At 45.6% G+C, this 72,089-nt stretch overlaps 2 protein-coding genes across 4 annotated transcripts; one reads left to right on the forward strand and one right to left on the reverse strand.

The window, feature by feature from the left end:
• Positions 1-582: 582 nt before the first annotated feature.
• On the reverse strand, positions 583-25,033 carry sclt1 (sodium channel and clathrin linker 1). 3 transcript variants are annotated; one of them, XM_038987549.1, is made up of 22 exons: positions 24,915-25,030; positions 24,391-24,436; positions 24,099-24,169; positions 23,249-23,301; positions 19,461-19,533; positions 19,235-19,290; positions 18,993-19,134; positions 18,630-18,752; positions 18,319-18,384; positions 17,649-17,719; positions 17,409-17,499; positions 17,234-17,325; positions 17,047-17,110; positions 16,835-16,948; positions 16,482-16,580; positions 13,313-13,459; positions 11,662-11,804; positions 11,280-11,472; positions 4,323-4,519; positions 3,897-3,975; positions 1,300-1,395; positions 583-901 (listed from the first exon to the last, which is right to left on the reverse strand). In XM_038987549.1, exons 2-22 carry the CDS (start codon positions 24,422-24,424, stop codon positions 839-841), a joined length of 2,067 nt encoding a protein of 688 aa, XP_038843477.1. In that variant the 5' UTR covers positions 24,425-24,436; positions 24,915-25,030; the 3' UTR covers positions 583-838. The 3 variants fall into 3 exon arrangements, with proteins under 3 accessions (XP_038843477.1, XP_038843478.1, XP_038843479.1); XM_038987550.1 differs by lacking the exon at positions 1,300-1,395 and having other exon boundaries at positions 24,915-25,033; XM_038987551.1 differs by lacking the exon at positions 24,391-24,436 and having other exon boundaries at positions 19,461-19,579; positions 24,915-25,005.
• A 13-nt stretch (positions 25,034-25,046) lies between these two features.
• On the forward strand, positions 25,047-35,285 carry LOC120042749 (UPF0462 protein C4orf33 homolog). The gene is made up of 6 exons (XM_038987552.1): positions 25,047-25,340; positions 28,899-29,085; positions 30,515-30,575; positions 30,663-30,714; positions 31,597-31,796; positions 34,401-35,285. Exons 2-6 carry the CDS (start codon positions 28,905-28,907, stop codon positions 34,492-34,494), a joined length of 588 nt encoding a protein of 195 aa, XP_038843480.1. The 5' UTR covers positions 25,047-25,340; positions 28,899-28,904; the 3' UTR covers positions 34,495-35,285.
• Positions 35,286-72,089: the final 36,804 nt, after the last annotated feature.

The raw sequence follows: 72,089 nt of genomic DNA on the forward strand, positions 1-72,089 counted from the left end.
AGCAAAAACATTAGCTACACTTGTTATCGCCGGTTCTCTTGTCAAAAGTGAAAACAAACTGATCTTGTGCGTTTACGGTCTCTTAGCAACCAGCTCCTCTCCCAGCACACGGCGCGGACGATCAACAGCTGCACATGCGCGCTTTGCAGTAGAACTCACATACCATTCATGTCCAAGGTTTCAGGGATTTTAAAACTAGGCAAAAATACTTGCACCCTACAATATATAGTTTGTATAGCTAGATTCCCAACAGAACGCGGGCTGTCATACATCGTTTTCTTCATGGTAAAACTCTGGACCTCAAAGATGGGTTGCAGTTGAAACTACACACATTCCTGATATCGTCTTGATTCTGCGAAATTGAAACACATACTATCCCAGGCTAACCTGAAGGAGCATCCTGGAGACAGTCACTCAACCACACACAAATTAAACATGACCATATGCACCAGTGAATTACTTTACTTAATTTATCCCAACACAGAAAGGTGAATTTAAATACTTCCCAACAATGACCACAGAAATAATGACCACTAAAATATGTCCTAATTTCCCAACAATGACAATAAAACACAACAGAAAGAGAATTTAAATATATTTTATTAACAGACATCACAGTGAATGGTATAAATCCATAACAGACATGGGCATTTCTGTAGAAATGGTTGGCAATGCACACAGTCAGGGATGGAAATTAAACTAGCCCGATGCTAGTACATTTCAGACTGGCTAGTAGAAAATGTGGCCAACTAGACCAAAGTGAAATTTTATATTTTTAAATATCGTATGGCACAGCGGACAAGTGCCCAAAATCCTTAAGTCCCATCCCTGCACACCGCTATAGAGACTCCAGGTCTGCCATGGACGATGTTTTCCTTCTCTGTGACATCATTATACTGAGCTGAAAGAGAAAGACAGAAAAATAGGTGTGTTAGAAACAGTCAATGCCAACAAGGTCCTGTCAATATCAGGGCTTCTTCAAAGATGGTGTCCATGAAGAATGCATCATATAGAACAGACAGGAGACACGTCGTTTCTAGCTGTGCAGTGTTCCAGTACTGCATCTCATCTCAATAAGATCCAGGGTCCTATTCATTAGACACCAAACTAAGAAACACTGACTAAAACAGGGACTACCTACACGTGTCCAATAACTCCTTTTAGTTTCTGTTGCACAACGTTTTTGAACTGTTTTACTACAGTGTGCCCAATAAATATGACCCTGTGGTGATATCAGACAACTGAGCTGACATCATCAGTGTGCGCCTCTCCCTGGCCCCAGTGTAAGACCCCTAGTACCTGTTGTGATGCTGTAGTTGCCTTCTGTTCTGCCTGAGTCAAACGCCTCTGGAGACGACTGTTCTTCTCCTGGTACTCTGCCATCTGCCTCTCGTACTAGACAACGACACATTTCAACCACAACAACATCATTGAGACACTTCATCCCCTACTGGAGCCCAGCAACAATACACCGACATCACATTTCAACCACAACATCATTGAGACACTTCATCCCCTACTGGAGCCCAGCAACAATACACTGACATCACATTTCAACCACAACAACATTATTGAGACACTTCATCCCCTACTGGAGCCCAGCAACAATACACTGACATCACATTTCAACCACAACAACATTATTGAGACACTTCATCCCCTACTGGAGCCCAGCAACAATACACCGACATCACATTTCAACCACAACAACATCATTGAGACACTTCATCCCCTACTGGACCCCAGCAACAATACACCGACATCACATTTCAACCACAACAACATCGAGACACTTCAACCCCTACTGGAGCCCAGCAACAATACACCGACATCACATTTCAACCACAACAACATCATTGAGACACTTCATCCCCTACTGGAGCCCAGCAACAATACACTGACATCACATTTCAACCACAACAACATCATTGAGACACTTCATCCCCTACTGGAGCCCAGCAACAATACACCGACATCACATTTCAACCACAACATCATTGAGACACTTCATCCCCTACTGGAGCCCAGCAACAATACACTGACATCACATTTCAACCACAACAACATTATTGAGACACTTCAACCCCTACTGGAGCCCAGCAACAATACACTGACATCACATTTCAACCACAACAACATTATTGAGACACTTCATCCCCTACTGGACCCCAGCAACAATACACCGACATCACATTTCAACCACAACAACATCATTGAGACACTTCATCCCCTACTGGAGCCCAGCAACAATACACCGACATCACATTTCAACCACAACAACATCGAGACACTTCAACCCCTACTGGAGCCCAGCAACAATACACCGACATCACATTTCAACCACAACAACATTATTGAGACACTTCAACCCCTACTGGAGCCCAGCAACAATACACCGACATCACATTTCAACCACAACAACATCGAGACACTTCATCCCCTACTGGAGCCCAGCAACAATACACTGACATCACATTTCAACCACAACAACATCGAGACACTTCAACCCCTACTGGAGCCCAGCAACAATACACTGACATCACATTTCAACCACAACAACATCGAGACACTTCAACCCCTACTGGAGCCCAGCAACAATACACCGACATCACATTTCAACCACAACAACATCATTGAGACACTTCAACCCCTACTGGAGCCCAGCAACAATACACCGACATCACATTTCAACCACAACAACATCGAGACACTTCAACCCCTACTGGAGCCCAGCAACAATACACCGACATCACATTTCAACCACAACAACATCATTGAGACACTTCATCCCCTACTGGACCCCAGCAACAATACACTGACATCACATTTCAACCACAACAACATCATTGAGACACTTCAACCCCTACTGGAGCCCAGCAACAATACACCGACATCACATTTCAACTACAACAACATCATTGAGACACTTCATCCCCTACTGGAGCCCAGCAACAATACACTGACATCACATTTCAACCACAACAACATCATTGAGACACTTCATCCCCTACTGGAGCCCAGCAACAATACACTGACATCACATTTCAACCACAACAACATCATTGAGACACTTCATCCCCTACTGGAGCCCAGCAACAATACACCGACATCACATTTCAACCACAACATCATTGAGACACTTCATCCCCTACTGGAGCCCAGCAACAATACACTGACATCACATTTCAACCACAACAACATTATTGAGACACTTCATCCCCTACTGGAGCCCAGCAACAATACACCGACATCACATTTCAACCACAACAACATCATTGAGACACTTCAACCCCTACTGGAGCCCAGCAACAATACACTGACATCACATTTCAACCACAACAACATCATTGAGACACTTCATCCCCTACTGGAGCCCAGCAACAATACACCGACATCACATTTCAACCACAACAACATCATTGAGACACTTCAACCCCTACTGGAGCCCAGCAACAATACACTGACATCACATTTCAACCACAACAACATCATTGAGACACTTCATCCCCTACTGGAGCCCAGCAACAATACACCGACATCACATTTCAACCACAACAACATCGAGACACTTCAACCCCTACTGGAGCCCAGCAACAATACACTGACATCACATTTCAACCACAACAACATCGAGACACTTCAACCCCTACTGGAGCCCAGCAACAATACACCGACATCACATTTCAACCACAACAACATCGAGACACTTCATCCCCTACTGGAGCCCAGCAACAATACACTGACATCACATTTCCTCCTCATATGAATTATGATGCGGGTTGCTATTGGTTTCAAGGTGAGTAGTGTGTTGAATTCACGTAAGTAGAACAATTGTCGGTGTTTCTTTTTTATCTTCTATAAAACTGTGTGTGTGTGTGTGTGTGTGTTAGAATCACCTCTACTATGGTCTCGTGGTCAGTCACCAGCTGGATCTCCAGTTCCTGACCACGTTGCTTCTGTCGACTCAGCTCACCCCTGAAACCCACAGACCTTGTCATAGTTGAAAGCGACCAATCATCAAACACATACTTATATGAAAACATCCACTCATCAACTAGCAACTGTGTCAAACAGTGGGCCATTTGGTCCGTAGCCTGTCAATCTCTCCCTTCTACATTGTGATCTGCAAAGTGAGAGAGCAAGAACAGCTTCTCAGAGGTTCAAAGCAGAATGGAAAATGTGGGCGTCCTCTTACCAAATTGGTGAGTTTGTAAAGTTGCCGGTATGGACACTGGGCTATTATGGTGGAGTGTCAGTAAGAACTTCAAAATCACAGTTTATTGGTCATATACACACAGGTGTACCCAGTACATTGAACTAACTTGAGGCTGGTGAGTTTGGTGTGGAAGGTCAGGGTGAGGGTCTTGGCCTCCTCCTTCCAGCGCTGGCTGGTCTTCTGCTGGGCAGAGAGGAGGCGGGTCAGGTCAGCACTGGAGCTCCTACTGCTTTCCTCCAGCTCCCTGACCCGGGCATCCAGACCCTGCTCCTTTAGGGAATACTCCTGCTCCATCTGGGAAACCTGGGGAGAGGGGGGAAGTGAGGCTGGGTGGGAGTTTGTGAGTGTCTCTGACTTGACCTACCCACCCGTTTAACCCTCATCTTGTTTTCATCTTCTCTACCTGCTAGACCTGTATCCCTCCTCATATCCCACCTTGCTCTACCTGCTAGACCTGTATCCCTCCTCATAACCAACCTTGCTCTACCTGCTAGACCTGTATCCCTCCTCATATCCCACCTTGCTCTACCTGCTAGACCTGTATCCCTCATCTCCCACCGTGCTCTACCTGCTAGACCTGTATCCCTCCTCATCTCCCACCTTGCTCTACCTGCTAGACCTGTATCCCTCCTCATATCCCACCTTGCTCTACCTGCTAGACCTGTATCCCTCATATCCCACCTTGCTCTACCTGCTAGACCTGTATCCCTCCTCATCTCCCACCTTGCTCTACCTGCTAGACCTGTATCCCTCCTCATCTCCCACCTTGCTCTACCTGCTAGACCAGTATCCCTCCTCATATCCCACCTTGCTCTACCTGCTAGACCTGTATCCCTCCTCATATCCCACCTTCCTCTACCTGCTAGACCTGTATCCCTCCTCATATCCCACCTTCCTCTACCTGCTAGACCTGTATCCCTCCTCATATCCCACCTTCCTCTACCTGCTAGACCTGTATCCCTCCTCATATCCTACCTTGCTCTACCTGCTAGACCTGTATCCCTCATATCCCACCTTCCTCTACCTGCTAGACCTATATCCCTCCTCATATCCCACCTTGCTCTATCTGCTAGACCTGTATCCCTCCTCATATCCCACCTTGCTCTACCTGCTAGACCTGTATCCCTCCTCATCTCCCACCTTGCTCTACCTGCTAGACCTATATCCCTCCTCATATCCCACCTTCCTCTACCTGCTAGACCTGTATCCCTCCTCATCTCCCACCTTCCTCTACCTGCTAGACCTCTATCCTTCCTCATATCCCACCTTGCTCTACCTGCTAGACCTGTATCCCTCATCTCCCTCTCTACCTGCTAGACCTGTATCCCTCATCTCCCTCTCTACCTGCTAGACCTGTATCCCTCCTCATATCCCACCTTGCTCTACCTGCTAGACCTGTATCCCTCCTCATATCCCATCTTCCTCTCTACCTGCTAGACCTGTATCCCTCCTCATATCCCACCTTGCTCTACCTGCTAGACCTGTATCCCTCCTCATATCCCACCTTGCTCTACCTGCTAGACCTGTATCCCTCATATCCCACCTTGCTCTACCTGCTAGACCTGTATCCCTCCTCATATCCCACCTTGCTCTACCTGCTAGACCTGTATCCCTCCTCATCTCCCTCTCTACCTGCTAGACCTGTATCCCTCATCTCCCTCTCTACCGGCTAGACCTGTATCCCTCCTCATATCCCACCTTGCTCTACCTGCTAGACCTGTATCCCTCCTCATATCCCACCTTGCTCTACCTGCTAGACCCGTATCCCTCCTCATATCCCATCTTCCTCTCTACCTGCTAGACCTGTATCCCTCCTCATATCCCACCTTGCTCTATCTGCTAGACCTGTATCCCTCCTCATATCCCACCTTGCTCTACCTGCTAGACCTGTATCCCTCATATCCCACCTTGCTCTACCTGCTAGACCTGTATCCCTCCTCATATCCCACCTTGCTCTACCTGCTAGACCTGTATCCCTCCTCATCTCCCTCTCTACCTGCTAGACCTGTATCCCTCATCTCCCTCTCTACCGGCTAGACCTGTATCCCTCCTCATATCCCACCTTGCTCTACCTGCTAGACCTGTATCCCTCCTCATATCCCACCTTGCTCTACCTGCTAGACCCGTATCCCTCCTCATATCCCACCTTGCTCTACCTGCTAGACCTGTATCCCTCCTCATATCCCACCTTACTCTACCTGCTAGACCTGTATCCCTCCTCATATCCCACCTTGCTCTACCTGCTAGACCTGTATCCCTCCTCATATCCCACCTTGCTCTACCTGCTAGAGCTGTATCCCTCATATCCCACCTTGCTCTACCTGCTAGACCTGTATCCCTCCTCATATCCCACCTTGCTCTACCTGCTAGACCTGTATCCCTCCTCATATCCCACCTTGCTCTACCTGCTAGACCTGTATCCCTCCTCATATCCCACCTTGCTCTACCTGCTAGACCCGTATCCCTCCTCATATCCCATCTTCCTCTCTACCTGCTAGACCTGTATCCCTCCTCATATCCCACCTTGCTCTATCTGCTAGACCTGTATCCCTCCTCATATCCCACCTTGCTCTACCTGCTAGACCTGTATCCCTCATATCCCACCTTGCTCTACCTGCTAGACCTGTATCCCTCCTCATATCCCACCTTGCTCTACCTGCTAGACCTGTATCCCTCCTCATCTCCCTCTCTACCTGCTAGACCTGTATCCCTCATCTCCCTCTCTACCGGCTAGACCTGTATCCCTCCTCATATCCCACCTTGCTCTACCTGCTAGACCTGTATCCCTCCTCATATCCCACCTTGCTCTACCTGCTAGACCCGTATCCCTCCTCATATCCCACCTTGCTCTACCTGCTAGACCTGTATCCCTCCTCATATCCCACCTTACTCTACCTGCTAGACCTGTATCCCTCCTCATATCCCACCTTGCTCTACCTGCTAGACCTGTATCCCTCCTCATATCCCACCTTGCTCTACCTGCTAGAGCTGTATCCCTCATATCCCACCTTGCTCTACCTGCTAGACCTGTATCCCTCCTCATATCCCACCTTGCTCTACCTGCTAGACCTGTATCCCTCCTCATATCCCACCTTGCTCTACCTGCTAGACCTGTATCCCTCCTCATATCCCACCTTGCTCTACCTGCTAGACCTGTATCCCTCCTCATATCCCACCTTGCTCTACCTGCTAGACCTGTATCCCTCCTCATATCCCACCTTGCTCTACCTGCTAGACCTGTATCCCTCCTCATATCCCACCTTGCTCTACCTGCTAGACCTGTATCCCTCCTCATCTCCCTCTCTACCTGCTAGACCTGTATCCCTCCTCATCTCCCTCTACCTGCTAGACCTGTATCCCTTATCTCCCATCTTCCTCTCTACCTGCTAGACCTGTATCCCTCCTCATCTCCCATCTTCCTCTCTACCTGCTAGACCTGTATCCCTCCTCATCTCCCATCTTCCTCTCTACCTGCTAGACCTGTATCCCTCCTCATCTCCCATCTTCCTCTCTACCTGCTAGACCTGTATCCCTCCTCATCTTCCTCTCTACCTGCTAGACCTGTATCCCTCCTCATCTCCCTCTACCTGCTAGACCTGTATCCCTCCTCATATCCCACCTTGCTCTACCTGCTAGACCTGTATCCCTCCTCATATCCCACCTTGCTCTACCTGCTAGACCTGTATCCCTCCTCATATCCCACCTTGCTCTAACTGCTAGACCTGTATCCCTCCTCATATCCCACCTTGCTCTACCTGCTAGACCTGTATCCCTCCTCATATCCCACCTTGCTCTACCTGCTAGACCTGTATCCCTCCTCATATCCCACCTTGCTCTACCTGCTAGACCTGTATCCCTCCTCATCTCCCTCTCTACCTGCTAGACCTGTATCCCTCCTCATCTCCCTCTACCTGCTAGACCTGTATCCCTTATTTCCCACCTTCCTCTCTACCTGCTAGACCTGTATCCCTCCTCATATCCCATCTTCCTCTCTACCTGCTAGACCTGTATCCCTCCTCATATCCCATCTTCCTCTCTACCTGCTAGACCTGTATCCCTCCTCATATCCCATCTTCCTCTCTATCTGCTAGACCTGTATCCCTTCTCATCTTCCTCTCTACCTGCTAGACCTGTATCCCTCCTCATATCCCACCTTGCTCTACCTGCTAGACCTGTATCCCTCCTCATATCCCACCTTGCTCTACCTGCTAGACCTGTATCCCTCCTCATATCCCACCTTGCTCTACCTGCTAGACCTGTATCCCTCCTCATATCCCACCTTGCTCTACCTGCTAGACCTGTATCCCTCCTCATATCCCACCTTGCTCTACCTGCTAGACCTGTATCCCTCCTCATATCCCACCTTGCTCTACCTGCTAGACCTGTATCCCTCCTCATATCCCACCTTGCTCTACCTGCTAGACCTGTATCCCTCCTCATATCCCACCTTGCTCTACCTGCTAGACCTGTATCCCTCCTCATATCCCACCTTGCTCTACCTGCTAGACCTGTATCCCTCCTCATATCCCACCTTGCTCTACCTGCTAGACCTGTATCCCTCCTCATATCCCACCTTGCTCTACCTGCTAGACCTGTATCCCTCCTCATATCCCACCTTGCTCTACCTGCTAGACCTGTATCCCTCCTCATATCCCACCTTGCTCTACCTGCTAGACCTGTATCCCTCCTCATATCCCACCTTGCTCTACCTGCTAGACCGGTATCCCTCCTCATATCCCATCTTCCTCTCTACCTGCTAGACCTGTATCCCTTCTCATCTCCCTCTACCTGCTAGACCTGTATCCCTCATATCCCACCTTGCTCTACCTGCTAGACCTGTATCCCTCCTCATATCCCACCTTGCTCTACCTGCTAGACCTGTATCCCTCCTCATATCCCACCTTGCTCTACCTGCTAGACCTGTATCCCTCCTCATATCCCATCTTCCTCTCTACCTGCTAGACCTGTATCCCTCCTCATATCCCATCTTCCTCGCTACCTGCTAGACCTGTATCCCTTCTCATCTCCCTCTACCTGCTAGACCTGTATCCCTCCTCATATCCCATCTTCCTCTCTACCTGCTAGACCTGTATCCCTCCTCATATCCCACCTTCCTCTCTACCTGCTAGACCTGTATCCCTTCTCATATCCCACCTTCCTCTCTACCTGCTAGACCTGTATCCCTTATCTCCCACCTTCCTCTCTACCTGCTAGACCTCTATCCTTCCTCATCTCCCTCTCTCTCTGACAGGTGGCTTGGTTTTCCTTTACCTCTCATTGGCTCAACATCGCTCAAATGTCACTTAGCTCTGACCTGTGTTCTACAGACTGGTGCTACCTGTCGTTTAGCTCTGACCTGTGTTCTACAGACTGGTGCTACCTGTCGTTTAGCTCTGACCTGTGTTCTACAGACTGGTGCTACCTGTCACTTAGCTCTGACCTGTGTTCTACAGACTGGTGCTACCTGTCGTTTAGCTCTGACCTGTGTTCTACAGACTGGTGCTACCTGTCGTTTAGCTCTGACCTGTGTTCTACAGACTGGTGCTACCTGTCACTTAGCTCTGACCTGTGTTCTACAGACTGGTGCTACCTGTCGTTTAGCTCTGACCTGTGTTCTACAGACTGGTGCTACCTGTCGTTTAGCTCTGACCTGTGTTCTACAGACTGGTGCTACCTGTCGTTTAGCTCTGACCTGTGTTCTACAGACTGGTGCTACCTGTCGTTTAGCTCTGACCTGTGTTCTACAGACTGGTGCTACCTGTCGTTTAGCTCTGACCTGTGTTCTACAGACTGGTGCTACCTGTCACTTAGCTCTGACCTGTGTTCTACAGACTGGTGCTACCTGTCCTTAGCTCTGACCTGTGTTCTACAGACTGGTGCTACCTGTCGTTTAGCTCTGACCTGTGTTCTACAGACTGGTGCTACCTGTCGTTTAGCTCTGACCTGTGTTCTACAGACTGGTGCTACCTGTCGTTTAGCTCTGACCTGTGTTCTACAGACTGGTGCTACCTGTCGTTTAGCTCTGACCTGTGTTCTACAGACTGGTGCTACCTGTCGTTTAGCTCTGACCTGTGTTCTACAGACTGGTGCTACCTGTCGTTTAGCTCTGACCTGTGTTCTACAGACTGGTGCTACCTGTCGTTTAGCTCTGACCTGTGTTCTACAGACTGGTGCTACCTGTCGTTTAGCTCTGACCTGTGTTCTACAGACTGGTGCTACCTGTCGTTTAGCTCTGACCTGTGTTCTACAGACTGGTGCTACCTGTCGTTTAGCTCTGACCTGTGTTCTACAGACTGGTGCTACCTGTCGTTTAGCTCTGACCTGTGTTCTACAGACTGGTGCTACCTGTCGTTTAGCTCTGACCTGTGTTCTACAGACTGGTGCTACCTGTCGTTTAGCTCTGACCTGTGTTCTACAGACTGGTGCTACCTGTCGTTTAGCTCTTACCTGTGTTCTACAGACTGGTGCTACCTGTCGTTTAGCTCTGACCTGTGTTCTACAGACTGGTGCTACCTGTCGTTTAGCTCTGACCTGTGTTCTACAGACTGGTGCTACCTGTCGTTTAGCTCTGACCTGTGTTCTACAGACTGGTGCTACCTGTCGTTTAGCTCTGACCTGTGTTCTACAGACTGGTGCTACCTGTCGTTTAGCTCTTACCTGTGTTCTACAGACTGGTGCTACCTGTCGTTTAGCTCTTACCTGTGTTCTACAGACTGGTGCTACCTGTCGTTTAGCTCTGACCTGTGTTCTACAGACTGGTGCTACCTGTCGTTTAGCTCTGACCTGTGTTCTACAGACTGGTGCTACCTGTCGTTTAGCTCTTACCTGTGTTCTACAGACTGGTGCTACCTGTCGTTTAGCTCTTACCGGTGTTCTACAGACTGGTGCTATTGGTTGTTAACCTTGACAGAATGGTCTTACGTGCTGTTTTGCCTGTCTCTGTGTGAGCAGCAAAGCCTTGCATAGTTGGTCTATGTCCCCGTCCTTCCTCTACCCTGATCCCTCCCTCCCGTTCATACTGCATCCAGTCTAGTCTTAAAGGTGTTTAACCAGGTAGTCTCACCTGCTGTTTAGCTCTCCTCTGGGTCATCATGCTAGCCTTGCGTAGCTCCTCCATCTCCCTGCGGAGCTGCATGTTCTCCTGCTGCAGCTGGAGCCGCTCCTCGCTGACCCCGCTGCAGTCCTCCCTGGCTGCAGACAGAGACCCCTGCAGCCGCCGCACCTCCTCCTGGCACCGGGACAACTCCTCACTGTAGCTGAGGGGGGAAAGGGGAGGGAGCGGGGAGAGAAGGGAGGAAAAGACAGAGAGGGGGCATTTAATGACAAAGTACTGTATACACTCGGGTCCAGACAGATGAAACAGGCAGACTAAAAAAGCACACTTGATAGCTGAACACAGATCTCAGATCAGCAGCTCAGACTAAGCACACAGAAATATGTCTCACTCCATCTCCATTTTCTTCATCTTGTTGTGTGTGCTCTGCAGGGTGATGTTCATGTCGTCCTTCAGTCTCTCAGCATTCAGAGATCTCTGGTGGAGGGCCTCCATCTTCCTGTACTCTGGCTCTCCTCTACCCTCCTTATACACCTGGAGTACAGATGACATAGGAACAGGTTATAATGCTTCATACCCTTCATTCCCTAAAAAAGTTATTTCACCACCTGTAGGAATGTACGATCCAGTTTGGTAAAACTATAGTATGACTTCTTCACCAATCACCTCGCCTTCTCCAGGTCCTCCTCCACTCCCCCCCTCGCCTTCTCCAGGTCCTCCTCCACTCCCCCCCTCACCTCCTCCACCACCAGGTCCTCCTCCAACCCCCCCCCCCCTCCAGTTCCCCCTCCCCTCCCCCAGTTCCCCCTCCCCTTCTCCAGTTCCCCCTCCCCTTCTCCAGTTCCTCCCCCAGTTCCTCCTCCACTCCCCTTCCTCCTCCACTCCCCTTCACCAGTTCCTCCTCCCCTCCCCAGTTCCTCCTCCCCTCCCCCAGTTCCTCCTCCCCTCCCCCAGTTCCTCCTCCCCTCCCCCAGTTCCTCCTCCACTCCCCCAGTTCCTCCAGTTCCTCCTCCACTCCCCTTCTCCAGTTCCTTCTCCAGTTCCTCCACCACTCCCCTTCTCCAGTTCCTTCTCCAGTTCCTCCACCACTCCCCTTCTCCAGTTCCTTCTCCAGTTCCTCCACCACTCCCCTTCTCCAGTTCCTTCTCCAGTTCCTCCACCACTCCCCTTCTCCAGTTCCTTCTCCAGTTCCTCCTCCAGTTCCTTCTCCAGTTCCTCCTCCAGTTCCTTCTCCAGTTCCTCCACCACTCCCCTTCTCCAGTTCCTTCTCCACTCCCCTTCTCCAGTTCCTCCTCCACTCCCCTTCTCCAGTTCCTCCTCCACTCCCCCAGTTCCTCCTCCACTCCCCCAGTTCCTCCTCCACTCCCCCAGTTCCTCCTCCACTCCCCCAGTTCCTCCTCCACTCCCCTTCTCCAGTTCCTCCTCCACTCCCCTTCTCCAGTTCCTCCTCCACTCCCCTTCTCCAGTTCCTCCTCCACTCCCCTTCTCCAGTTCCTCCTCCTCTCCCCCCACCTTCTCCAGTTCCTCCTCCTCTCCCCCCCTCACCTTCTCCAGTTCCTCCTCCTCTCCCCCCCTCACCTTCTCCAGTTCCTCCTCCTCTCCCCCCCTCACCTTCTCCAGTTCCTACTCCTCTCCCCCCCTCACCTTCTCCAGTTCCTACTCCTCTCCCCCCTCACCTTCTCCAGTTCCTACTCCTCTCCCCCCTCACCTTCTCCAGTTCCTACTCCTCTCCCCCCTCACCTTCTCCAGTTCCTACTCCTCTCCCCCCTCACCTTCTCCAGTTCCTACTCCTCCCCCCTCACCTTCTCCAGTTCCTCCTCTCCCCACCTCACCTTCTCCAGTTCCTCCTCTCCCCACCTCACCTTCTCCAGTTCCTCCTCTCCCCCCCTCACCTTCTCCAGTTCCTCCTCTCCCCCCCTTACCTTCTCCAGTTCCTCCTCTCCCACCCTCACCTTCTCCAGTTCCTCCTCTCCCCGCCTCACCTTCTCCAGTTCCTCCTCTCCCCCCCTCACCTTCTCCAGTTCCTCCTCTCCCCCCCTCACCTTCTCCAGTTCCTCCTCCACTGCCCTCATCTCTCTCATGGACCTCTCCATCTGAGACTCTTTATCTGCACACTCCAGTTGTAGAGCCGACAACTCCTCAGCCATGCGATGGATCTGTGAGTTGCACTGTTTACGTACATTCTCCACCTGACAGAAACACAATCCAGAACCAGTCAATAACACCTGAAGGAACAACAGATTGAGCAGGTCGAATGTGGGATGTATACTGTCCCTTTACAAAACAATTATATTCTGTAAGTCCCGCTTTTCAGAGGGAAATGCAGAGAGGTGCACCCCTGGTTTCACCACGTTGAAATGCACACTGCAGCTTGTGAGTGTGCTATTTCAGTGTCCAGGCACGTCTAGATTTAGACCAGTGTCTGACAGCCTGGTGAAGGCTAACATTAACAGGCTTGGGGAGTTAGATCTTAAATCAAGAGCCTTTAATAGAATGGTAATCACAGTCCCTCCCTGGTAAAGAGCCAGGCAGAGAAGTCAGTTCAGTGAGTTCCTCAAGGAAAAAAACTATACGGACACTGCTGAGCTGCAAACAGATCATTTCAGAATTGCTTAAAATTAGGTTATGGTTGAGGGTTTGGTTATGGTTAAGGTAAGGGCCAGTTTTCGATTAGTCGTGTTACAGGTCAGCAGTGTCCTTATAGTCTTCCTCTACTGAGAACACAGCATCAACAGAGAACGTGGTCAGGAGGGAGCAGCTCCGTTCCTCTACTGAGAACGTGGTCAGGAGGAAGCAGCCTAACAGGTTGAGGTAAGTGTACTGGTGATGTATTGGAGATAATGAAACACTAGGGTTAGAGAGGGTGGCTCAGGATGCCGGGACTAGGGTTAGAGAGGGTGGCTCAGGATGCCGGGACTAGGGTTAGAGAGGGTGGCTCAGGATGCCGGGACTAGGGTTAGAGAGGGTGGCTCAGGATGCCGGGACTAGGGTTAGGGTACAGGTGGAGGGGAGGACTGGGGTACAGGTGGAGGGGAGGACTGGGGTACAGGTGGAGGGGAGGACTGGGGTACAGGTGGAGGGGAGGACTGGGGTACAGGTGGAGGGGAGGACTGGGGTACAGGTGGAGGGGAGGACTGGGGTACAGGTGGAGGGGAGGACTGGGGTACAGGTGGAGGGGAGGACTGGGGTACAGGTGGAGGGGAGGACTGGGGTACAGGTGGAGGGGAGGACTGGGGTACAGTTGGAGGGGAGGACTAGGGTACAGTTGGAGGGGAGGACTGGGGTACAGTTGGAGGGGAGGACTGGGGTACAGTTGGAGGGGAGGACTAGGGTACAGTTGGAGGGGAGGACTAGGGTACAGTTGGAGGGGAGGACTAGGGTACAGTTGGAGGGGGGGAATAGGGTACAGTTGGAGGGGAGGACTAGGGTACAGTTGGAGGGGAGGACTAGGGTACAGTTGGAGGGGAGGACTAGGGTACAGTTGGAGGGGAGGACTAGGGTACAGTTGGAGGGGAGGACTAGGGTACAGTTGGAGGGGAGGACTAGGGTACAGTTGGAGGGGAGGACTAGAGTACAGTTGGAGGGGAGGACTAGAGTACAGTTGGAGGGGAGGACTAGAGTACAGTTGGAGGGGAGGACTAGAGTACAGTTGGAGGGGAGGACTAGAGTACAGTTGGAGGGGAGGAATAGGGTACAGTTGGAGGGGAGGAATAGGGTACAGTTGGAGGGGAGGAATAGGGTACAGTTGGAGGGGAGGAATAGGGTACAGTTGGAGGCGAGGACTAGGGTACAGTTGGAGGGGAGGACTAGGGTACAGTTGGAGGGGAGGACTAGGGTACAGTTGGAGGGGAGGACTAGGGTACAGTTGGAGGGGAGGACTAGGGTACAGTTGGAGGGGAGGACTAGGGTACAGTTGGAGGGGAGGACTAGGGTACAGTTGGAGGGGAGGACTAGGGTACAGTTGGAGGGGAGGACTAGGGTACAGTTGGAGGGGAGGACTAGGGTACAGTTGGAGGGGAGGACTAGGGTACAGTTGGAGGGGAGGACTAGGGTACAGTTGGAGGGGAGGACTAGGGTACAGTTGGAGGGGAGGACTAGAGTACAGTTGGAGGGGAGGACTAGAGTACAGTTGGAGGGGAGGACTAGAGTACAGTTGGAGGGGAGGAATAGGGTACAGTTGGAGGGGAGGAATAGGGTACAGTTGGAGGGGAGGAATAGGGTACAGTTGGAGGGGAGGAATAAGGTACAGTTGGAGGGGAGGAATAGGGTACAGTTGGAGGGGAGGACTAGGGTACAGTTGGAGGGGAGGACTAGGGTACAGTTGGAAGGGAGGACTAGGGTACAGTTGGAGGGGAGGACTAGGGTACAGTTGGAGGGGAGGAATAGGGTACAGTTGGAGGGGAGGAATAGGGTACAGTTGGAGGGGAGGAATAGGGTACAGTTGGAGGGGAGGAATAGGGTACAGTTGGAGGGGAGGACTAGGGTACAGTTGGAGGGGAGGAATAGGGTACAGTTGGAGGGGAGGACTAGAGTACAGTTGGAGGGGAGGACTAGAGTACAGTTGGAGGGGAGGACTAGAGTACAGTTGGAGGGGAGGACTAGAGTACAGTTGGAGGGGAGGACTAGGGTACAGTTGGAGGGGAGGACTAGGGTACAGTTGGAGGGGAGGACTAGGGTACAGTTGGAGGGGGGGAATAGGGTACAGTTGGAGGGGAGGAATAGGGTACAGTTGGAGGGGAGGAATAGGGTACAGTTGGAGGGGAGGACTAGGGTACAGTTGGAGGGGAGGAATAGGGTACAGTTGGAGGGGAGGACTAGGGTACAGTTGGAGGGGAGGACTAGGGTACAGTTGGAGGGGAGGACTAGGGTACAGTTGGAGGGGAGGACTAGGGTACAGTTGGAGGGGAGGACTAGGGTACAGTTGGAGGGGAGGACTAGGGTACAGTTGGAGGGGAGGACTAGGGTACAGTTGGAGGGGAGGACTAGGGTACAGTTGGAGGGGAGGACTAGGGTACAGTTGGAGGGGAGGACTAGGGTACAGTTGGAGGGGAGGACTAGGGTACAGTTGGAGGGGAGGACTAGGGTACAGTTGGAGGGGAGGACTAGGGTACAGTTGGAGGGGAGGACTAGGGTACAGTTGGAGGGGAGGACTAGGGTACAGTTGGAGGGGAGGAATAGGGTTAGCATTTTGTAAAAGGAGTTGAGAGACACCTCTTTCCTGGTGCGTATGGCAGCATCCTGGATCAGTTGTCTGACGGCTTCATTCATCTTGTGCAGCTCCTCAGATTTCTGTTTCTCTCTCAACAGGGCCTGACAGGGAGATGCATACCATCATCATCATCAGAGTTATGCTGAATGACAGACTGTCCCTGACCAGACAGAGATACATACCACCACCATCATCATCATCAGAGTTATGCTGAATGACAGACAGTCCCTGACCGGACAGAGAGGGGAGTAAAGGGTGTGAAGGAAGGGGTAGAGGGGGTTGTCTGACCTGGTGAGACAGAGAGAGGTTAGATTGTGTCCAGAGAAGCAGACCGTAGCAGTAGAAGACTATGTACCTGGTCCTTCTGTAGAGAGGCCTCCTCAGCCAGCTGGATGGAGTCTCTGACCTTGGAGAAGGCCTCGTAGCGCTCCTCCTCCAGAGAGGCACAGCGCACCTGCAGCTCCCCCACCTGACGGGTACACCACGTTATACACCGCGCTATTTAGCTACATGATCTTGTAGATACTTGTTAAAATAGGGATGCCAAAAACTAAAAGTGTTCCCCACCTGCCTCTCCCACACCACCTGCTCCCTGCGTACACTCTCTGCCTCCTGACTAGCTGCCTTCAACCTGCAGGAGACAGAAAGTGTTCAGGAAAAGGGAAAAGTAGAAGGAATTGAAGCGAGATGCACTCAGCCAGCTGTGGAAGAGTCCGGAAGAGGAACTGGAGTGAGGATTACAGGTGTGTTTCACCTGGCCTCTAGCTGACTGAGGGCTGACTGGAGATGGTGGAGTCTTTGATCTGAGGCCTCCTCTCTACCATGAGCCTCTGCTGCATCGTCCTCCTACACACACAATAAAGGGACTGAGGTTATATTCTGCTATGGTAAACTACGGTAGAGAACTATAAGCCCAATTGTTTCCCTACCCGTCTCTGTATCTGCTCCTGGACGTTCTGCATCAGCTTGGTCATCTCCTCCACCTTGGCTGTGGCCATCCTCAGATCTGCTTTGGCCGATCTGCAGTAGGAGTGGAAAGAGAGAAACAAATAAACCCTGCTCTCTGCAGTAGCACTGCCTGAGCTGTGCAGCAGCTGAAGAGCTACATTCCTGAGAGCCATTTTGGATCTACATGTAGGAGGACATTTTGGATCTGTAGTAGTGTGTACCTGAACTGGTTGCGTAGCTCCTCCATCTCAGTGCTCTGTTCTGTCAGCGTCTTCAGGAACTGCTGGTTGGTCTGAGTGTGGCACGAGAGACACGCGCGCCGGTGAGGCATGATGGCTTCAGTACACACACACACACACTAAACTTCTCAAACACCAAATGTCTCACACACACACACAACTCCTCAGTCCTCACACTACAATACAGAAGCACTACCTGGTAGACAGAAACAGAGAGAGGAAAGCCCTTGCCTCACTCCTCATTAAAGATGTAGAAGATGGATACATTACTCTCCAGAAGCAGAAGGCAGGTGTGTGTGAGGTAAACCTGTACTGTCATATTAGTTTACAGGCAGGTCTCTGTCGTAACAGTATCTAGAAAAGCCAGTTAGCGGGCAAGTGAGTAAGGAAGTCAGAATGATAGTGTGTGTAACAAGCATGGGGCAAAGCTGGGAGAGCAAAGGGATTAGGCAACCTTCCTGTCTGCAAACACTAAGCCCCACTGACTGACTGACTGCCTGCCTGACTGGTCTAGTTAGTGTTGGTGTGTTCTAGCCATGTGTAAAACAGATTCCTTATTTACCAATGACCCAATATTCTACATTCTATATCACAAACACTATTATAACGTTACACACACATATATTTGACCTAGTGATTGGCTGCAACTTACAGATTCCAGTTTCTGATTGGTGACTTGGAGTTTCTGGATGTGCTGCTGGAATTGGATGAGTTGATCCTATGACAAAAATAATAAAGGGGCGGGGTTAATGACAACTTCCCTCACATCACTTCCTCTTAGACAACGACATTGAATTAATCATGAACTACGGACACAAAGTAAAACTCTCAGCTTGTACTAACTTCTAGCATTACAGAGGTTTAGAAGCAGCAACGATCAGCTCCACTCACTGATCTCAATGGGAGAGGGATGAACTCCATAACAACGCTGCCCTCTGGGGGCCAAACTGGGAGAACGTCTACCTTGAGGCGCTGTTGCTCGGCAACATGGAGCTGTCCGTCAGAGGTGGTTATCTGGTAGAGCTGCTGTAAACGGTCCAGCTCCTGGGCTGAGGCCTGCCACAGCTCCATGGCCTGGTCTCGCTCCTACACACACACACACACACACTTCAATATATACACACTTCAATATATACACACTACATTTTAGTCACTCAGCATATGGTCTCATCCAGAGAGCCTTACAGTAGGGTGTATTATAATGCAGGTAACGCACACACGCCATATCGTCCCACACACACACACGCCATATCGTCCCACACACACACACGCCATATCGTCCTACACAACATATCATCACACACACGTGGAGGTGTTTAGACTAACCTGTACAGAGAGCTGGATCTGTTCGTGAAGATTGCTGATGAGCCCCTCGTCCCCCAGTGTGTCCCCCTCCACCCCTGGTCCTGTACTGACTGGGAGGGTCTGCAGCTGCCTCTCTACAGACTCCCTCAGCTCAGCATGCAGCCTGGATGGGAAATGGCCACACACACACAGCATTAAGTTACCTCATTGATGTAAAAAGGGACCGGCATGCTGTGGTCTGAGTAGTGAAGTTTAAACCGTACCGTTCATTCTCCTTGACCACCGTGTCCAGCTTCAGTCTGATGGCAGTCATCTGCATCTTGGAGTTCAAAGTGGGAGGTAAAGATTAAATGTCCATCACTTTGGAAGTATATTGTAGTCAATCAGAAAATATCTCCATTGTAAAACACAATCCTTTCCTTTTATTGTAGTCAAACTCCAAAAGATGAATGAACAAACAGAACAGTGAGAATTTGGACAAATGTTCACCTGGTAGCTCTGCAGTTGTTCAGTCATGTCATCCATGTGACGGTCATACTCTGATAGGAGGGGAGCCATTATACTGGAACACATCCACAAACCACAACACTGGAATCACCTTCATCAGACTGGAACACAACCACAATACTGTAAATCACCTATATCAGACTGGAACACAATACTGGAAATCAGCTATATCAGACTGGAACACAACCACAACACTGGAAATCACCTATATCAGACTGGAATCACCTTCATCAGACTGGAACACAACCACAACACTGGAAATCACCTATATCAGACTGGAACACAACCACAACACTGGAAATCACCTATATCAGACTGGAATCACCTTCATCAGACTGGAACACAACCACAATACTGGAAATCCCCTATATTTGACTGGAACACAACCACAACACTGGAAATCACCTATATCAGACTGGAATGGCCTATTGCTAATTTGTCAAACACTTATCCAGAGCAACTTAGTCAATGCATTCAACTAAGGTGGGTAAGAAAACCAAAAATCAGTCATTGTAAGTAAACTTTTTATTTTATATTTAATACTACAGACCCATATCATTTTTCAAATATAGATATTCGGACTCAAAAGTTCACGTCGTCTAGTGACCCACCAAATAAACAACAATGTTTGTAAAAACAGTTGTTGTAATTGTGAATCGGCACGTGGCCGAGGAAATTGCAACAAAAACATAAACTTCGCTAACACTAGCCCTGCTGACGTAAAAAGTTATAGACCAACTAAACTTGATGGTTTTCTTCCAGTCAAGAGTTAAACATCACCCTTATAAACTGTGATAAAGATGTAGATGGATAACAGAGAAAACATCTACACTGTTACATTAGAGATTCAAAGGTCTCCTGGTCAGTACAGGTGAGTGTCTATTACTTCTAGCCTTAGGAACCGGTATCACGTGTCGTCTTAGGAACCGGTATCACGTGTCGTCTTAGGAACCGGTATCACGTGTCGTCTTAGGAACCGGTATCACGTGTCGTCTTAGGAACCGGTATCACGTGTCGTCTTAGGAACCGGTATCACGTGTCGTCTTAGGAACCGGTATCACGTGTCGTCTTAGGAACCGGTATCACGTGTCGTCTTAGGAACCGGTATCACGTGTCGTCTTAGGAACCGGTATCACGTGTCGTCTTAGGAACCGGTATCACGTGTCGTCTTAGGAACCGGTATCACGTGTCGTCTTAGGAACCGGTATCACGTGTCGTCTTAGGAACCGGTATCACGTGTCGTCTTAGGAACCGGTATCACGTGTCGTCTTAGGAACCGGTATCACGTGTCGTCTTAGGAACCGGTATCACGTGTCGTCTTAGGAACCGGTATCACGTGTCGTCTTAGGAACCGGTATCACGTGTCGTCTTAGGAACCGGTATCACGTGTCGTCTTAGGAACCGGTATCACGTGTCGTCTTAGGAACCGGTATCACGTGTCGTCTTAGGAACCGGTATCACTTGTCGTCTTAGGAACCGGTATCACTTGTCGTCTTAGGAACCGGTATCACTTGTCGTCTTAGGAACCGGTATCACTTGTCGTCTTAGGAACCGGTATCACTTGTCGTCTTAGGAACCGGTATCACTTGTCGTCTTAGGAACCGGTATCACTTGTCGTCTTAGGAACCGGTATCACTTGTCGTCTTAGGAACCGTGTCATGACGTTGGCAGTGGGGGTAGGTTTATGACAGTCATAAATACCTCTTTCCCCCTTTTTCTCTCTCCCTACTATAACTGATGTGACATAAGGAAACCCATGGGTTAACATAGAGATTCTGGGTAACATCAGAAGTGGGGGAAATGAACTATATTCTGGTAATCCGACCAACTGAACATATGCGGTGGTACTTAAGGTATATTATGTCAGTTTGGTTGCCCTCTGACACATTCTCATCAATGATAGAATGACAAACTCTACTGTGGAAAGTCTAAACGTCAGAGGTATCGGATTCACATGGAATTGTTGTTTAATTCAAATGTTTGAATATGACATTATTTGTGAAGAGGTAAAATGTAATTTTAGCTTCCAAATGAGAGATCTGGACTTTCATAAGTGTTCCTCTGCTCACAGTGGCCCGCCCCTGTGAAGAGGCATGGGTAATAGACTTTTCAGACACACCCCTCTCCCTCCACTATAAAAGCCATTGACAAGAATATAACTTCCTGTTCCGGGTACACTAGGATGACGGTCCGGTGTCAGAATGGTTCAGATAATAACTACAGAACTAAGCCAACAGCAGCATGGACTTTGATTGTGAATGGTATGAACTTTGAACTCGTATTCACTACAGAAGTGATATCTCCTAGCCGTTGAGTTAGCAACAGCTAAACGCAAGTTAGGAAGGACGTTCCTGCACCCAACCCACACAACGTTCCTCCAACGTATCCAGTAAGGCACCAGAGACATTCTTCAAAGGACAGAGGACTCGGGTTGGCGACACGGTCCATCTAGCACCAACCTACTGAAGCGCAGCTCAGAGTAAATATTTATTGCATTTTCCTCTTCAAATGGGCGGTAATTTAGAATGCATAAGATACTGTATTTACGATAGCACAGCTTCGCCTCTGTTCCAGTCTCCCGCTCTTTCACTAAAATCCTGCCCCTTTTCTTTGTGTAACAAGCTGTCATATCTATTCCGCCCGCTAGGGACGTTTTTCTGTGACGTAATTTGTGATCAAGTTATGATTTCATTGTGTATGTGTGATTCTGTGTGATTAGTTAGGTATTTAGTAAATAAATAATTAAACCCAATTTTGTATTGCTGATTCAACTTGTTAGCCAGGATTCTTGCAGATAATCAAGGATTTACAACTTTCAGATGAGACTGAATAAAATGACGATTAATGTGACTGTTATGGATGTAAAATCTTACTAAATCTTTAAGAGTTTATTCGGAAGATAACAGCTCTATAAATATTATTTCGTGGTGTCCCTCTCGTTAATTAATATTTACATGATTAGTTCAATCAGGTAATATTAATTACGGAGAAATTATTTTATAGAATAGCATGTCATAGCAATTAATCTGGCATAGTCAAAGACACGACAACCGGTATCACTTGTCGTCTTAGGAACCGGTATCACTTGTCTTAGGAACCGGTATCACTTGTCGTCTTAGGAACCGGTATCACTTGTCGTCTTAGGAACAGGTATCACGTGTTGTCTTAGGAACAGGTATCACGTGTTGTTGGTGCTATGAGGTTTATCATATTTTAACTCTCCATCTTTGAATGTGCTGTAGATCTGAGCTCGACATATTTTGCAAGATGGGTGTAGAAAGTCTCCAGATGGGATGGTGAGAGATGTCTTCCATGTCCAATGAAATTGGACTATACGTAGCCGCAACATATACAGTCACTTGTTGCAACAATAAAACGCTGGTCATCAGCGTTGACATCTTTTTGTTTGTTCTCATCATTAGAAGAGGGCAGTGAGAAGAAGAAAGTGGACATTCATAATTTTCTTCATTGTTGTCGTGTCAATCTTGGTTTTGACCCTTGGTCTTTACTTCGGACTGGTGGTGAAACAGGAAGCCCACCCTCATCAAAACACGACCTTAAAACTTTAAGAGCCTGGAACATGGGCTGTGTTCCGTATGACACCCTACTCCACTACTTCTGAACAGAACCCTATGGGCAGCGCACTGATGAAAAGTAGTGCACTATTTTGTGAATAGGGTGCCATTTAGGGGACACACGTAAGCTTTGGTTCCTAAAGAGGGCCATGTCACTGTTGGGTGACAGCGGGGCTCGGGTTGTTCCTCTCTTACCTCTGGTCAGAAAGCCAGGGGGCTGGGGTCTCTGTGTGTGTCTCCTCTTCACCCTGCAGAAACAGACCAGTTAGAAAGCTCTCAGGCCTGACTCCTAGTATTACTCAAAATCGTATGGATTTTATCATCTAGGTCATATTTTGTGGTTTATCTTTTTGGCAGTGTGCAGCAGTGGTGGAAAAAGTACCCAATTGTAAAAGTAAAGATACCTTAATAACTCAAGTAAAAGTGAGTCACCTGGTAAAATAATACTTGAGTAAAAGTCTACAAGTATTTGGCTTTAAATATACTTTAGTATCAAAAGTAAATGTATTTGCTAAATGTATAATTTCAAATTCCTTATATAAATCAAACAGATGGCATCATCTTGTTTTTTATTTATTTACAGATAGCCAGGGTCACACTGCAACACTCAGACATAATTTACAAACGAAGCATGTGTGTTGAGTGAGTCCACCAGATCAGAGGCAGTAGGGATGACCAGGGATGTTCTCTTGATACGTGAGCGAATTGGACCATTTTCCTGTGCTACTAAGCATTCAAAATGTAACGAGTACTTTTGGGTGTCAGGGAAATTGTATGGAGTAAAAAGTACATTATTTTCTTTAGGAATGTAGTAAAGTAAAAGTAGTAAAAAATATAAACAGTAAAGTACAGATACCCCAAAAAACAACGTAAGTAAAAATACTTCAGTAATTTTACACCACTGCTTTGCAGTATAGGCTACCAGCTAATGTTTGACCATTGCTAACGAACATTGGTTTACCTTTTGGCACTGAGCAGTGTGGACTACAACTGATGAATAGACTACTGCTATATCACAGCTAAAACCTTTCACATCTTACAGTACCTGTGGTGCTGATGTGGCTTGAGAGCGGTGCCTATCCTGATAGTGACTCAAGGCAGAGTTCAGCCTTTGGACTGCAATGATAAATCCAGTATGAAATCAGATGCTAAACAATAACAATGACATATAATATGCAAAGCTTATGAAAAGGGTATGGCTGTGGCTAGCTGCAATGCAACCAAGAGAATTTTGACATTGTGCTGGACTCTTTCAAAAGTCTCCTGGTTGCATCACATGGTTAGTATGGATATGACAACAAGACTAGTAGCTAGTATTCAGAGAATATCCAATTAACCTTGATCACGCAAAAACTCGACTTCAGTGGACATCTTGCAATGAATCTGCACAAGAAAAGACCGCACATATTACTTAACAAGAGATAGATAGCTAGCTATAGTTACCGTAAACCATACATGCCCTCTGTCATGCTAGTTACGCCACAAGCTAGCTACAAACACAACACAGGCTTGTACAATCAACAGGTGGTTTTCAAAAGATTCGGGGAGTAAGATAGTTGATTTGCTGGGCGAGCCCTTGTCATGACCCTGAAAAACAACGATGTTGTTTAATGTTTACTGATAGCTGGCGGGTTACTAGGCGTAACTAACAAGCCACAGTAATTAGCTAAACAAATTTTGAGTCAGCAGGCACTGACTGCTGTGTGATATCGTGTGAGCGACAAACATTTTGATGAGTAAAAACAGCTTTTCGCTTGCACATATCACGTATTCTGATCAAATAATGTTGGCTACAAGCTATACGATTAATTGTGCTATGTGAAATTCCATCTTTACACCAAAGCAAACAAATTAAACTAACCGTGTAATTTCTCGATAATCCTTCCGCCGTCGATTTAAAGAAGGGCACCGCTGAAAAACCAATCACAAAAAAGAAGTGCAACCGCCTATTCTGCCCCCATAAATTAGAAACATACAAATAGTTCCACCTATTTCATGGAACACGGTTTAAACCTGGCATCAATCAATTAGATATGAAACGCCATTTCAATATGTAAACAAATGTACTTCGAGACTGTTGTACTGGGTTGCGTGCCAACTGATTCCGTAATTATTCCACCCAAGAACATCTGATAGGGAAGATATATCATCATATGATCACACCAGGAAGTTGATACTCCATAGAAAGTGCATTATCTCTTTGGCATGAGCTACTGTATGTATTTTGATAACAAGCTAAATATATAGCCATCACACCAGCGCGCAACTGGATTCATCCTCTTACGAAGTAAGTAACGTTAGCCTTCCTATTAGTCATGATGCACCGATCGTGGACATCGGTGTCGCTAAAAGCGGTTATCTTCCTCTATGTACTTACATGCGCAGAACTTAAAATGGTAAGTTTAGTACAAGTTTTATCTTTTCCAAATTACTGCATTGTACCATACTTATGCGGCTACTACAAATAACACTGCTCTTGGTCTACCATGCTGGCACCAGTGTGTAGGGCAGGCTCAATGTAGCCTGGTCTCAGACGTATTAGTAGGCAATAATATTTCTTGTTTTTAGTTGTCATCAAAATCAATAAATCGAAGCACGTTTTTGGACTCATTCAGTAATTTTTACTTGATTAATTATAATCCTGTTTGAAATAATGTTAGAAGTATAATTTATTCCTAAATCATAAATTGAAAATTATAATGTTGATGTTTCAAGGGATGTATTCATTACGCAAACTATTTACCGTTTAAGAACCAAACGGAAGCAAAAAGGGGTGTACTCATTTCCCAAAGTTGAACGACAGTTTATATTGGACAAATTCATCCCTCCGTTTCGTTCCATTTAAGAAACGTTTTGCAACAGAATCGGCGTGATGAATATGCCCCTGTTGTCATCAATTTTAGATTCATAGGCCAGTGTCAAAATACCCGTTTATTAAATTTCCAAAATAATAATCATGATATGCTGAAATTGTTTGTGATATTTGAAGACCAAACATAAGACTCCCTACACGTGTGTCACACCTATATTTTGCTAAATTAGTACATTATAAACTGCACACGACAACATTTACCAAGCGGCCATTCTAAACTAGAATTGATTAGCTTGTTCTACTGTAATCAATAATGCGCGCAAATGAATCACTCGATACTGTATAGAAATCAATGGAACGGGACAATAACCGCGGCGACATGTAACGTTTGCGCTCTTCTAAAAGACAAACCAAAACGAATTTGGTTTTATGAACTAATCTCCGTGTGCGACAGTGTTTACAAATATTTGTATAACTAACCCAAGACAGACAACAGCCTTTCGTTTCCAGTGGGAGCAAATTAATCACAGCAAGGAGGTGGGCAGAGCCAAGCACGAACTAGCGAGAGCCTATTGGCGCGTTCTAGCATATTTTCGTTTGGGAACGCCCACTTTGCACCCTTAAACAACGCAATTTTCAGAAACCTTGGCAAAGGGTAAAGTCTACAAAACTAAGTCCACTCTGTTCGAAACATATTTCATTTTTGGAAACAAAAAACTGTATTGAGATAAAATGTTCCATCATTGAGAAAATTAGCAGAATGTCGGCCAAAATCCATCTTGCGCAATCTTCTTCCATTGCCGGTATTCCGGCCACTGGGCTTCCATTTGGAGGTGAGTGGAAATGCCAACCGGATGCTTCACATTTATACATCGGTGAAATGTCTCATTGTTCTGTCTGTGGCGTTTACTTCTTCTTCTATGATATAATAGCGGTCCGCAAACAAACGTTTAAGGTGCATACCGCCACCTACTGTGCTGAATCACGGTTAGTTCAACATTCCTAAATCCTACCTTTAAAAATGTTTTTATCCTTTATTTAACTAGGCAAGTCAGTTAAGAACACATTTTTATTTTCAATGACGGCCTAGGAACAGTGGGTTAACTGCCTTGTTCAGGGGCAGAATTACATATTTTTACCTTGTCAGCTCGGGGATTCAATCTAGCAACCCTTCAGTTACTGGCCCAACGCTCTAACCACTAGGCTACCTAACTCGGGTACTTTTGACAAAATAAAAAAAGAGCTCTACTAACTTCTAAAAGACCCTCCATCCATCCTCCAACCCCGTCCAATATCAATGACCTTACACTTCAATCTTTCCCTCTCCAACATACTTACAACAATATAACAACACATGCTCCACCGTTTCATCGACCATACACTCCAGACACAAACCATTCGCATGCTTGCCAACCATGTAATGACGAGTTCAATGTATGCGCAATCGAGCAAACACAACCTCTTCCTTCCTAATCTGACCTTTGAATATTGGTCCACCGACCTTTCTTTGGAAGGCATATAAATGCCAGCCCTTGTGCTCAGAGTCCCATCTCTTCTGCCACACATCTATCAAAATGGCTCTGATCTTACATTTGGCCTCACTTCTCACTTCACCCAGTAGAACATGAATATCAAACATGTCTAGTTTTAAAGCCCCTTTGGCTATCTGACAGCTTGACTGTCTTTGGCTTTACTGTCATTGGTGATAGCTTGACTGTCTTTAGCTTTACTGTCATTAGTGATAGCTTGGCTGTCTTTGGCTTTACTGTCATTTGTGATAGCTTGACTGTCTTTAGTTTTACTGTCATTAGTGATAGCTTGATTGTCTTTGGATTTACTGTCATTCGTGATAGCTTGACTTTCAAATCCGTGTATTTGTTTGTGGCCAGCGACTTTTATATGCATAGTGACACGATTTTTCCTTGAAGTTGAGTTTGAAAATGATCAACTGTGTTCAAAGTCCTGCGACGGACAGGCGCGTATGATAAAATAAATGATACCAAACCAAATATAAATATCTGTTTTTAAGCAATCGATTTAGTATCATCTTGATGACTATAAATGTGTATATTAACATCATCAATCTGAGGTTAAAAGGATGTGTAAATCCACTCCATTTATCAGTTGGAAATGCAAGCTTGTGTAAGATAGTAATACAAACCGTGCACATTAGGGGTAGTTATAGAATTATTTTATATTGTGCTATGACAAAATCAAAAGCTATTGCAACAATTACACCTAGTTCTCACTCATATAACCATTTTAGTGAGTTAAGAAATGCTCTCGAACACAATTTAGCCTCCATAGTTCCATTTAGCCTCCATAGTTCCATTTAGCCTCCATAGTTACATTTAGCCTCCATAGTTCCATTTAGCCTCCATAGTTCCATTTAAGCTCCATAGTTCCATTTAGCCTCCATAGTTCCATTTAGCCTCCATAGTTCCATTTAAGCTCCATAGTTCCATTTAGCCTCCATTGTTCCATTTAGCCTCCATAGTTACATAATAAGCTCCATAGTTCCATTTAGCCTCCATAGTTACATAATAAGCTCCATAGTTCCATTTAGCCTCCATAGTTACATAATAAGCTCCATAGTTCCATTTAGCCTCCATAGTTATATAATACGTTCCATTTAGCCTCCATTGTTCCATTTAGCCTCCGTTGTTCCATAATAAGCTCCATAGTTCCATTTAGCCTCCATAGTTCCATTTAGCCTCCATAGTTCCATTTAGCCTCCATAGTTCCATTTAGCCTCCATAGTTCCATTTAGCCTCCATTGTTCCATTTAGCAGCCATAGTTACATAATAAGCTCCATAGTTACATTTAGCCTCCATAGTGTCTATGCAGCAGCCTGAATGTTAGACTTCCCTAGTATTGGTGCTGCTGTCAACTCCTGCACTCATTGTCAAGCCCGGGAATGAACATGATATCACAAACAGACCTGGGACTAGGCTGTGGGTCTTTACACAGCATAGTCTAATCCCATTGTAAATACAAAACAGCAAAACCCATAACCAATCGTTCTCTGCCAGACTGAGATGGAGTTTGTGATCAGCACCACATGGGACAGCCTTCCTGTGGATCATGACCCTGTGAAGGTGACGTTTTCTCCCGGGGATGGAGGGATGAAGATGCAGGTGTCTGCCCCCTTCTTCAACAACCCCCCTGGTCCCTCCGGCCCTCCAGGACAGCCCTTCCCTGGCCTCTGGAACTATGAAGGTGGGTAGAGAGAACAGGACAGCCCTTCCCTGGCCTCTGGGACTATGAAGGTGGGTAGAGAGAACAGGACAGCCCTTCCCTGGCCTCTGGGACTATAAAGGTGGGTAGAGAGAACAGGGCAGCCTTTCACTGGCCTCTGGGACTATGAAGGTGGGTAGAGAGAACAGGGCAGTCTTTCCCTGGCCTCTGGGACTATGAAGGTGTGTAGAGAGAACAGGGCAGCCCTTCCCTGGCCTCTGGGACTATGAAGGTGGGTAGAGAGAACAGGACAGCCCTTCACTGGCCTCTGGGACTATAAAGGTGGGTAGAGAGAACAGGACAGCCCTTCCCTGGCCTCTGGGACTATGAAGGTGGGTAGAGAGAACAGGACAGCCCTTCACTGGCCTCTGGGACTGTAAAGGTGGGTAGAGAGAACAGGGCAGCCTTTCACTGGCCTCTGGGACTATGAAGGTGGGTAGAGAGAACAGGGCAGTCTTTCCCTGGCCTCTGGGACTATGAAGGTGGGTAGAGAGAACAGGACAGCCCCTCCCTGGCCTCTGGGACTATGAAGGTGGGTAGAGAGAACAGGACAGCCCTTCCCTGGCCTCTGGGACTATGAAGGTGGGTAGAGAAAACAGGGCAGCCTTTCACTGGCCTCTGGGACTATGAAGGTGGGTAGAGAGAACAGGGCAGTCTTTCCCTGGCCTCTGGGACTATAAAGGTGGGTAGAGAGAGAACAGGACAGCCCTTCCCTGGCCTCTGGAACTATGAAGGTGGATAGAGAGAACAGGGCAGCCCTTCCCTGGCCTCTGGGACTGTGAAGGTGGGTAGAGAGAACAGGACAGCCCTTCCCTGGCCTCTGGGACTATAAAGGTGGATAGAGAGAACAGGGCAGCCCTTCCCTGGCCTCTGGGACTGTGAAGGTGGGTAGAGAGAACAGGACAGCCCTTCCCTGGCCTCTGGGACTATAAAGGTGGATAGAGAGAACAGGGCAGCCCTTCCCTGGCCTCTGGGACTGTGAAGGTGGGTAGAGAGAACAGGACAGCCCTTCCCTGGCCTCTGGGACTATGAAGGTGGGTAGAGAGAACAGGGCAGCCCTTCCCTGGCCTCTGGGACTGTGAAGGTGGGTAAAGAGAACAGGGCAGCCCTTCCCTGGCCTCTGGGACTGTGAAGGTGGGTAGAGAGAACAGGACACCCCTTCCCTGGCCTCTGGGACTATGAAGGTGGGTAGAGAGAATAGTGGTGGTTTGTCCTGGTCGTGGGGGTAATTGCATAATCATAACTATTACTACCATAATAATTGTGAAGTGAATATTGAATGTATCGTTGATTGCTCATTTTTTATGTTGTTTGTGGATGTTTTTTCTGTCATCCTACTTTAGGCCACTAGGCACAACAAGATGGTTTTCAACGCATATAATATAACACTTTTTATGTTATTTTTCTACAGTGGTTGAGGCGTTCTTTCTGGACAGTACTACTGTGAACTATCTAGAGGTTGAAGTGTGTCCGTAAGTAGAGGCGTTTTCTAAAGGCCTTGATGGCCAGATTGATGGTATTCCAGTAGCACTGTACTGATTCTTGCTCTTCTGTTGCAGACATGGACAACACTTGGTGTTACTGCTCTCTGGAAGAGGTCACGCATTCATGGTAAGCGAACACCATCACATCCTCCCTATGGATGAATGAATGGATTAATAGATGAATGACCGAATGGATGAATGACTGAATGGATGAATGACTGAATGGATGAATGACCGAATGGATGAATGACTGAATGGATGAATGACTGAATGGATGAATGGATGAATGACTGAATGAATGACTGAATGACTGAATGGATGAATGACTGAATGGATGAATGACTGAATGGATGAATGGATGAATGACCGAATGGATGAATGACTGAATGGATGAATGACCGAATGACTGAATGGATGAATGACTGAATGGATGAATGACTGAATGGATGAATGACCGAATGACTGAATGGATGAATGACTGAATGGATGAATGACTGAATGACTGAATGACCGAATGACTGAATGGATGAATGACTGAATGGATGAATGACCGAATGGATGAATGACCGAATGGATGAATGACTGAATGGATGAATGACCGAATGGATGAATGACTGAATGGATGAATGACTGAATGGATGAATGACTGAATGGATGAATGACCGAATGGATGAATGACTGAATGGATGAATGACCGAATGACTGAATGGATGAATGACTGAATGGATGAATGACTGAATGGATGAATGACCGAATGGATGAATGACTGAATGACCGAATGGATGAATTAATTAATGCATGAATGAATGAATGAACAATGGAACAGTACAATGTATTACACTCATATCTTATAAATATTTAGTTCTGCCCCAATATATTTCATCAAGTTATATTCACATAGACTTACCTCTATTTCGTCACTTACCCTAAAAGTAATCTAAGGGTCCAACAGATACAGTCATCAATGGTTCAGATTGGTTTAAAACCATTTTTTTGTTTTTGTTTCCAGCAACAACTGCCCCTGTCGTTCACGGCAACCATCACAGGAAACAGGTGGGAGGGTGAGGCTCTTCTCCCCTGGTGTTACTTCCCTCCTAACGTCAACAAGATGAACTCGTACGCCATCCACGGGTCCGGGGCGGGGCGTACCTACGAGTCCCTCTACCCCGTCCCCCAGGCTGACCTAGTGGAGGGACAGAAGCCCAACTTGTGAGTATGTTTATTGCCTTCAGAAAGTTTTCACAGCCCTGGACTTTTTCCACATGTTGTTGTGTTACAGCCTGAATGTAAAATGGAATAAATATAGTTGTTTTGTCACTGGCCTACACAGTATTCCCCATAATGTAAAAGTAGAATTATGTATTTTTATTTATTTTTTATTTTTTACTCCGTTGCCCGAGAGGAAGGAAACCGCTCAGGGATTTCACCATGAGACCAATAGTGACTTTAAAACAGTTAGAGTTCAATGGCTGTGTTAGGAGAAAACTGAGGATGGATCAACAACATTGTAGTTACTCCACAATACGAACCGAAATGACAGTGAAAAGAAAGAAGCCTGTACAGAATAAAACATATTCAATAAATATGCTTCCTGTTTGCAACAAGGCACTAAAGTAATACTGCAAAAAAAAATGGCTAGGCAATTAACCTTTTGTCTTGAAAACAAAGTGTTATGTTTGGGACAAATCCAGTACAACACATTACTGAGTACCACTCTCCATATGTTCAAGCATAGTGGTGGCTGCATTATGTTATGGGTATGCTTGTAATCGTTAAGGACTGGGGACTTTTTCAGTATAAAAAATGAATGGAATGGAGCTAAGCACATGTAAAATCCTAGAGGAAACCCTGATTCAGTCTGCTTTCACTGTGAGATGAATTCACCTTTCAGCAGGAATATAACCTAAAACACAAGGCCAAATCTACACTGGAGTCGCTTACCGAGAAGACATTGAAATGTTCCTGAGTGGCCTAGTTACAGTTCTGACTTAAATCTGCTTGAAAATCTATGGCATTACCTGAAAATGGTTGTCTAGCAATGATCAACAACCAACTTGATTAGAGCTTGAAGAATTTTGAAAAGAATAATGGGCAAATGTTGCACAATTCAGGTGTGCAACATTTTAATATCCACATTAGCATACTACTTAGAAGGCATGCTCAAGGCATAGCTTCATTAAAGTGGTATGCAAGTGTGTGCTGATCAGTAATGGTATTGAGGCCTACAGTGTTGACCCATCAAATACTGATCAGTAATGGTATTGAGGCCTTACAGTGTTGACCCATCAAATACTGATCAGTAATGGTATTGAGGCCTTACAGTGTTGACCCATCAAATACTGATCAGTGATGGTATTGAGGCCTACAGTGTTGACCCATCAAATACTGATCAGTAATGGTATTGAGGCCTACAGTGTTGACCCATCAAATACTGATCAGTAATGGTATTGAGGCCTACAGTGTTGATCCATCTGATCAGTAATGGTATTGAGGCCTACAGTGTTGACCCATCAAATACTGATCAGTAATGGTATTGAGGCCTTACAGTGTTGACCCATCAAATACTGATCAGTAATGGTATTGAGGCCTACAGTGTTGACCCATCAAATACTGATCAGTAATGGTATTGAGGCCTTACAGTGTTGACCCATCAAATACTGATCAGTAATGGTGTTGAGGCCTACAGTGTTGACCCATCAAATACTGATCAGTAATGGTATTGAGGCCTACAGTGTTGACCCATAAAATACTGATCAGTAATGGTATTGAGGCCTACAGTGTTGACCCATCTGATCAGTAATGGTATTGAGGCCTACAGTGTTGACCCATCTGATCAGTAATGGTATTGAGGCCTACAGTGTTGACCCATAAAATACTGATCAGTAATGGTATTGAGGCCTACAGTGTTGACCCATCTGATCAGTAATGGTATTGAGGTCTACAGTGTTGACCCATCTGATCAGTAATGGTATTGAGGCCTACAGTGTTGACCCATCTGATCAGTGAGATGATCATGGTTGTATGCAGTTGTCTCGCGGCTTGCCTTTTTTGGTTGAATAAATGTAATAGTCATGAGCAAAATATTGCTACAACGTTGATCAATGATATGTTTAGGGCCACAACGTCCACTTCCATGCAGAGCCGCAGTTTGAGTCAGTAGACTCTGTAACTACTGTACATAAATATAAAAGACATGTCTGTCTACCTTTCGTCAGTCAGAGGACTCTAGTTACTGTATATACTGTCTCTAGAAAAGGAGGGTCCATGTCTGTCTACCTTTCGTCAGTCAGAACAGTCTCTTCCTTCCTAAGACACACGTTGTTCCAGGCTGAAACTCTTACAGGGCATGTTTCAGGAGGAGACTGCCGACTCTATACAAACACACACACTGCCAACTCTACTTTTAAAAATATGTTTAGATGACGGAGATAAAGCCTACTCCTCCTCCGCATAACTATTCCGTGTGTGTGTGTGTGTGTGTGTGTGTGTGTGTGTGTGTGTGTGTGTGTGTGTGTGTGTGTGTGTGTGTGTGTGTGTGTGTGTGTGTGTGTGTGTGTGTGTGTGTGTGTGTGTGTGTGTGTGTGTGAGAGACAGAGACGCCTCTCCTCCACTGCATAAGTATTCATTGCTTAGATGTGTTAGCTGTCAGTGGACAGATTCCAATAGTCAGCCCAATGTTTTATTACACTGAGAAAATTAAATGCAAATTCACAGGTTTCTGTGTGTGTGTGTGTGCGCGTGTGTCTCGCAAATTCACAGATTGTGTGTGTTACCAAACTGACAGATTGCACATTTCTCTCTCTCACGACGCAGCCACCTCTTGGAATATTTCCAAGACTTTCGCCTGCAAAGCATCATGGGAGAGGACTGGGTCCAGCCCGAGTCGGATCTCTGGAAGGGAAAGTGATGAGTCGGGAGAACACACATACTGGAACACACACGCGTGATGACAGCGGGCGCGACCAAAGTCACGGAGGAGGAACAATCGATCTTGATTAGTTAATGATGTCAGACTGGATGAAATATGTTATCAGTTTGTCAGATGGTATTAACACCTCACCTCAAACAGCCTTTTACCAACTGCCAGAGGCCTGGTTCAAAAAGTTTTTATTTTTCTATGAATGAAAGTGAGAATCAAAGTTTAATATATCTGTGCTTTCTGTTTCATAGATTTCTGCCTTTTTTCTGAAATGAAAGACCATTGAATTTGATCATTTTCAATGGTACCTCCAATTCATAGCTGGAGTATCATTGTTATTCAATTAGATGAAGGCTTATCATGACGAGTTTACACTTTTGATTCATGGTTTCTTGCAATGCATTGATCATCACACACCAATATGTCTGTAATTCATAATTGTGACCAATTCTACTGTGCTGAAGCAAGGCTGTTTTTCTTCAATTATTCCTGGGCAAATGGAAATGGATTGCCCGCATCCCAAATGGCATCCTATTCCCTGTTTAGTGCACTACTTTTCAAAAGTAGTTAACTACATAGGGAATAGGGTGCCATTTGGGATGCACACATTGAGATAATTAGTAGTCATTTGATAACGGCCATATGTGCCTTTTTTGTAATGATGTTAAATGAGCTCTTGGGTCGTCATTACTTCTGGGATCCATATAGGACTGTTGGCTTATGGAATGTTAATATAGGTAGATAGGCTGCAGACGACCAAATAAATACACTAAACTGTGTCCCATGGAGCATTGATGTGTTTCCTACTGACACGTTCAGACAACTCCAACACTCCATATTATGTGCATCACACGCACACACACACACACACACACACACACACACACACACACACACACACACACACACACACACACACACACACACACACACACACACACACACACACACACACACACACACACACACACTTAGGAAACAAACATTATAATCACAGCCCTCTTATCCAGGGCATTAATCCTCCCACAGTCTCACTAGCTCACTAGAGACTCACAAACCATCCGGTCAGACTTTTGGGAGCCTCTCCACCCCTCCAGCAAGTCCTCTGCTCCTTCTCTCCACTCTGCTCCTCTATCCTTCTACTCCATCCCTCAGTGAAACCTCCACGCCTCCATCCTTCTGCTCCATCACTCCGTTCCTATTTTTACCCATAAACCTGTAGGAAACCTCAGCAGGGACCTCACTGGTGTATTCATCAAGCCTCTCTCTCTCTCTCTCTCTCTGCCTCTTTCTCTTCCTCTCTCACTCTTCCTCTTTTTCTCTCTCTCTCACTCTTTTACTATCTCTCTCTAACTCTCTCCCACTCCCTGTTCGGTATTGATACATGGCCGATTGGTTTTGAAGTTGGGGTGCTAGACAGTTCTTTCACTCTCTCTCTCTGTCTAGCTCTATTTCTATCTATATATCTCCCTCCATCTCTCCATCTCTCCATCTCTCTCCCTGTCTAGCTCCATTTCTATCTATATCTCTCCCTCCATCTCTCCATCTCTCTCTCTGTCTAGCTCTATTTCTATCTATATCTCTCCCTCCCCTCTCTCCCTCCATCTCTCTCTCTCTGTCTAGCTCTATTTCTCTCCCTCTGTCTAGCTCTATTTCTATCTATATCTCTCCCTCCATCTCTCCATCTCTCTCTGTCTAGCTCCATTTCTATCTATATCTCTCCCTCCCCTCTCTCCCTCCATCTCTCCATCTCTCTCTCTGTCTAGCTCTATTTCTATCTATATCTCTCCCTCTCTCTCTCCCTCCATCTCTATTGATACATGGCCGATTGGTTTTGAAGTCGGGGTGCTAGGCAGTTCTTTCACTCTCTCTCTGTCTAGCTCTATTTCTATCTACATCTCTCCCTCCCCTCTCTCCCTCCCCTCTCTCCCTCCATCTCTCTCTCTGTCTAGCTCTATTTCTATCTATATCTCTCCCTCCCCTCTCTCCCTCCCCTCTCTCCCTTTCCCCTCTCTCCCTCCCCTCTCTCCCTTTCCCCTCTCTCCCTCCCCTCTCTCCCTCCCCTCTCTCCCTCTCTCTCTCCCTCCATCTCTATTGATACATGGGCGATTGGTTTTGAAGTCGGGGTGCTAGGCAGTTCTTTCACTCTCTCTCTCTGTCTAGCTCTATTTCTATCTACATCTCCCTCCCCTCTCTCCCTCCATCTCTCCATCTCTCCACAGCTTGTGGAGGCCAGGTCGTGAGTCCTTATTGAGCTCCATCTATTTTAATTGGTAGCTCTTCCCTTTGAAATGCAGGCAGTGATTAGATGGCAGAGATCCTTAAGCCTCCTCGTTATCGCTCATGATAACACTACGTACGGTCCTCCACTCACTCCGAGGTGTGTGTGTGTGTGTGTGTGTGTGTGTGTGTGTGTGTGTGTGTGTGTGTGTCGGGGTGGAGGCGATGGTTGTAATTCTCCTCACTTGGCACGCTGAAGTTCAGTTTGGCGTTGGTATCGCACGCAAACACACACACTCGACACACTTGTAAAAAAGTAATGCGATTTCCGCATCGGAGATGTGTTCTCTGATAAGACTCAAGACGGGTTCTTTTTAATTAGACTGAAGAGCAGAGGAGACTTAAGTAGATAGACACACACACACACACACACGCTCCACTTCAAAGAGACTGACTTAACCTGGGAAAGATTGAAAGGGGGCAGACTGTTCTAAAACACACTGGTATGTCAGAGTAACTTCCCTTTGTAATCTTCACTCATTTCTTCTCAAGGCAAAAGGGGTGGAGTGGCCTTATTTCTTAAAATTGAGAGATTTAGGGGTATGAATTGGGACGGATCAAGTCTTGATGAAAACATTTAAAAGGATCAAATGTAGATATGTGTTATTATTAAAGAGCAGAGATGATGTAGCTAGCACTATGTCAGGTGTCATTAAAGAGCAGAGATGATGTAGCTAGCACTATGTCAGGTGTCATTAAAGAACAGAGATGATGTAGCTAGCACTATGTCAGGTGTCACATGGTCTAGGACAGTGTTTCTCAACCTTTTCCGTACCATGGACCTGCAAGCTACAGCAATTCTTGCTAACATTATAACCATTTGAGGACTTAAATGTCAGTTGCCTAGACCCATCCGAGGGTCCGTCAACAACACCCTGGGGACCATTGTTGGTCCAGGAACCAGGGGTTGAGAAAAACGAGTCTATAAATGACAACTTCCAGACATAAGACCTTGTCAACAAGGTCACAACATGAACCGGAGTTCAACCACCCCATCCGTTTAACCTTAAAGATCAACACACCATCACATTCATAACACAATATTCAACCGTCTCCATTCTCACTCCTCCATTCATTCAGGGTTCAACCTCCTAATGAGAGACTAATGGGTAGGAACGTGGAGACATAATGACTGTCTGCTGTTGGGTAAATAACACACACACACACACACACACACTGTTGGGTAAATGCTTATTAGCGACAGCTAATTATTGTCCGACAACTCCATCATTACCAAGAGGCCATGGTAGTGTGTGTGTGTGTGTGTGTGTGTGTGTGTGTGTGTGTGTGTGTGTGTGTGTGTGTGTGTGTGTGTGTGTGTGTGTGTGTGTGTGTGTGTGTGTGTGTGTGTGTGTGTGTGTGTGTGTTGCAGGCTGGCTGGCTGGACAGAGCTGTTCAGAGCAGGGTTTAGGTCTAGGAAGGCATAATGACATGGGCGGTAATTGAGGCAGAAGGCCATATTGTTGTGGGGCGAGGCCATGAACAGAATCCAGTAAGGGTGAAGGGAAAGAGTCGGAGCAGAGCGGCTGTATTTGTGTATGTGTGGTGTGTGTCTGGTGTGTGTGCGTTTGTGTGTGTATGTGTGTGTATGTGTGTGGTGTGTGTGTGTGTGTGTGTGTGTGTGGTGTGTGTGTGTACAGCCAAGCCAAGAGAGCGGGAGACCCAAAGGAATGCCAGTCAATGTTAATGAGGGCTAGACAAGCTCCTACTTAACCCAGTACAGAGCAGAGGATGAGAGGAATGAGACAGAGAAAGACTTATCATTAGGAGAGAATATCAGAGGCATGCACACATATGCATCACACACACACACACACACACACACACACACACACACGCACACGCACGCACACGCACACGTGTCACAAAGAGGAATCAAGCTCATACATTACTATTGAACAAACAGAAACAACTGGTGCCAGGGAGAAGGAGAAAAAAACTCAGTTGTATTATGTCTGGTATCAAAGGAGAAAATAAATCATAAATGTTGTTTCAACTGAATTCATGATATTACTCTGATGACCCAGTTGCGTCCCCAATGCCACCCTATTCCCTTTATAGTGCACTACTTTGGATCAGAGCCCTATGGGTCCCATGAGTTGTTTTCTCTCTCTTTCTCTACATTTTCCTGTGGAGGGAGGAGGGGTTGGATGGATGAACCAAAGTATATTCTGTTCTAGTCTTATACCTCAGAGCGGCGCAGCGGTCTAAGGCACTGCTTCTCAGTGCTAGAGGCGTCACTACAGACCCTAATTCGATTCCAGGCTGTATCATAACCGGCTGTGATTGGGAGTTCCAAGGTGCGGCACACAATTGGCCCAGCATCGCCGGGGTTAGGGTTTGGCCGGGGCAGGCCATCATTTTAAATAATAATTTGTTGTTAACTGACTTGCCTAGTTAAAAAAGGTATTATATTCAAATGTTAATTTGTATTGACAGTAAAAGCTAAAAACAAATAACCAAAGCCAGTGATGAGCATTGCAACTATGGTGAATCATCCAAATGCACAACTAATTCATTGGAAAATGGTTGCCCTGGTAACTAAGGGTAAAGAATGGTAATAACATGACCATAGCATGGCGTTAGTCAATAAGCTATTCACAGAGGTGCTTTCAAAGCTTTATATACATTTCCATGACACCAGCCATGTTTCCATCCACAGTTTTTATACGAGTAAAGTCATGCCGTAAAAAAAAAAAAAACTTGACAGGTGTGATGGAAACAGGAGGTGTCGGTACAATTTCGACAGACAATTTGTTCGTTCGACATTGTGGGATCGTTTTGTGTCAGTAAAATGAATTATGCAACAACTTCATGCAATAGTGTGCAACTGCAGCCCACAACTCCTCCCCTCGAGCATCCCATTGGTTCCCCCCTCCCCTCAACCCCACCCCCCGAGCACATCATCTTCATGCTTCTGGGGTCAAAAGGGAAATAGAAGTATAATCTGACCCCCCCTCCCGCCTCCCAGAGTCCTCCTTGTTATCTAGTGGGGTCGACACTGGTAGACAGTGTCCTTCGCTCCCGCCTCCCAGACTCCTCCTTGTTAGCTAGTGGGGTCGACACTGGTAGACAGTGTCCTTCGTTCCCGCCTCCCAGAGTCCTCCTTGTTAGCTAGTGGGGTCGACACTGGTAGACAGTGTCCCCCCCTTCCGCCTCCCAGAGTCATCCTTGCTAGCTAGTGGGGTTGACACTGGTAGACAGTGTCCTTCGCTCCCGCCTCCCAGACTCCTCCTTGTTAGCTAGTGGGGTCGACACTGGTAGACAGTGTCCTTCGCTCCCGCCTCCCAGAGTCATCCTTGCTAGCTAGTGGGATCGACACTGGTAGACAGTGTCCTTCGCTCCCGCCTCCCAGAGTCATCCTTGTTAGCTAATGGGGTCGACACTGGTAGACAGTGTCCTTCGCTCCCGCCTCCCAGAGTCCTCCTTGTTAGCTAGTGGGGTCGACACTGGTAGACAGTGTCCTTCGCTCCCACCTCCCAGAGTCCTCCTTGTTAGCTAGTGGGGTCGACACTGGTAGACAGTGTCTTTCGCTCCCGCCTCCCAGAGTCATCCTTGCTAGCTAGTGGGGTCGACACTGGTAGACAGTGTCCTTCGCTCCCGCCTCCCAGAGTCATCCTTGTTAGCTAATGGGGTCGACACTGGTAGACAGTGTCCTTCGCTCCCGCCTCCCAGAGTCCTCCTTGTTAGCTAGTGGGGTCGACACTGGTAGACAGTGTCCTTCGCTCCCGCCTCCCAGAGTCCTCCTTGTTAGCTAGTGGGGTCGACACTGGTAGACAGTGTCCTTCGCTCCCGCCTCCCAGAGTCCTCCTTGTTAGCTAGTGGGGTCGTCACTGGTAGACAGTGTCCCCCCCTCCCGCCTCCCAGAGTCCTCCTTGTTAGCTAGTGGGGTAGACAATGGTAGACAGTGTCTCCCCCTCCCGCCTCCCAGAGTCCTCCTTGTTAGCTAGTGGGGTCGACACTGGTAGACAGTGTCCCCCCCTCCCGCCTCCCAGAGTCCTCCTTTTTAGCTAGTGGGGTCGACACTGGTAGACAGTGTCCCCCCCTCCGGCCTCCCAGAGTCCTCCTTGTTAGCTAGTGGGGTCGACACTGGTAGACAGTGTCCCCCCCTCCCGCCTCCCAGAGTCATCCTTGCTAGCTAGTGGGGTCGACACTGGTAGACAGTGTCCTTCGCTCCCGCCTCCCAGAGTCATCCTTGCTAGCTAGTGGGGTCGACACTGGTAGACAGTGTCCTTCGCTCCCGCCTCCCAGACTCCTCCTTGTTAGCTAGTGGGGTCGACACTGGTAGACAGTGTCCTTCGCTCCCGCCTCCCAGAGTCATCCTTGCTAGCTAGTGGGGTCGACACTGGTAGACAGTGTCCTTCGCTCCCGCCTCCCAGACTCCTCCTTGTTAGCTAGTGGGGTCGACACTGGTCGACAGTGTCCTTCGCTCCCGCCTCCCAGACTCCTCCTTGTTAGCTAGTGGGGTCGACACTGGTCGACAGTGTCCTTCGCTCCCGCCTCCCAGTGTCATCCTTGTTAGCTAGTGGGGTCGACACTGGTAGACAGTGTCCTTCGCTCCCGCCTCCCAGACTCCTCCTTGTTATCTAGTGGGGTCGACACTGGTAGACAGTGTCCTTCGCTCCCGCCTCCCAGACTCCTCCTTGTTAGCTAGTGGGGTCGACACTGGTTGACAGTGTCCTTCGCTCCCGCCTCCCAGAGTCCTCCTTGTTAGCTAGTGGGGTCGACACTGGTAGACAGTGTCCTTCGATCCCGCCTCCCAGAGTCCTCCTTGCTAGCTAGTGGGGTCGACACTGGTAGACAGTGTCCTTCGCTCCTGCCTTTCAGACATCTGCCCCTGTTGACATTAACAGAACTGCGGGAAAACAGTGCCGACAGGCGGGGACGAAGGACACGGTCTACCAGTGTCGACCCCACTAGCTAACAAGGAGGACTCTGGGAGGCGGGAGCGAAGGACACAGTCTACCGGTGTATGCCTAGCTAGCTACCGTTGTCGCCCCCTCCCCTTCTTCTGTGGGTTTTATCGGTGGATGGCATCCAATGTTATTGTGTAATAAATCCACCTACTGTACTGTACCGCCTCCTTAAACATTGACCAATAGAAGTAAAAAGAGGGGTTACTGCAGATGCAGGAACGCCCCAAATTGCAGTTGCACCTGTCATGGGCAAATATTGATATAATAAATAATGTGGAAGTAAAGTTGGAGTCACGTGATAAGCTACATTGTACTTCCACTAGGACGTGGGAAAGCATTAACCTTTCTAGGACACACGTTCCGCTAGCGGAACCCCTCGACAACATTCTGCTGAAAAGGCAGCGCGGGAAATTCCTATATATTTTTTTGAAATATGTAACTTTCACACATTAACACGTCCAATACAGCAAATGAAAGATAAACATCTTGTTAATCTACCCATCGTGTCCGATTTCAAAAATGCTTTACAGCGAAAACACAGCATATGATTATGTTAGATCACCGCCAAGTCCAAAAAAAACAGACATTTTCCCAGCCAAAGATAGGAGTCACAAAAAGCAGAAATAGAGATAAAATGAATCACTAACCTTTGATGATCTTCATCAGATGACAGTCATAGGACATCATGTTACACAATACATGTATGTTTTGTTCGATAATGTGCATATTTATATCCAAAAATCTCAGTTTACATTGGCGCCATGTTCAGAAATGCCTCCAAAATATCCGGAGAAATTGCAGAGAGCCACATCAAATAACAGAAATACTCATCATAAACTTTGATGAAAGATACGTGTTTTACATAGAATTAAAGATACACTTGTTCTTAACCTGTTTGGGCTGCAGGGGCAGTATTGAGTAGCCTGGATAAAAGGTGCCCATTTCAAACGGCCTCGTACTCAATTCTTGCTCGTACAATATGCATATTATTATTACTATTGGATAGAAAACACTCTCTAGTTTCTAAAACCGTTTGAATTATATATGTGAGTAAAACAGAACTCATTTTGCAGCAAACTTCCTGACAGGAAGTGGAAAATCTGAAATCGATGCTCTGTTCTAGAGCCTGCCTATAAATGTGCTTGATATTTATTAGTATACATGCACTTCATACGCCTTCCACTAGATGTCAACAGGCAGTGAGAGAAGAAATGGAGTGTATAACATGATCTGGGGTCGAATAAAAGCTCTTGGCATGACGTGACCCCAATTTCCTGTTTTCTGGAACGCGCGAGAAGGGACCTGGTATTGCCTTCTGTAAAGCTGTCGTTATAGACGACTAATATCTCCGGCTTTGATTTTATTTGATAAATGTGACAATATCATCGTAAAGTATGTTTTTTCAATATAGTTTTATTAGATTATTGAAATTTTTTCGGGACGTTAGGCGTGTTGCTTTGTCTGCGTTTGTTCACAAAGGAGAGCTTCGCGCCACTTTGCTAGCTTTCCGTGCTAATTGACTGGAGAAGAGGACATTCTAAAACCAAACAACGATTCTTCCCGACAAAGGACCCCTTGTACAACATTCTGATGGAAGATCATCAAAAGTAGGACCCATTTTATGATGCTATTTCATATATCTGTCGAACATGTTGTACTAGTAGTTTGCGCCCAGATTTGGGGCACTCTCTCGCTATAACTAAGCTGGATGTCGTAATGAAGTTATTTTTAGACTTCTAACACGGCGATTGCATTAAGAACTAGTTTATCTATCATTTCCTATACAACATGTATTTTTTAGTAACGTTTATGAATAGTTATTTGGTCAGAATAGTTGAGTGTCATAAAAATATCCGGACGTTGTGGGAAAAAGATGCTACGTTAGCACAATGTATAACCACTGATTTCAGCTCTAAATATGCACATTTCCGAACAAAACATAAGTGTATGTATAACCTGATGTTATAGGACTGTCATCTGATGAAGCTTATCAAGGTTAGTCAAAAATTATATATCTTTTGCTGGTTTGTTACGATCGCTAACTTTTGCTGCTGGTAAATGGCTTGTGTTTCTGGCTATTGTGGTAAGCTAATATAATGCTATATTGTGTTTTCGCTGTAAAACACTTAAGAAATCGGAAATATTGGCTGGATTCACAAGATCCTTGTCTTTCATTTGTTGTACACCATGTATTTTTCAGAAATGTTTTATGATGAGTATTTAGGTATTTGACGTTGGTGTCTGTAATTACTCTGGCTGCTTCGGTGCTATTTGTGACGGTAGCTGTGATGGTAGCTGCAATGTAAAACTGATTTATACCTCAAATATGCACATTTTTCGAACAAAACATAGATTTATTGTATAACATGTTATAAGACTGTCATCTGATGAAGTTGTTTCTTGGTTAGTTTGGTTGGTTCTTGGTTAGTTAGGTTGGTTTTGTGCATGCTACCTGTGCTGTGAAAAATGTCTGTCCTTTTTTGTATTTGGTGGTGAGCTAACATAAATATACGTGGTGTTTTCGCTGTAAAACATTAAAAAAATCGGACATGTTGGCTGGATTCACAAGATGTTTATCTTTCATTTGTTGTACACCATGTATTTTTCAGAAATGTTTTATGATGAGTATTTAGGTATTTCACGTTGGTGTCTGTAATTACTCTGGCTGCTTCGGTGCTATTTGTGACGGTAGCTGTGATGGTAGCTGCAATGTAAAACTTATTTATACCTCAAATATGCACATTTTTCGAACAAAACATAGATTTATTGTATAGCATGTTATAAGACTGTCATCTGATGAAGTTGTTTCTTGGTTAGTTTGGTTGGTTCTTGGTTAGTTAGGTTGGTTTTGTGCATGCTACCTGTGCTGTGAAAAATGTCTGTCCTTTTTTGTATTTGGTGGTGAGCTAACATAAATATACGTGGTGTTTTCGCTGTAAAACATTTTAAAAAATCGGACATGTTGGCTGGATTCACAAGATGTTTATCTTTCATTTGCTGTATTGGACTTGTTAATGTATGAAAGTTAAATATTTCCAAAAAATATCTTTTGAATTTCGCGCCCTGCACTTGAGCTGGCTGTTGTCATAAGTGTACCGACACCGGGCTTGCAGCCATAAGAATTAATGCAACCGCTGTGTCAGATTTCCCAAAAACTTTACGGAAAAAGCAAACCATGCAATAATCTGAGACAGCGCTCAGATAGAAACAACATTTCTCCGCCATGTTGGAGTCAACAGAAATTACATCATAAATATTCCCTTACCTTTGATGATCTTCATCAGAATGCACTCCCAGGAATCCTAGTTCGACAATAAATTGTTGTTTTGTTCGATAATGTCCATTATTTATGTCCAAGTAGCTACTTTTTTTAGCAAGTTATATTACAGGTCAAATAAACTTGTCAAACTAAGTATAGAATCAATCTTTAGGATGTTGTTATCATAAATATTCAATAATGTTCCAACTGGAGAATTCCTTTGTGTCTATAGAAGTAATGGAACGCAAGTCGATATCATGTGGAATGCGCATGACCAGGACCTGGCACACTGCCAGACCACTGACTCAAACAGCTCCCATCCGGCTCAACATCACAGTAGAAGCTTCATTCAACGTTCTACAGACTGTTGACATCTAGTGGAAGGCGTAGGAAGTGAAAACAGATCCATATCCCACAGGGATTTCAATAGACGATGAGTTGAAAATCGACCAGCCTCAGAATTTCCACTTCCTGTTTGGATTTTTTCTCCGGTTCTTGCCTGCCATATGAGTTCTGTTATACTCATAGATGTCATTCAAACAGTTTAAGAAACGTCAGAGTGTTTTCTATCCAATAGTTATAATAATATGCATATATTAGCATCTGGGACAGAGTAGGAGGCAGTTTACTCTGGGCACGCTATTCATCCAAAGTGAAAATGCTGCCCCCTATCCCTAAAAAGTTTTAAGAGTTTATAGGTAAATGAAATCAATTCTGATGAATTTATGGTGGTGTTAAGTGATGGACGGTGATGACCTTGACGCAAATTTACATTAAATATTGAGGGTCTTATTTGAATGCTGGTGACATGATCTAATAAAATTCCAGATACCCTGTCCACTTCATCAGCAAGCTGTTGTCTAGAGAACACGCGCCAAAACCAGAATCGGCAAGTTTATTATTTAATCGCAACCGTTTTTGTGACCAAACCATCGGTAGAGAAGAAAATGTGATGGAACTTTGCTTTTTATTTGGTATATGAAAACTAAAGCACCAAATTGCTTTTTATTTGCACCATGTCATCACACACAGCATTTAAATCCGCAACAAGTCAGTTTAATGGAAACACACCTCTGGTGGGAAAATGTGCATATTTGTTTTTAATGCGGATTTAACAATAGTTCATTGAAAATCTGTCCCCGTCTGGATGGAAGCCAGATAACTTATGTTTGCTAGTTGTCTTGTTAGTAACACCACAGGGTTTACACTCCATTTTAAATGAAGTGCTAACATATTTGAAGTATAATTGTCCTCCCGGCATGTTGGTGATAAGTGGTGTGAGGCAATACAAAAAGTAGAAACAAAAATAGACAGACAGAATAGAACACACACGTAGCCGTATAAACTCTGATGATATGCTGATGGGAGACTGCTGTGAGGTGATGGTGATAGGTAACATGACATTATGAGGACTGGAGTATAAACTCTGATGATATGCTGATGGGAGACTGCTGTGAGGTGATGGTGATAGGTAACATGACATTATGAGGACTGGAGTTTAAACTCTGATGATATGCTGATGGGAGACTGCTGTGAGGTGATGGTGATAGGTAACATGACATTATGAGGACTGGAGAGGATTTAAAAACACTTATCCTTCCCTCCCTTCCTACCTCTCTCTCCTCCCCCATCTCTCTTTCCCTCCCTCTCTCTCTCTCTCTCTCTCTCTCCTTCCCACCCCTTCCCTTCTCTTTCCCTGCCTCTCCTCCCCTACCTAAGCATTCCCCTCTCTCTCTCTCCTCCCCACCCTCCCCTTCTCTTTCCCTCCCTCTCTCTCTCTCTCTCTCTCTCCTTCCCACCCCTTCCCTTCTCTTTCCCCGCCTCTCCTCCCCTACCTAAGCATTCCTCTCTCTCTCTCCTCCCCACCCTCCCCTTCTCTTTCCCTCCCTCTCTCTCTCTCTCTCTCTCTCTCCTTCCCACCCCTTCCCTTCTCTTTCCCCGCCTCTCCTCCCCTACCTAAGCATTCCTCTCTCTCTCTCTCTCTCCTCCTCACCCTTCCCTTCTCTTTCCCTCCCTCTCTCTCCTCACCCCATCTCTCTCCTCCCCATCATGTTTCTCGACTCCTCCATCCTCCAGTCCTGGAGCGGACACCACTCTTCCTCCTTCCGTCCCCCCTTCCTCAACCCTCCCTTGTCTAGTGTGGTAGATTGATAGAAGAGAGAGAGCTGATGTACGGATGGATGGGCTGAGGACATTGGGAGATGATGTGTAAACAAGCCACCAGGGGCAACAGTGAGTGCTGTTACCTTCGAGTCGGTTTCAGATGTACTGAGGTGTTGTGGACTGGGATGGTAGATGGGCGTGAGCATCTGATTCCAAAGGTTGCAAGTTCAAATCCAGCGATAGAAAGTTATTTTTGATATTTTAGTTTTAAGTCTATCCCACACCTTAATCCTAACCTTAACCATTGGGAGTTAATGCCTAACCTTAACCATTGGGAGTTAATGCCTAACCTTTACCATTGGGAGTTAATGCTTAATGCCTAACCTTAACCATTGGGAGTTAACGCCTAACCTTAACCATTGGGAGTTAATGCTTAATGCCTAACCTTAACCATTGGGAGTTAATGCCTAACCTTAACCATTGGGAGTTAACGCCTAACCTTAACCATTGGGAGTTAATGCCTAACCTTAACCATTGGGAGTTAATGCCTAACCTTAACCATTGGGAGTTAATGCTTAACCTTAACCATTGGGAGTTAATGTCTTACCTTAACCATTGGGAGTTAATGCCTAACCTTAACCATTGGGAGTTAATGCTTAACCTTAACCATTGGGAGTTAATGTCTTACCTTAACCATTGGGAGTTAATGCCTAACCTTAACCATTGGGAGTTAATGCTTAACCTTAACCATTGGGAGTTAATGTCTTACCTTAACCATTGGGAGTTAATGCCTAACCTTAACCATTGGGAGTTAATGCCTAACCTTAACCATTGGGAGTTAATGCCTAACCTTAACCATTGGGAGTTAATGCCTAACCTTAACCATTGGGAGTTAATGCCTAACCTTAACCATTGGGAGTTAATGCCTAACCTTAACCATTGGGAGTTAATGCCTAGCCTTAACCATTGGGAGTTAATGCCCAATCTTAACCATTGGGAGTTAATGCCTAACCTTAACCATTGGGAGTTAATGCCTTACCTTAACCATTGGGAGTTAATGCCTAACCTTAACCATTGGGAGTTAATGCCTAACCTTAACCATTGGGAGTTAACGCCTAACCTTAACCATTCAGAGTTAATGCCTAACCGTAACCATTGGGAGTTAATGCCTAACCTTAACCATTGGGAGTTAATGCCTAGCCTTAACCATTGGGAGTTAATGCCTAGCCTTAACCATTGGGAGTTAATGCCTAGCCTTAACCATTGGGAGTTAATGCCTAGCCTTAACCATTGGGAGTTAATGCCTCAACTGAACCCTAAACACTTTGACATTTTTGATGTTTGAGAAACGTCTAATTCTGACGTGAGACTGTGAGAGCTGGTAAGTCAGGCCACAGGAGGGAGAGCAGTCAATGCAGACATCACTTTGACTGTCACACCTATAATGGATGTGACAGGGGCTCTCACAAACTAGTACAGGCGCACAAACACACACGCACACGCGCACACACACACACACACACACACACACACACACACACACACACACACACACACACACACACACACACACACACACACACACACACACACACACACACACACACACACACACACACACACACACACACAAAGTTGATAGTTGTCTAAGAGGCCTTTTAAGAAACTGTCTATGGCTCCATGTGTTTTCACTCCTAAAGAACTAAGGAGAGCCACACACTCTAGGAGCTCAGAGGCAGAAATGTTTATGTCCAACGTTTTGACAGACAAGCTGTCTTCATCAGGGTATAATTCAGTGTGCACTCCTGCCTTCTCTTCATCCTTGTTGAAAACTAAATCATTCACACAAAAAACTAGCTTTTCACCAATGTTAGCAGTACTTTATTTAGGTATTTAGGACACAGTAATTTACCAGTTCAGTCAGATTTACTACAGACTCATTTAGCATTGGACTGCATGGTGGAGATTTATGTGTATCCCAATTGGCACCCTATTCCCTTTATAGTGCACTACTTTTGACCAGGGCTCATAGGGTAGTTGTAACGTCCTGACCAGAGTTCTTATGTGTTTTGCTTGTTTAGTGTTGGTCAGGACGTGAGCTGGGTGGGAATTCTATGTTGTGTGTCTAGTTCGTCTGTTTCTGTGTCCAGCCTAATATTGTTCTCAATCAGAGGCAGCTGTCAATCGTTGTCCCTGATTGAGAATCATATATAGGTGGCTTGTTTTGTGTTGGGGATTGTGGGTGGTTGTTTCCTGTCTTTGTGTTTTGTCTACACCAGCTAGGACTGTGACGGTTAGTTTGTTTTGTCATTTTGTATAGTGTCTTGTTTTGTGTTAATTAAATCATGGAAAATTACCACGCTGCACATTGGTCCTCAGATCCTTCTCGCCTCTCCTCGTCTGAGGAGGAGGACGACTTAGACTGCCGTTACAGTAGTGCACTATATAGGGAGCCATTTTGGGAAGCACACTTAGCTAAATGCTAACGGGCTGTATGATAATGATTGATTAAAACCTGTTTGGGCTGCAGGGGCAGTATTGAGTAGCCTGGATAAAAGGTGCCCATTTCAAACGGCCTCGTACTCAATTCTTGCTCGTACAATATGCATATTATTATTACTATTGGATAGAAAACACTCTCTAGTTTCTAAAACCGTTTGAATTATATCTGTGAGTAAAATAGAACTCATTTTGCAGCAAACTTCCTGACAGGAAGTGGAAAATCTGAAATCGATGCTCTGTTCTAGGGCCTGCCTATAAATGTGCTTGATATTTATTAGTATACATGCACTTCATACGCCTTCCACTAGATGTCAACAGGCAGTGAGAGAAGAAATGGAGTGTATAACATGATCTGAGGTCGAATAAAAGCTCTTGGCATGACGTGACCCCAATTTCCTGTTTTCTGGAACGCGCGAGAAGGGACCTGGTATTGCCTTCTGTAAAGCTGTCGTTATAGACGACTAATATCTCCGGCTTTGATTTTATTTGATAAATGTGACAATATCATCGTAAAGTATGTTTTTTCAATATAGTTTTATTAGATTATTGAAATTTTTTCGGGACGTTAGGCGTGTTGCTTTGTCTGCGTTTGTTCACAAAGGAGAGCTTCGCGCCACTTTGCTAGCTTTCCGTGCTAATTGACTGGAGAAGAGGACATTCTAAAACCAAACAACGATTCTTCCCGACAAAGGACCCCTTGTACAACATTCTGATGGAAGATCATCAAAAGTAGGACCCATTTTATGATGCTATTTCATATATCTGTCGAACATGTTGTACTAGTAGTTTGCGCCCAGATTTTGGGCACTCTCTCGCTATAACTAAGCTGGATGTCGTAATGAAGTTATTTTTAGACTTCTAACACGGCGATTGCATTAAGAACTAGTTTATCTATCATTTCCTATACAACATGTATTTTTTAGTAACGTTTATGAATAGTTATTTGGTCAGAATAGTTGAGTGTCATAAAAATATCCGGACGTTGTGGGAAAAAGATGCTACGTTAGCACAATGTATAACCACTGATTTCAGCTCTAAATATGCACATTTCCGAACAAAACATAAGTGTATGTATAACCTGATGTTATAGGACTGTCATCTGATGAAGCTTATCAAGGTTAGTCAAAAATTATATATCTTTTGCTGGTTTGTTACGATCGCTAACTTTTGCTGCTGGTAAATGGCTTGTGTTTCTGGCTATTGTGGTAAGCTAATATAATGCTATATTGTGTTTTCGCTGTAAAACACTTAAGAAATCGGAAATATTGGCTGGATTCACAAGATCCTTGTCTTTCATTTGTTGTACACCATGTATTTTTCAGAAATGTTTTATGATGAGTATTTAGGTATTTGACGTTGGTGTCTGTAATTACTCTGGCTGCTTCGGTGCTATTTGTGACGGTAGCTGTGATGGTAGCTGCAATGTAAAACTGATTTATACCTCAAATATGCACATTTTTCGAACAAAACATAGATTTATTGTATAACATGTTATAAGACTGTCATCTGATGAAGTTGTTTCTTGGTTAGTTTGGTTGGTTCTTGGTTAGTTAGGTTGGTTTTGTGCATGCTACCTGTGCTGTGAAAAATGTCTGTCCTTTTTTGTATTTGGTGGTGAGCTAACATAAATATACGTGGTGTTTTCGCTGTAAAACATTAAAAAAATCGGACATGTTGGCTGGATTCACAAGATGTTTATCTTTCATTTGTTGTACACCATGTATTTTTCAGAAATGTTTTATGATGAGTATTTAGGTATTTCACGTTGGTGTCTGTAATTACTCTGGCTGCTTCGGTGCTATTTGTGACGGTAGCTGTGATGGTAGCTGCAATGTAAAACTTATTTATACCTCAAATATGCACATTTTTCGAACAAAACATAGATTTATTGTATAGCATGTTATAAGACTGTCATCTGATGAAGTTGTTTCTTGGTTAGTTTGGTTGGTTCTTGGTTAGTTAGGTTGGTTTTGTGCATGCTACCTGTGCTGTGAAAAATGTCTGTCCTTTTTTGTATTTGGTGGTGAGCTAACATAAATATACGTGGTGTTTTCGCTGTAAAACATTTTAAAAAATCGGACATGTTGGCTGGATTCACAAGATGTTTATCTTTCATTTGCTGTATTGGACTTGTTAATGTATGAAAGTTAAATATTTCCAAAAAATATCTTTTGAATTTCGCGCCCTGCACTTGAGCTGGCTGTTGTCATAAGTGTACCGACACCGGGCTTGCAGCCATAAGAATTAATGCAACCGCTGTGTCAGATTTCCCAAAAACTTTACGGAAAAAGCAAACCATGCAATAATCTGAGACAGCGCTCAGATAGAAACAACATTTCTCCGCCATGTTGGAGTCAACAGAAATTACATCATAAATATTCCCTTACCTTTGATGATCTTCATCAGAATGCACTCCCAGGAATCCTAGTTCGACAATAAATTGTTGTTTTGTTCGATAATGTCCATTATTTATGTCCAAGTAGCTACTTTTTTTAGCAAGTTATATTACAGGTCAAATAAACTTGTCAAACTAAGTATAGAATCAATCTTTAGGATGTTGTTATCATAAATATTCAATAATGTTCCAACTGGAGAATTCCTTTGTGTCTATAGAAGTAATGGAACGCAAGTCGATATCATGTGGAATGCGCATGACCAGGACCTGGCACACTGCCAGACCACTGACTCAAACAGCTCCCATCCGGCTCAACATCACAGTAGAAGCTTCATTCAACGTTCTACAGACTGTTGACATCTAGTGGAAGGCGTAGGAAGTGAAAACAGATCCATATCCCACAGGGATTTCAATAGACGATGAGTTGAAAATCGACCAGCCTCAGAATTTCCACTTCCTGTTTGGATTTTTTCTCCGGTTCTTGCCTGCCATATGAGTTCTGTTATACTCATAGATGTCATTCAAACAGTTTAAGAAACGTCAGAGTGTTTTCTATCCAATAGTTATAATAATATGCATATATTAGCATCTGGGACAGAGTAGGAGGCAGTTTACTCTGGGCACGCTATTCATCCAAAGTGAAAATGCTGCCCCCTATCCCTAAAAAGTTTTAAGAGTTTATAGGTAAATGAAATCAATTCTGATGAATTTATGGTGGTGTTAAGTGATGGACGGTGATGACCTTGACGCAAATTTACATTAAATATTGAGGGTCTTATTTGAATGCTGGTGACATGATCTAATAAAATTCCAGATACCCTGTCCACTTCATCAGCAAGCTGTTGTCTAGAGAACACGCGCCAAAACCAGAATCGGCAAGTTTATTATTTAATCGCAACCGTTTTTGTGACCAAACCATCGGTAGAGAAGAAAATGTGATGGAACTTTGCTTTTTATTTGGTATATGAAAACTAAAGCACCAAATTGCTTTTTATTTGCACCATGTCATCACACACAGCATTTAAATCCGCAACAAGTCAGTTTAATGGAAACACACCTCTGGTGGGAAAATGTGCATATTTGTTTTTAATGCGGATTTAACAATAGTTCATTGAAAATCTGTCCCCGTCTGGATGGAAGCCAGATAACTTATGTTTGCTAGTTGTCTTGTTAGTAACACCACAGGGTTTACACTCCATTTTAAATGAAGTGCTAACATATTTGAAGTATAATTGTCCTCCCGGCATGTTGGTGATAAGTGGTGTGAGGCAATACAAAAAGTAGAAACAAAAATAGACAGACAGAATAGAACACACACGTAGCCGTATAAACTCTGATGATATGCTGATGGGAGACTGCTGTGAGGTGATGGTGATAGGTAACATGACATTATGAGGACTGGAGTATAAACTCTGATGATATGCTGATGGGAGACTGCTGTGAGGTGATGGTGATAGGTAACATGACATTATGAGGACTGGAGTTTAAACTCTGATGATATGCTGATGGGAGACTGCTGTGAGGTGATGGTGATAGGTAACATGACATTATGAGGACTGGAGAGGATTTAAAAACACTTATCCTTCCCTCCCTTCCTACCTCTCTCTCCTCCCCCATCTCTCTTTCCCTCCCTCTCTCTCTCTCTCTCTCTCTCTCCTTCCCACCCCTTCCCTTCTCTTTCCCTGCCTCTCCTCCCCTACCTAAGCATTCCCCTCTCTCTCTCTCCTCCCCACCCCCCCCTTCTCTTTCCCTCCCTCTCTCTCTCTCTCTCTCTCTCCTTCCCACCCCTTCCCTTCTCTTTCCCCGCCTCTCCTCCCCTACCTAAGCATTCCTCTCTCTCTCTCCTCCCCACCCTCCCCTTCTCTTTCCCTCCCTCTCTCTCTCTCTCTCTCTCTCTCCTTCCCACCCCTTCCCTTCTCTTTCCCCGCCTCTCCTCCCCTACCTAAGCATTCCTCTCTCTCTCTCTCTCTCCTCCTCACCCTTCCCTTCTCTTTCCCTCCCTCTCTCTCCTCACCCCATCTCTCTCCTCCCCATCATGTTTCTCGACTCCTCCATCCTCCAGTCCTGGAGCGGACACCACTCTTCCTCCTTCCGTCCCCCCTTCCTCAACCCTCCCTTGTCTAGTGTGGTAGATTGATAGAAGAGAGAGAGCTGATGTACGGATGGATGGGCTGAGGACATTGGGAGATGATGTGTAAACAAGCCACCAGGGGCAACAGTGAGTGCTGTTACCTTCGAGTCGGTTTCAGATGTACTGAGGTGTTGTGGACTGGGATGGTAGATGGGCGTGAGCATCTGATTCCAAAGGTTGCAAGTTCAAATCCAGCGATAGAAAGTTATTTTTGATATTTTAGTTTTAAGTCTATCCCACACCTTAATCCTAACCTTAACCATTGGGAGTTAATGCCTAACCTTAACCATTGGGAGTTAATGCCTAACCTTTACCATTGGGAGTTAATGCTTAATGCCTAACCTTAACCATTGGGAGTTAACGCCTAACCTTAACCATTGGGAGTTAATGCTTAATGCCTAACCTTAACCATTGGGAGTTAATGCCTAACCTTAACCATTGGGAGTTAACGCCTAACCTTAACCATTGGGAGTTAATGCCTAACCTTAACCATTGGGAGTTAATGCCTAACCTTAACCATTGGGAGTTAATGCTTAACCTTAACCATTGGGAGTTAATGTCTTACCTTAACCATTGGGAGTTAATGCCTAACCTTAACCATTGGGAGTTAATGCTTAACCTTAACCATTGGGAGTTAATGTCTTACCTTAACCATTGGGAGTTAATGCCTAACCTTAACCATTGGGAGTTAATGCTTAACCTTAACCATTGGGAGTTAATGTCTTACCTTAACCATTGGGAGTTAATGCCTAACCTTAACCATTGGGAGTTAATGCCTAACCTTAACCATTGGGAGTTAATGCCTAACCTTAACCATTGGGAGTTAATGCCTAACCTTAACCATTGGGAGTTAATGCCTAACCTTAACCATTGGGAGTTAATGCCTAGCCTTAACCATTGGGAGTTAATGCCCAATCTTAACCATTGGGAGTTAATGCCTAACCTTAACCATTGGGAGTTAATGCCTTACCTTAACCATTGGGAGTTAATGCCTAACCTTAACCATTGGGAGTTAATGCCTAACCTTAACCATTGGGAGTTAACGCCTAACCTTAACCATTCAGAGTTAATGCCTAACCGTAACCATTGGGAGTTAATGCCTAACCTTAACCATTGGGAGTTAATGCCTAGCCTTAACCATTGGGAGTTAATGCCTAGCCTTAACCATTGGGAGTTAATGCCTAGCCTTAACCATTGGGAGTTAATGCCTAGCCTTAACCATTGGGAGTTAATGCCTCAACTGAACCCTAAACACTTTGACATTTTTGATGTTTGAGAAACGTCTAATTCTGACGTGAGACTGTGAGAGCTGGTAAGTCAGGCCACAGGAGGGAGAGCAGTCAATGCAGACATCACTTTGACTGTCACACCTATAATGGATGTGACAGGGGCTCTCACAAACTAGTACAGGCGCACAAACACACACGCACACGCGCACACACACACACACACACACACACACACACACACACACACACACACACACACACACACACACACACACACACACACACACACACACACACACACACACACACACACACACACACACACACAAAGTTGATAGTTGTCTAAGAGGCCTTTTAAGAAACTGTCTATGGCTCCATGTGTTTTCACTCCTAAAGAACTAAGGAGAGCCACACACTCTAGGAGCTCAGAGGCAGAAATGTTTATGTCCAACGTTTTGACAGACAAGCTGTCTTCATCAGGGTATAATTCAGTGTGCACTCCTGCCTTCTCTTCATCCTTGTTGAAAACTAAATCATTCACACAAAAAACTAGCTTTTCACCAATGTTAGCAGTACTTTATTTAGGTATTTAGGACACAGTAATTTACCAGTTCAGTCAGATTTACTACAGACTCATTTAGCATTGGACTGCATGGTGGAGATTTATGTGTATCCCAATTGGCACCCTATTCCCTTTATAGTGCACTACTTTTGACCAGGGCTCATAGGGTAGTTGTAACGTCCTGACCAGAGTTCTTATGTGTTTTGCTTGTTTAGTGTTGGTCAGGACGTGAGCTGGGTGGGAATTCTATGTTGTGTGTCTAGTTCGTCTGTTTCTGTGTCCAGCCTAATATTGTTCTCAATCAGAGGCAGCTGTCAATCGTTGTCCCTGATTGAGAATCATATATAGGTGGCTTGTTTTGTGTTGGGGATTGTGGGTGGTTGTTTCCTGTCTTTGTGTTTTGTCTACACCAGCTAGGACTGTGACGGTTAGTTTGTTTTGTCATTTTGTATAGTGTCTTGTTTTGTGTTAATTAAATCATGGAAAATTACCACGCTGCACATTGGTCCTCAGATCCTTCTCGCCTCTCCTCGTCTGAGGAGGAGGACGACTTAGACTGCCGTTACAGTAGTGCACTATATAGGGAGCCATTTTGGGAAGCACACTTAGCTAAATGCTAACGGGCTGTATGATAATGATTGATTAAAACCTGTTTGGGCTGCAGGGGCAGTATTGAGTAGCCTGGATAAAAGGTGCCCATTTCAAACGGCCTCGTACTCAATTCTTGCTCGTACAATATGCATATTATTATTACTATTGGATAGAAAACACTCTCTAGTTTCTAAAACCGTTTGAATTATATCTGTGAGTAAAATAGAACTCATTTTGCAGCAAACTTCCTGACAGGAAGTGGAAAATCTGAAATCGATGCTCTGTTCTAGGGCCTGCCTATAAATGTGCTTGATATTTATTAGTATACATGCACTTCATACGCCTTCCACTAGATGTCAACAGGCAGTGAGAGAAGAAATGGAGTGTATAACATGATCTGAGGTCGAATAAAAGCTCTTGGCATGACGTGACCCCAATTTCCTGTTTTCTGGAACGCGCGAGAAGGGACCTGGTATTGCCTTCTGTAAAGCTGTCGTTATAGACGACTAATATCTCCGGCTTTGATTTTATTTGATAAATGTGACAATATCATCGTAAAGTATGTTTTTTCAATATAGTTTATTAGATTATTGAAATTTTTTCGGGACGTTAGGCGTGTTGCTTTGTCTGCGTTTGTTCACGAAGGAGAGGTTCGCGCCACTTTGCTAGCTTTCCGTGCTAAATGACTGGAGAAGAGGACATTCTAAAACCAAACAACGATTGTTCCCGACAAAGGATCCCTTGTACAACATTCTGATGGAAGATCATCAAAAGTAGGACCCATTTTATGATGTTATTTCATATATCTGTCGAACATGTGAACTAGTAGTTTGCGCCCAGATTTTGGGCACGCTCTCGCCATAACGTAAACTGCATGTCGTAATGAAGTTATTTTTAGACTTCTAACACGGCGATTGCATTAAGAACTAGTTTATCTATCATTTCCTATACAACATGTATTTTTTAGTAATGTTTATGAATAGTTATTTGATCAGAATATGTGTGTCAGAAAAAGTGTCAGAAAAATATCCGGACGTTGTGGGAAAAAGATGCTACGTTAGCACAATGTATATCCACTGATTTCAGCTCTAAATATGCACATTTTCGAACAAAACATAAGTGTATGTATAACCTGATGTTATAGGACTGTCATCTGATGAAGCTTATCAAGGTTAGTCAAAAATTATATATCTTTTGCTGGTTTGTTACGATCGCTAACTTTTGCTGCTGGTAAATGGCTTGTGTTTCTGGCTATTGTGGTAAGCTAACATAATGCTATATTGTGTTTTCGCAGTAAAACACTTAAGAAATAGGAAATATTAGCTGGATTCACAAGATGCTTGTCTTTCATTTGCTGTACATCATGTATTTTTCAGAAATGTTTTATGATGAGTATTTAGGTATTTCACGTTGGTGTCTGTAATTACTCTGGCTGCTTCGGTGCTATTTGTGACGGTAGCTGTGATGGTAGCTGCAATGTAAAACTGATTTATACCTCAAATATGCACATTTTTCGAACAAAACATAGATTTATTGTATAACATGTTATAAGACTGTCATCTGATGAAGTTGTTTCTTGGTTAGTTTGGTTGGTTCTTGGTTAGTTAGGTTGGTTTTGTGCATGCTACCTGTGCTGTGAAAAATGTCTGTCCTTTTTTGTATTTGGTGGTGAGCTAACATAAATATACGTGGTGTTTTCGCTGTAAAACATTTTAAAAATCGGACATGTTGGATGGATTCACAAGATGTTTATCTTTCATTTGCTGTATTGGACTTGTTAATGTGTGAAAGTTAAATATTTCCAAAAAATATCTTTTGAATTGCGCGCCCTGCACTTGAGCTGGCTGTTGTCATAAGTGTACCGACACCGGGCTTGCAGCCATAAGAAAAGCATCAGTCAGTGTAAAAACAAAAAAAGCAATACCTCGATGTGTATCTCGATGTGTAATACTGTTAGATTCATGTACTCTTGTTTGTATATTTCTGTTTCTGTATTTTTTTTTGTTCATAATAAAATAAAAAATAAGCAGTTTAGCACCATAAAAAATTTAAATAAAAATAACTTACTAACAAAACCCCCAAAATAAAAAAATTCTTGAATAAGCAAATTGCAAACAGGAGAATTAGTGTGAGAGTCAATGCAGGAGGTTTCCAGTCTCTGATAAACAGCTGGTAGATTTTAACTATTGATTCTCTCTCCCTGTCTGATCTACTACTGGACATGATGATGCTGGAAGGAAACGTTTCATATCAAGGCTGTTGTTGACATTGTTTTTGGAGGGGCACAATACGTGAGGATGGAGGGGGGGTGATGTCGGAGAATTTAGCATTTTTCAAACACCTGAAACTGTTTTTTCCTGAAATCTAGAGCGATAATTCTTATGCTAATTATGTGTAAAAAAATATTTAGATTTTTCTGCATAGGTTATTTAAGCATACCTCTTTACCTGTTCAATTATCATTTGAATGAATGATGCACATTGATTCTTTAAGAACTGTTATACCTTAGGAGTTTAGTACAAGTGCCACACTGGTATAAAGTATCATAACACAATAATTTGAGTATTTTCTAAAGTCTAGCAATCTTGCCAGCAGGCATACCAGCTAAGATAGTTAGACAAGCTAGTCTAACTCCATTGATAGCATGAAATGGCTTGGTAACTGGTTATGAGGTTGGGAGATTGATCTAGCTGGCTAGCTAAAGCCAACTTCATTAATGGCTGTCTAGTATTACAGAGAAACAACATGTATTTATTCAACAAGAAGGAATCAACAGGCTTCAAACGTAGCTTCATCACATTGATTTACAAACACACCTTCTGCCAGTCCTGCCCATCACCGGCAGCTCATACCTTCTGCCAGTCCTGCCCATCACCGGCAGCTCATACCTTCTGCCAGTCCTGCCCATCACCGGCAGCTCATACCTTCTGTCAGTCCTGCCCATCACCGGCAGCTCATACCTTCTGCCAGTCCTGCCCATCACCGGCAGCTCATACCTTCTGCCAGTCCTGCCCATCACCGGCAGCTCATACCTTCTGCCAGTCCTGCCCATCACCGGCAGCTCATACCTTCTGCCAGTCCTGCCCATCACCGGCAGCTCATACCTTCTGTCAGTCCTGCCCATCACCGGCAGCTCATACCTTCTGCCAGTCCTGCCCATCACCGGCAGCTCATACCTTCTGCCAGTCCTGCCCATCACCGGCAGCACATACCTTCTGCCAGTCCTGCCCATCACCGGCAGCTCATACCTTCTGCCAGTCCTGCCCATCACCGGCAGCTCAAACCTTCTGCCAGTCCTGCCCATCACCGACAGCTCATACCTTCTGCCAGTCCTGCCCATCACCGGCAACTCATACCTTCTGTCAGTCCTGCTCATCACCGGCAGCTCATACCTTCTGTCAGTCCTGCCCATCACCGGCAGCTCATACCTTCTGCCAGTCCTGCCCATCACCGGCAGCTCATACCTTCTGCCAGTCCTGCCCATCACCGGCAGCTCATACCTTCTGTCAGTCCTGCCCATCACCGGCAGCTCATACCTTCTGCCAGTCCTGCCCATCACCGGCAGCTCATACCTTCTGCCAGTCCTGCCCATCACCGGCAGCTCAAATCAAATCAAACACTGTGCGTTTAACACAACACTCTCTCTCCTCCTTCCCTGACGATACTGTCTGCACGCACTACACTATCTAGCATCCTGCATAGCTCCATGGTACACCTTGAAAGGAACCACTTACTAGGGAGAATAGGGGGGTCCAGTCAGTGTGCCCCTGCCACAAACTAATGCTGCCAGATATTTTTATTCATAATTATGATAAAACATGGGCTGAAAAATCATTAATTTAACATCTGCATTTTTTAAAAACAGGACAAATCGGAGGGAGCATGTGCTCTTGGGGCCCCTATGGCCCTGACACCTCAGGTTGTTGACGTTTTTCAAGAACTGCATCTCAGGAACCGCGTCACAAAGTGTGGCCCTATGGGCCCTTGTCAAAAGCAATCTGAAGAGGTTCACTGGCTGCTAACAGAACAGATTGACTGACATGTTCTCTCCTACTCTTCACTAGTCTAAAACGTTCCCAGAGTGGCTGATTGACTGACTGAGAACGGAGCCATGGAGAGAAGATGAGAGAGAGGGAGAGAGACGGAGGGATGGAGAGAGGGGTTTAATGAGGGGCTCTTTGAGATGATGAATACAGAAAGTCCTCCAGTCTCCTCCCTCCCTCCCTCCCTCCCTCCCTCCCTCCCTCCCTCCCTCCCTCCCTCCCTCCCTCCCTCCCTCCCTCCCTCCCTCCCTCAACCCCTCCCTTCCTCCCTCACTCCCCCCCTTTCATTTTGAGAGTGGTTAAAAGGCGTGCCCTCGGAGGGGAAGGAAAACGGGACATGATGAAACCTAGGACTGCTTTGTTTTGAAGGAAAGAGGGATGAAAGGAGGTGTGGGAGGAGCGGTTGAGAGGAAGGAGAAAGAGAGATAGTGAGATATAGAGAGAGAGTTGAGAGAGCGTTTGATAGAGAGGGTGAAAGAGAGAGAGAGAAAGAAAGAGCATTTGATAGATAGAGGGAGAAAGAGAGAGAGAAAGAAAGAGCATTTGATAGATAGAGGGTGAAAGAGAGAGAAAGAGAGAGAGAAATATAGAGCATTTGATAGAGGGTGAAAGAGAGAGAGAGAGAGAGGAGTAAGAGATTCTAAATACAACCCGTATTTAGATGTATTTATTTTCCCTTTTGTACATTGCTACAACACTGTATATAGCCATAATGTGACATTTTTAAATGTCTTTATTCCTTTGGAACTTTTTGTGAGTGTGTACTGTTCATTTTATATTGTTTGTTTCACTTTGGTTTATTATCAATTTCCTTTGGCAATGTAAACACGTTTCCCATGCCAATAAAACCCTTTGAATTGAATATGAGAGAGAGAGAGACAGAGAGAGACAGAGAGAGACAGAGCGAGAGAGATACAGAGAGAGAGAGAGAGAGAGAGACAGAGAGAGAAACAGAGCAAGACAGAGCGAGAGAGACAGACAGAGAGAGAGAGAGACAGAGCGAGAGAGAGAGAGAGAGACAGAGACAGAGACAGAGAGAGACAGAGACAGAGACAGAGAGAGAGAGAGAGAGAGAGAGAGAGAGAGAGAGAGAGAGAGAGAGAGAGAGAGAGAGAGAGAGAGAGAGAGAGAGAGAGAGAGAGAGAGAGAGAGAGAGAGAGAGAGAGAGAGAGAGAGAGAGAGAGAGAGAGAGAGACAGAGAGAGAGAAAGCCTCTTTCTGATCATGGTCTGGGTGTCAGTGTTTACTGGCTGACAGCCAATCAGAAGCTACCACCATTGTTCTGAGAGAAAGAGAGAGAAGCCTGATGAGGAGAAGATAACACTGTTTCTCTCCCTCTATCTCTCCTGCTCTGTCAACAGTAAACTCATCCACATTTCTCAGTTTTTCTCCCTCTCCCCTTCATGAAGACATCTTTCTCTCTTTCCCCCTCTCTACCCCTCATGAAGTCATATTTCTCTCTTTCCCCCTCTCTACCCCTCATGAAGACATATTTCTCCCTCATGAAGCCATATTTCTCTCTCCCTCTCCCCTTCATGAAGACATATTTCTCTCTTTCCCCCTCTCTACCCCTCATGAAGACATATTTCTCCCTCATGAAGCCATATTTCTCTCTCCCTCTCCCCCTCATGAAGACATATTTCTCCCTCATGAAGCCATATTTCTCTCTCTCTCCCCCTCCCTCTCTCCCCATCATGAAGCCATCTTGTGAATACTTAATCAGGGCTGAGCTTTTAACCTGCTAAAGACGCAGACACAAAATGAGTTCCAAAAGGAACCCTATTCCCTTTACAGTACACTGCTTTGGAACAGGGGTCATAAGGCTTTAATCAAAAGTAATGCACTGTATAGAGAATAGGGTTCCACGTTGGAATGTGTACCCCAGAAACAAGAAAAACAGAGACAACCTGGTCCTTGCCTTGGCTGGCCGGCTAGGTGTGTTATTGTCTGCAGCTAATCATGTGTCTGGCTTGGCTAGGTGTTGTGTTACTGTCTGCAGCTAATCATGTGTCTGGCTTGGCTAGGTGTTGTGTTATTGTCCGCAGCTAATCATGTGTCTGGCTTGGCTAGGTGTTGTGTTACTGTCTGCAGCTAATCATGTGTCTGGCTTGGCTAGGTGTTGTGTTACTGTCCGCAGCTAATCATGTGTCTGGCTTGGCTAGGTGTTGTGTTATTGTCTGCAGCTAATCATGTGTCTGGCTTGGCTAGGTGTGTTATTGTCTGCAGCTAATCATGTGTCTGGCTTGGCTAGGTGTGTTATTGTCTGCAGCTAATCATGTGTCTGGCTTGGCTAGGTGTTGTGTTACTGTCCGCAGCTAATCATGTGTCTGGCTTGGCTAGGCCTAATCTCATTTTCAAAGTGAGACTCGTTTCATTTCGCGGGCTGGTGTGTGTGTGAGGGACATTTCATTTAGGGATTGAGGAGTGTATGTGAGTGAGAGAGAGAACCTGTCGCAGCTGCTCTAATCATTTTGGGAGAACACGACTAATACGACAGCAGTGACGCCAGTGTTTCCATTACTGTGAGTGCATCACAAAATGGCACCCTATTCCCTAAATAGTGCACTCCTTTTGACCATAGGGCCCAGGTCAAAAGTAGTGCACCAAGGGAATAGGGTGCCATTTGTGACACAGGCACAGTCATATCCTGGAGTACAGGAAGAGGAGAGGGACATTTCTAATGTGGCTTATATGGGAATTAGGAGACATTGGTTGTGAAGTTTGAATTAGGCTAAAGGGGTTTGTGTCAGACTCAGTGAATGGGGATTGGCTGATTAGTGGACTTGTAGTTCCCAGTTGGATAAGATCACAGCCAAGAGCTGTCAGGTAAGTCCCGCCCTCCCTCTGAGTTTGGCAGGGAATGAGGAAGGGAGGTCTCTCAAGAGCTTTTTCATTTTCTCTCTCTCTCTCTTGCTTCCTCTCTCTATCCCTTCCTCTTCCCCTCTCTCTCTCAACTACATTTTGCTACTTCTGAATGACAGCCCTTTTTACATTAGCAGTTGTCACAAATTGATTATACAGAAACCCAGCCTAAAAGCTCAAAGAGCAGCAAGGCAGATGTAGAAGCATGGTGGCTAGGGACAATTCCCTAGAAAGGCAGGAGGAACCTTGGAAGAAACCTAGAGAGGAACCAGGCTCTTAGGGGTGGCCAGTCCTCTTCTGGCTGTGCCGGGTGGAGATAAGAGTACATGACCATTAAAGTTCAAGTGCACTCACCGATTCAGCCCGTGTTTCTTCCGCTGCTCATTACGAAATGCAGCAGCCGTTACTGAAGCCCAAACAAGAGTTGTAGTGAGGCAGTAGTGAGTAACATAATGACAGCAAGGTAAACTAAGCTAGCTATGGAGACTTACTGACTCGTCATCTCAAAATGATCTACTAATTCAGTGCGGTGTGTAGGCTAAAGCCTGGACTGACCTTGTGTTCAGCCAATCTGACAGCAGCTAGCTAACATACCTTGGGGATAGCTACAGCTGGCTAGCCTATTATAGCTAGCAAGCATACCTTGGGAATAGCTACAGCTGGCTAGCCTATTATAGCTAGCTAGCATACCTTGGGAATAGCTACAGCTGGCTAGCCTATTATAGCTAGCTAGCGTAGCTTGGGGATAGCTACAGCTGGCTAGCCTATTATAGCTAGCAAGCATACCTTGGGAATAGCTACAGCTGGCTAGCCTATTATAGCTAGCTAGCATAGCTTGGGGATAGCTACAGCTGGCTAGCCTATTATACCTAGCATAGCTTGGGGATAGCCACAGCTGGATAGCCTATAATAGCGTGCTAGCTGATCTGTCAAATCAGTTATGCCATCATAGCAAAAAGTTCCTGTGTCTGGAATGTGCTTCATGAGACACTCATTGTAAAAAACCTTGCGACTTGGTGTATTACTTCATGTAAAGACATGTTACCTTGGAAATAATATCAACCAGGGGCGCTCTTGGTCCATAATTCCACCCTGACATTTTCAGCCACACCAGCCCACATCGTTGCGCACCACTGGCAGTCTCGCTATCTCCCTCTCTTCTCCTCTATTGAATTTAATATACAACCTGCTGTGTTTGTCACAGAACCATGCCGGGACTAGTTTATGTGGATGCGGATAGATTTCCAGCGGTGTACTTCGTTTGACGGTGTAGCGCGGCGTATGTGTACCTTTCTGACAAGAAGTGATGGGCCTTGCAGCGAATGAAATAAACGGGAGAAAGGCGGCACTTTTTAGCCATAACTGTGGCTTGTAATGTAATCTGACACCAGAGACACTTGTTGCTACAGCTCATATGTTGCGTATTTGTATAGGAGGTAGGTGAAGGAGTCAAGCGCAGGAGAGCAGAGATGTCCAAGTAGCATATTTTAATAGGCAAGTCCACAACAATAGGGTCAGGTACAAAACCAATTAAACGCCCACGACAAAAGAGAACACAGTTACTCACGGAAGAGGAAAAACAACGCTCCTTAAACTTCTACATAATCGGTATATACTGTTAGGATTTATGTTTATGCACTATAGGCTGTTAGCATATTGGTTGAAGAGGAATATTGTTTTGTTACACACACACACAAACAATACAGAGGGGGGTGTGTGTGTGTAGGTGTAAGGACTGACCAACACAGGCCATAAAAGCTGTGGACAGTCTGGAGGGGAGGGGTGCATCTCTCTAGACCAACCAGGAGTTTAGAATACTGGACAATAACATATTAGGAACTGTTTCAGTGTAGAATCGACAGACACAAGACGGATCTAATCTACCCAGCAACCAGATGTGGACAAAAGGAACGCGCCAAGGGGCTTGGACAAGTTCGGGGGCCCACAAAGGAGGAGCAAGAGTATTAACCATGCTAAACCTCTACTATGATAGGCCAACTGGGCAAGTTGAGAATAAAATTGTCATAGTATAAAACTACTATTTGAGTACATTCCACAGTTCTCTGATCTACCCTGCGCGGAGATACAGTGAACCCGTATATACAAAAATTGCATTTACCATTTATCGTTTGAGTTTAATTAAAATACTTAAAATATATTCGGTGACTATGAATCACATTTTGTCCTGATGCCAGATTTGAACCGACGCAAATCTCTTTCAATACGTAAAAATAACTGCGGCACAACCTCAACGAGCAACATGACACGAATAATCCCGCACAAACCAAAGCAGGCAACAGGGGTAATTATACACACAGAAATTAAAGCAAATTAAACCAGGTGTGAAAGAACCAAAGACAAAACAAATGGAAAAGGAAAAATGGATCGGTGATGGCTAGTATGCCGGCGACGCCGACCACCGAGCACCGCCCGAACAGGGAGAGGAACCACCTTCGGTGGAAGTCGTGACATCATAAATCCACTAGCTGGGCTGAAGAGACAGATTCAGCTAAACATTGATAAAACAATTAAAGTACACAGTCAGTCCACGAATGGACCTTTAATATAATACATGATGACTTGTAAAAAGCACTGTATAAATATATTGTAGATGGCTATTGCATTACCTCTGTGTTATAAAAGCCAATCGAACGACTTGATAGGCTATATGGCAATTGGTCTCATGTATAAATGTTCCCCTGACTCTCCCTTCCCTAATTAGCCTACTATAGTAGGTATGAAATATCAATACACAGCACAAATATTAGCCTACTATAGTAGGTATGAAATATCAATACACAGCCCAACTATTAGGCCTAACTGGCAGTTGTAGGCTACATGATCTGTGCCAGTGTGTCTTCCTCTGTTTTCTACCTTCCTCGGTGATGTTCTGTCTGTCTAACACACTGACATGTACAGCTCTCTGGGTGAGGTTCTGTCTGTCTAACACACAGACATGTACTGCTCTCTGGGTGAGGTTCTGTCTAACCACACTGACATGTACAGCTCTCTGGGTGAGGTTCTGTCTGTCTAACCACACTGACATGTACAGCTCTCTGGGTGAGGTTCTGTCTGTCTAACACACAGACATGTACTGCTCTCTGGGTGAGGTTCTGTCTAACCACACTGACATGTACAGCTCTCTGGGTGAGGTTCTGTCTGTCTAACCACACTGACATGTACAGCTCTCTGGGTGAGGTTCTGTCTGTCTAACACACTGACATGTACAGCTCTCTGACTGAGGTTCTGTCTGTCTAACCACACTGACATGTACAGCTCTCTGGGTGAGGTTCTGTCTGTCTAACCACACTGACATGTACAGCTCTCTGGGTGAGGTTCTGTCTGTCTAACACACTGACATGTACAGCTCTCTGGGTGAGGTTCTGTCTAACCACACTGACATGTACAGCTCTCTGGGTGAGGTTCTGTCTGTCTAACCACACTACAGACATGTACAGCTCTCTGGGTGAGGTTCTGTCTGTCTAACCACACTACAGACATGTACAGCTCTCTGGGTGAGGTTCTGTCTGTCTAACCACACTGACATGTACAGCTCTCTGGGTGAGGTTCTGTCTGTCTAACACTACAGCCATGTACAGCTCTCTGGGTGAGGTTCTGTCTGTCTAACACCACTGACATGTACTGCTCTCTGGGTGAGGTTCTGTCTGTCTAACCACACTGACATGTACAGCTCTCTGGGTGAGGTTCTGTCTGTCTAACACACTGACATGTACAGCTCTCTGGGTGAGGTTCTGTCTAACCACACTGACATGTACAGCTCTCTGGGTGAAGTTCTGTCTGTTTAACACACTGACACGTACAGCTCTCTGGGTGAGGTTCTGTCTGTCTAACACACTGACATGTACAGCTCTCTGGGTGAGGTTCTGTCTGTCTAACACACTGACATGTACAGCTCTCTGGGTGAGGTTCTGTCTGTCTAACACACTGACATGTACAGCTCTCTGGGTGAGGTTCTGTCTGTCTAACAAACTGACATGTACAGCTCTCTGACTGAGGTTCTGTCTGTCTAACCACACTGACATGTACAGCTCTCTGACTGAGGTTCTGTCTGTCTAACCACACTGACATGTACAGCTCTCTGGGTGAGGTTCTGTCTAACCACACTGACATGTACAGCTCTCTGGGTGAGGTTCTGTCTGTCTAACACACTGACATGTACTACTCTCTGGGCGAGGTTCTGTCTGTCTAGCACACTGACATGTACAGCTCTCTGGGTGAGGTTCTGTCTAACCACACTGACATGTACAGCTCTCTGGGTGAGGTTCTGTCTGTCTAACACACAGACATGTACTGCTCTCTGGGTGAGGTTCTGTCTGTCTAACCACACTGACATGTACTGCTCTCTGGGTGAGGTTCTGTCTGTCTAACACACTGACATGTACAGCTCTCTGACTGAGGTTCTGTCTGTCTAACACACTGACATGTACAGCTCTCTGGGTGAGGTTCTGTCTGTCTAACACTACTGACATGTACAGCTCTCTGGGTGAGGTTCTGTCTGTCTAACACACTGACATGTACAGCTCTCTGGGTGAGGTTCTGTCTAACCACACTGACATGTACAGCTCTCTGGGTGAAGTTCTGTCTAACCACACTGACATGTACAGCTCTCTGGGTGAGGTTCTGTCTAACCACACTGACATGTACAGCTCTCTGGGTGAGGTTCTGTCTAACCACACTGACATGTACAGCTCTCTGGGTGAGGTTCTGTCTGTCTAACCACACTGACATGTACAGCTCTCTGGGTGAGGTTCTGTCTGTCTAACACACTGACATGTACAGCTCTCTGGGTGAGGTTCTGTCTGTCTAACACACAGACATGTACAGCTCTCTGGGTGAGGTTCTGTCTAACCACACTGACATGTGCAGCTCTCTGGGTGAGGTTCTGTCTGTCTAACACACTGACATGTACTGCTCTCTGGGTGAGGTTCTGTCTGTCTAACACACTGACATGTACAGCTCTCTGGGTGAGGTTCTGTCTGTCTAACCACACTGACATGTACAGCTCTCTGACTGAGGTTCTGTCTGTCTAACCACACTGACATGTACAGCTCTCTGGGTGAGGTTCTGTCTAACCACACTGACATGTACAGCTCTCTGGGTGAGGTTCTGTCTAACCACACTGACATGTACAGCTCTCTGGGTGAGGTTCTGTCTGTCTAACACACTGACATGTACTGCTCTCTGGGCGAGGTTCTGTCTGTCTAGCACACTGACATGTACAGCTCTCTGGGTGAGGTTCTGTCTAACCACACTGACATGTACAGCTCTCTGGGTGAGGTTCTGTCTGTCTAACACACAGACATGTACTGCTCTCTGGGTGAGGTTCTGTCTGTCTAACACACTGACATGTACAGCTCTCTGACTGAGGTTCTGTCTGTCTAACACACAGACATGTACTGCTCTCTGGGTGAGGTTCTGTCTGTCTAACACACTGACATGTACAGCTCTCTGACTGAGGTTCTGTCTGTCTAACACACTGACATGTACAGCTCTCTGGGTGAGGTTCTGTCTGTCTAACACTACTGACATGTACAGCTCTCTGGGTGAGGTTCTGTCTGTCTAACACACTGACATGTACAGCTCTCTGGGTGAGGTTCTGTCTGTCTAACCACACTGACATGTACAGCTCTCTGGGTGAGGTTCTGTCTAACCACACTGACATGTACAGCTCTCTGGGTGAAGTTCTGTCTAACCACACTGACATGTACAGCTCTCTGGGTGAGGTTCTGTCTGTCTAACACACTGACATGTACAGCTCTCTGGGTGAGGTTCTGTCTAACCACACTGACATGTACAGCTCTCTGGGTGAGGTTCTGTCTGTCTAACCACACTGACATGTACAGCTCTCTGGGTGAGGTTCTGTCTGTCTAACCACACTACAGACATGTACAGCTCTCTGGGTGAGGTTCTGTCTAACACACTGACATGTACAGCTCTCTGGGTGAGGTTCTGTCTGTCTAACACACTGACATGTACAGCTCTCTGGGTGAGGTTCTGTCTGTCTAACTACACTGACATGTACAGCTCTCCGGGTGAGGTTCTGTCTGTCTAACACACTGACATGTACAGCTCTCTGGGTGAGGTTCTGTCTGTCTAACCACACTGACATGTACAGCTCTCTGGGTGAGGTTCTGTCTGTCTAACACACTGACATGTACAGCTCTCTGGGTGAGGTTCTGTCTAACACATTGACATGTACAGCTCTCTGGGTGAGGTTCTGTCTGTATAACCACACACTGACATGTACAGCTCTCTGGGTGAGGTTCTGTCTGTCTAACACACTGACATGTACAGCTCTCTGGGTGAGGTTCTGTCTGTCTAACCACACTGACATGTACAGCTCTCTGGGTGAGGTTCTGTCTGTATAACCACACTGACATGTACTGCTCTCTGGGCGAGGTTCTGTCTGTCTAACACACAGACATGTACAGCTCTCTGGGTGAGGTTCTGTCTAACCACACTGACATGTACAGCTCTCTGACTGAGGTTCTGTCTGTCTAACACACAGACATGTACTGCTCTCTGGGTGAGGTTCTGTCTGTCTAACACACTGACATGTACAGCTCTCTGACTGAGGTTCTGTCTGTCTAACACACAGACATGTACTGCTCTCTGGGTGAGGTTCTGTCTGTCTAACACACTGACATGTACAGCTCTCTGACTGAGGTTCTGTCTGTCTAACACACTGACATGTACAGCTCTCTGGGTGAGGTTCTGTCTGTCTCACACTACTGACATGTACAGCTCTCTGGGTGAGGTTCTGTCTGTCTAACACACTGACATGTACAGCTCTCTGGGTGAGGTTCTGTCTGTCTAACCACACTGACATGTACAGCTCTCTGGGTGAGGTTCTGTCTAACCACACTGACATGTACAGCTCTCTGGGTGAAGTTCTGTCTAACCACACTGACATGTACAGCTCTCTGGGTGAGGTTCTGTCTGTCTAACACACTGACATGTACAGCTCTCTGGGTGAGGTTCTGTCTAACCACACTGACATGTACAGCTCTCTGGGTGAAGTTCTGTCTAACCACACTGACATGTACAGCTCTCCGGGTGAGGTTCTGTCTGTCTAACCACACTGACATGTACAGCTCTCTGGGTGAGGTTCTGTCTGTCTAACCACACTGACATGTACAGCTCTCTGGGTTCTGTCTGTCTAACCACACTGACATGTACAGCTCTCCGGGTGAGGTTCTGTCTGTCTAACCACACTGACATGTACAGCTCTCTGGGTGAGGTTCTGTCTGTCTAACACACTGACATGTACAGCTCTCTGGGTGAGGTTCTGTCTAACCACACTGACATGTACAGCTCTCTGGGTGAGGTTCTGTCTGTCTAACCACACTACAGACATGTACAGCTCTCTGGGTGAGGTTCTGTCTGTCTAACCACACTACAGACATGTACAGCTCTCTGGGTGAGGTTCTGTCTGTCTAACCACACTGACATGTACAGCTCTCTGGGTGAGGTTCTGTCTGTCTAACACTACAGCCATGTACAGCTCTCTGGGTGAGGTTCTGTCTGTCTAACACCACTGACATGTACTGCTCTCTGGGTGAGGTTCTGTCTGTCTAACCACACTGACATGTACAGCTCTCTGGGTGAGGTTCTGTCTGTCTAACACACTGACATGTACAGCTCTCTGGGTGAGGTTCTGTCTAACCACACTGACATGTACAGCTCTCTGGGTGAAGTTCTGTCTGTTTAACACACTGACACGTACAGCTCTCTGGGTGAGGTTCTGTCTGTCTAACACACTGACATGTACAGCTCTCTGGGTGAGGTTCTGTCTGTCTAACACACTGACATGTACAGCTCTCTGGGTGAGGTTCTGTCTGTCTAACACACTGACATGTACAGCTCTCTGGGTGAGGTTCTGTCTGTCTAACACACTGACATGTACAGCTCTCTGGGTGAGGTTCTGTCTGTATAACCACACTGACATGTACAGCTCTCTGACTGAGGTTCTGTCTGTCTAACCACACTGACATGTACAGCTCTCTGGGTGAGGTTCTGTCTAACCACACTGACATGTACAGCTCTCTGGGTGAGGTTCTGTCTGTCTAACACACTGACATGTACTACTCTCTGGGCGAGGTTCTGTCTGTCTAGCACACTGACATGTACAGCTCTCTGGGTGAGGTTCTGTCTAACCACACTGACATGTACAGCTCTCTGGGTGAGGTTCTGTCTGTCTAACACACAGACATGTACTGCTCTCTGGGTGAGGTTCTGTCTGTCTAACACACTGACATGTACAGCTCTCTGACTGAGGTTCTGTCTGTCTAACCACACTGACATGTACTGCTCTCTGGGTGAGGTTCTGTCTGTCTAACACACTGACATGTACAGCTCTCTGACTGAGGTTCTGTCTGTCTAACACACTGACATGTACAGCTCTCTGGGTGAGGTTCTGTCTGTCTAACACTACTGACATGTACAGCTCTCTGGGTGAGGTTCTGTCTGTCTAACACACTGACATGTACAGCTCTCTGGGTGAGGTTCTGTCTAACCACACTGACATGTACAGCTCTCTGGGTGAAGTTCTGTCTAACCACACTGACATGTACAGCTCTCTGGGTGAGGTTCTGTCTAACCACACTGACATGTACAGCTCTCTGGGTGAGGTTCTGTCTAACCACACTGACATGTACAGCTCTCTGGGTGAGGTTCTGTCTGTCTAACCA

This window comes from Salvelinus namaycush, unplaced genomic scaffold, assembly GCF_016432855.1.
Source record: "Salvelinus namaycush isolate Seneca unplaced genomic scaffold, SaNama_1.0 Scaffold767, whole genome shotgun sequence".
NCBI classification, from domain to species: Eukaryota; Metazoa; Chordata; class Actinopteri; order Salmoniformes; family Salmonidae; genus Salvelinus; species Salvelinus namaycush.

What these genes read in the sequence shown, in the direction of transcription:
- sclt1 (XM_038987549.1), bottom strand. Translation starts at nt 24,424, where the DNA reads ATGTCCACTGAAGTCGAGTTTTTGCGTGATCAAG. An exon ending in TGGAGGAGGAACTGGAGAAG is followed by an intron (nt 11,805 to 13,312) that starts GTGAGGGGGGGA and finishes TCTGTACTCCAG; the next exon opens with GTGTATAAGGAGGGTAGAGG. An exon ending in AGAGGAGAGCTAAACAGCAG is followed by an intron (nt 4,520 to 11,279) that starts GTGAGACTACCT and finishes CCCTCTCCCCAG; the next exon opens with GTTTCCCAGATGGAGCAGGA.
- LOC120042749 (XM_038987552.1), top strand. Translation starts at nt 28,905, where the DNA reads ATGGAGTTTGTGATCAGCACCACATGGGACAGCCTTCCTGTGGATCAT. An exon ending in TGGCCTCTGGAACTATGAAG is followed by an intron (nt 29,086 to 30,514) that starts GTGGGTAGAGAG and finishes ATTTTTCTACAG; the next exon opens with TGGTTGAGGCGTTCTTTCTG. An exon ending in CTAGAGGTTGAAGTGTGTCC is followed by an intron (nt 30,576 to 30,662) that starts GTAAGTAGAGGC and finishes CTTCTGTTGCAG; the next exon opens with ACATGGACAACACTTGGTGT.